This window comes from Theropithecus gelada, chromosome 16 (genome assembly GCF_003255815.1).
Source record: "Theropithecus gelada isolate Dixy chromosome 16, Tgel_1.0, whole genome shotgun sequence".
In the NCBI taxonomy this organism is placed as follows: domain Eukaryota; kingdom Metazoa; phylum Chordata; class Mammalia; order Primates; family Cercopithecidae; genus Theropithecus; species Theropithecus gelada.
The window spans coordinates 75,780,332-75,850,519 of NC_037684.1; the positions used below are offsets into that span (position 1 = coordinate 75,780,332).

A 70,188-nucleotide genomic window follows, 5' to 3' on the forward strand; every position below is an offset into this window, starting at 1 on the left:
CTATAATCCCAGCTATTCAGTAGGCCGAGGCAGGAGAATCGCTTGAGCTCAGGAGACAGAGGTTGCAGTCAGCCGAGATCGTGCCACCTGCACTCCAGCCTGGGGGACAGAGCGAGACTCTGTCTCAAAAAAAAAAAAAAAAAAAAAAAGGTAGAAGTGGCAGGAAAGGATAGCAGATCCTCCAGACAATAGGGAAAAGGGCACTTGCTCGGCCTCCCAGCTGTGGGCAATGTGCTGCTCATATGGATGCACCAGTGTTGTTGGCCTGTGAAGGATGTGGATACCTGCTTGGTTGCCACATGCTATCATGAAAAGAGGTTTGGATGGGGACGCTGGCAATGTAGTCCTACCTCTGCCACTGGTTGCTATGTGACCTTGGGTAAGTTGCAGTCTCTCTGGCCTTGAGGGACTCAATAGTCACAGGAAGGGGTTGACAAATGGCTTCACACACATTGTCGCTGGAATGTATCCATCCTCCCAAGAAGCAGATTCTGCATGTGGCTGTGGATGGAAACATGGACCGGCTAAGCTAGTAGAACAATTATGAATATATCTGGGAATGTGGCTATATTGCAGGAAATGATTACAAGATTGTGGGGTGTGTCCTTGTCTATCTCATCCTCTCATCCCACACAGTCAATGGGCCCTATCACGTCAAAATGTATCACATTTTATCAACAGCTACTATGAAATGTTGCTACTGTCCCATGGACTGAAATTGAATAATTTTCCTATCCTCACATTTCCCATACAGTGACTAAAAGCTCAGGACCTGGAGGCCAGGCACAGTGGCTCACGCCTATAATCCCAGCACTTTGGGAGGCTGAGGTGGGTGTACCACTTGAGGCCAGGAGTTCAAGATCAGTCTTCTTGTGAGCTGAGATCATGCCACAGCACTTCAGCCTGGGTGACAGAGTGAGACTATGTAAAAAAAAAAAAAAAAAAAAAAAAACAACAACAACTCAGGGCCTGAGGTCAGACAGACATAGGTTTTAATCCTAGTGCTGCCAGTACCTGCTATATATCTTTGGCCAAATCCCTTAATCTTGCTGAGCATCAGCTTCTGAATGATGGGAGGTAAACATTGTGTCAGACGACAGGCTAGGTTATGTGGCAATACCAATGCCAAAATCTCAGTGGCTTAACAATAGTTTATTTCCCACTCATTGTGGTAGGGGGCCTCTAAAATGGCTCCCAGAATCACTTGAACCTGGGAGGCAGAGGTTGCAGTGAGCCAAGATTGCGCCACTGCACTCCAACCTGGGTGATAGAGCAAGACTCAGTCTCAAAATAAAGAAATAGCTGAGTGCAGTGGCTCATGCCTGTAATCCTAGCACTTTGGGAGGCCAAGGCAGGCAGATCATCTAAGGTCAGGAGTTCGAGACCACCCTGACCAACACGGAGAAACCCTGTCTCTACTAAAAATACAAAACCAGCTGGGCGTGGAGGCACATGCCTCTAATCCCAGCTACTCGGGAGGCTGAGGCAGGAGAATCACTTGAACCCTGGAGGCGGAGGTTGTGGTGAGCCGAGATCGCTCCATTGTACTTCAGCCTGGGCAACAAGAGCAAAAACTCTGTCTCTAAATAAATATGGTGGCTCATGCCTGTAATCCCAGGACTTTGGGAGGCTGAGGTGGGCGGATTACGAGGTCAGGAGATCAAGACCATCCTAGCTAATACGGTGAAATCCCGTCTCTACAAAAAAAAAAAAAAAAAAAAAAAAAGATTAGCCAGGCATGGTGGCACCCACCTGTAGTCCCAGCTATTCAGGAAACTGAGCCAGGAGAATCATTTGAACCAGGGAGGTGGAGGTTACAGTGAGCCGAGATCATGCCACTGCACTCCAGCCTGGGCAACAGAGTGAGACTCCATATCCAAAATAAATAAATAAACAAACAAAATAAAAAATAAAATAAAATGACTCCCAATAAGCCCTACCTCCTGTCATGCTTTTGGAACATCCTTGCTCTTGATCATCAGCTACACCTAGCAACTCACTTCTAATGGATACACTATGGCAAAAGGGATGGGACATCAATTCCAAGATTAGGTTACAAAAAGCCTATGACTTTAGCATTACTTCTCTTCCCTTTCCCATCCCCTTCTCTATCCTCCTCTCCCTGCCCTCTTCCCCGCTCCTCCCCCTTCTGTTTTCTCTCTCTCTGAGAATCCATCTGCCATGTTCTGAGCTCCCTTATGGAGAAGTCCATGTGGCAAGCAACTGGGCAAGGTCCCTGGCCAATAGCCAGCAAGCAACTGAGGTCCTCAGTCAAGCAGCCTATGAGTAGCTGAATCATTCCAGCAACCATGTAAATGAACTTGGAAACAGACTATTCCCAGTTGAGCTTTCTGATGAGACCACAGCCCTGGATAATATCCAATTGCTGCCTTGTGTGAGACCTTGGGGCACAGGCACCCAGCTAAGCCATGGAAGAATTCCTGAAACACAGAAATTGTGACATAAATAACTGTTTGTGAATTAAAAAATGTTAAGCCTCTATGTTTGGGGGTAATTTGTTATACACACACACACACACACACACATATTCCAGTGTGGGTTCAGAAGGGTGGCCCATCCTATCCTGGTGCCCTGACACTTAAAGCTCTCACCCAAAAGTGAAACATGCCCCTTCTACTTGTGTTTCAGTGGTCAAATAAAGTCACATAGTGATAACAACATTCTAAGGGGGTGAGAGGAAAATAAATGGAATATTTGTGAACAGCCTGGAGGATTCTACAATAGCACCTGCCTGGAAGGATTATTGTGGAGACAAGGCCTACAAACTGCTGTAGAGCCAGCTGTGGTAATTCACACCTGTAATCCCAGCACTTTGGGAGGCCAAGGCAGTCAGATCACTTGAGGCCAGGAGTTTGAGACCAGCCTGGCCAAAATGGCAAAACCCTGTCTCTACTAAAAATACAAAAATTGGCTGGGCATGGTGACTCACGCCTATAATCCCAGCACTTTGGGAGGCCGAGGTGGGTAGACTGCCTGAGGTCAGGAATTTGAGACCAGTCTGGCCAACATGGTGAAACCCCGTCTCTACTAAAAATAAAAATAAAAAAAATTAGCCGGGCATGGTGGTGCATGCCTGCAATCCCAGCTACCTGGGTGGCTGAGGCACGAGATTTTCTTGAACCCAGGAGGTAGAGGTTGCAGTGAGTCAAGATCATGCTACTGCACTCCAGCTGAGGCAACGAAGTGATACCCTGTCTCAAAAGAAAGAAAGGGGAGAGAGAGAGAGAGAGAGAGAGGAAGGAAGGATGGAAGGAAGGACGGAAGGAAGGAAGGGAGGGAGGGAGGGAGGGAAGGAAGGGAGGGAGGGAGGGAGGGAAGGAAGGGAGAAAGAGAGAGAAATGGAGAATGTAGAAGGTGCTTACGACAGTGCCTGACACTGTTCCTGCCCCTCCCCAAGTGCTATCTACTATTCCTTTTTTACAAGTCATCACTTGAAAAAATTTGCAGACATTACTGAATCCGAAAATGCTTTGCATTTAAAAATCTGGACAAATCTGGGATTGCTATAGACAAGCATTTCTCAAGTGAGACACACCAGGATCCTCCTCATTCACTATTTTCTAGCTGCACTGGCATTTTTTTTTTTTTCCTGAAACACACCAAGCTTGTTTGGATTTTAAGACCTTCGCCCACCATGCATATCCGTCTGTCTCCAACTCTGGCCCCACATCTCTCTTAACTGGCTCTTTCTCATCCTTGAGGGCTCAGAGAAGCATTTCCTGACCTTCCTATACGCCCATCACCATGCTTTATTTTCTTCATAACACATATTACTATCCAAATTATGTATTTGCTTGCTTATTATTTTACTCTCCAAACCAGAACTTCATGTGACCTGGGACTTTCTATCTTGTTCACAGACACATTCCCAGCATCTGGCAAAGCCTTGACACATACTTGATACAAAGTAAATGTGTGTTCAAAGAATAAAAGAACAAAAGAGTAAATGTATCATCTCCACCCACCGCTGAGCCATCATTCCTTGTGAGGCGTTCTCAAGTAATTGCCAGATTTTACAAAAGTCTGGCTTTAAAAAAACTACAGGTTGGAGGGCTGGGCCTGGTGGCTTAGGCCTGTAATACCAGCACTTTGGGAGGCCGAGGCAGGTGGATCACGAGATCAGGATATCGAGACTATCCTGGCTAACATGGTGAAACCCCGTCTCTACTAAAAATACAAAACAAAAATTAGCCGGGTGTGGTCTCGGACTTCTGTAGTCCCAGCTACTCGGGAGGCTGAGGCAGGAGACTGGCATCAGCCCAGGAGGCGGAGCTTGCAGTAGGCCAAGATTGTGCCACTGCACTCCAGCCTGGGCAACAGAGTGAGACTCCGTCAAAAAATAAATAAATAAATACAAGTTAGAGGCCAGGCACAGTGGCTCATCCCTGTAATCCTAGCACTTTGGGAGGCCGAGGTGGGCGGATCACCTGAGCTCAGGAGTTTGAGACCAGCCTGGCCAACATGGTGAAACCGCATCTCTACTAAAAATACAAAAATTAGCCAGGCGTGGTGACACACGCCTGTAATCCCAGCTTACTTGGGAGGTTGAGGCAGGAGAATCACTTGAACCTGGGAGGTAGAGGTTGAGGTGAGCCAAGATCACACCACTGCACTCCAGCCTGGGTGACAGTGAGACTCTATAAAAAACAAAACAAACAAAAAAACAAGTTAGAGGCTGGGCACGGTGGCTCACGCCTGTAATCCCAACATTTTGGAAGGCCGAGGCGGGTGGATCACGAGGTCAGGAGATCGAGACCATCCTGATTAACATGGTGAAACCCCATCTCTACTTAAAAAAAAAAAAGAAATTAGCCGGGTGTGGTGGCAGTCACCTTGTAGTTCCAGCTACTCGGGAGGCTGAGGCAGGAGAATGGTGTGAACCCGGGAGGCAGAGCATGCAGTGAGCTGAGATCGCACCACTGCACTCCAGCCTGGGTGACAGAGCGAGGCTCCATCTCAAAAAAAACAAAAACAAACAAACAAAAAAAACCAAGTTAGAATATATTCAGGTTTATCCCTATAATCACATCTCTTTCAGTCATTTGTTTTTGAGAGGAAAGAGAAAGGTGGAATTACTTTTAGCTGTTTTGAAATGAGTGTTGTTTGTATGCTGGCTCATCTGGAGCCCACAGTCCAGATGCTCTCAGAATTTAGCATCATCAGAATTACCTGCAGGCTTGTTAAACTCAGATTGCTGGGAATCAGGGAATCACTTTTTTATTTTTTATTTTTTTTGAGACAGTATCTCACTCTCTTGCCCAGACTGGAGTGCAGTGGCACGATCTCAGCTCACCGCAACTTCCACCTCCCTGGCTCAAGCGAGTCTCCTGCCTCAGATTCCCAAGTACCTGGGATGACAGGTGTGTGCCACCACCACCCGGCTAATTTTTGTATCTTTAGTAGAGATGGGGTTTCGCCATGTTGGCTAGGCTGGTCTTGAACCCCTGACCTCAAACAATCCACCCACCTCAGGCTCCCAAAGTGCTGGGTTTATAGGCATGAGCCTCCGTGCCCAGTTTCAGAGCTCTTGATATAGGAAGTCTACAGTAGGGTCCAAGAACGTGCATTTCCAAGGAAATCTCAAATGACACTGATGCTGCTGACTGGTAGAATCACACTTCGAGAGCAGCTGCCACAACCTAAATAGGCAATAATAAATAAATAAATAAATAAATAAATAAATAAATAATCAAAGTATTATTAGTAGCTGTGACTACTTTGAATCATTGTAGTTCTTTTTTTTTGAGACAGAGTCTCGCTCTGTCACCCAGGCTGGAGTGCAGTGGCCGGATCTCAGTTCATTGCAAGCTCCGCCTCCCGGGTTTACGCCATTCTCCTGCCTCAGCCTCCCAAGTAGCTGGGACTACAGGCGCCCGCCACCTCGCCCAGCTAGTTTTTTGTATTTTTTAGTAGAGACGGGGTTTCACCGTGTTAGCCAGGATGGTCTTGATCTCCTGAGCTCGTGATCCACCTGTCTCGGCCTCCCAAAGTGCTAGGATTACAGGCTTGAGCCACCGCGCCTGGCCGAATCATTGTAGTTCTTTATTTATCTTCAACATTTTTGGCTTTCACCAAAATCCACGTATATCCAGTGGAAATTTGTCCCGTAAGTCAAAATGTCTGTCTTGTGTGTTGCAAGTGATCAAAGATTAAGGACCAATTGCTTCCATAGAACATTCAGGAACATTTCCATCTTAGAGTACAAGTGCTATAGTTATTCATCTAAACATGTCTCAAGTTCACCAATTTATCCTGGTGAATTTATCTACACTTTCAAGAGAGCTATTATTATTATTATTTATTTTAAAGAAACAGGGTCTTACTCTGTCACCCAGGCTGGGGTGCAGTGGCAAGATCATAGCTCAGTGCAGCCTCAAATTCCTGGGCTCAACTGGTCCTCCCACTTCAGCCTCCAGAGTAGCTGAGACAACAGTTATGCACCACCACAACCAGCTAGTTTTAAAAAAAATTTTTTTGTAAAGACAAAGTCATGCTCTGTTGTCTAGGCTGGTCTCAAACTCTTGGCAAGAGTATAATTATTAGCATTCAAGGTATAACTATTTAAGGTATAATTATTACTGTTATATTTCATGTTGACTACTGCAATAGCTTCCTGTCTCCCAGGTTATCCACATGAAGCCAGATGAATCTTTTTAAAATGCAGTTTTTGTTGTTGTGGTGGTTGTTTTGTTTTTTGAAGTTGAGTCTCTTTTTGTTGCCCAGTCTGGAGTGCAATGGCCTGATCTCAGCTCACTGCAACCTCCGCCTCCCAGGTGCAAGCGATTCTCCTGCCTCAGCCTCCCGAATAGCTGGGATTACAGGCACACGCCACCATGCCTAGCTATTTTTTGTATTTTTAGTAGAGACAGGGTTACATCTTACATCTTACTGGCCAAGTTGCTCTCGAATTCCTGACCTTGTGATCCAACCACCTCAGTCTCTTAAAGCCACCACATCTGGCCTTAAAATGCAAATTTGATCCTGCTACCTGCTTGCATAAAACTCTCCAGTCCTCCCAATCTTCTCAGGAAAAAGTCCAGTACCTTTAACACAGCTTACATAACCCGGCCCCTGTCCACCTTACAAACCACTCCCCTCCAACCACAGAGACATTCTTTCAGTTCTTCATTCTCAACTAGGATGCTCCTTTCACATGCAGGGTCTTAGCACCATACTGTCCTCTCACTCAGAAATATTTCTTCCCCTTTATCTTATTAACTCTTCCTCTTTTGGCCAGGTGCGGTGGCTCACACCTGTCATCCCAGCACTTTGGGAGGCTGAGGCGGGTGGATCATGAGGTCAGGAGATCAAGACCATGGTGAAAACCCATCTCTAATAAAAATACAAAAAATTAGCCAGGTGTGGTGGCGGGCGCCTGTAGTCCCAGCTACTCGGGAGGCTGAGGCAGGAGAATGGCAGGAACCCAGGAGGCGGAGCTTGCAGTGAGCCAAGATCACGCCACTGCACTACAGCCTGGGCGACAGAGAGAGACTCCGTCTCAAACAAACAAACAAACAAACAAACTCTTCCTCTTTCTTTGGAGCTCAGTTTATGCCATTTCCTCAAGAAAGCCTTCCGTTTCTCCCAGGCCAGGTCAATATCCTCTGTGACATGATTTTATAGAACCATGTTCCATTCCTTCGGAGCACTAACTCCTTTTCTATAGGGTCTTCATGTGTTATCTGCAGGAGAGAAGGACCGAAACTGTTTTGTTTTGTTTGGTTTTGTTTTGTTTGAGACAGATTCTTGCTCTGCCGCCCAGGCTGGAGTGCAGAGGCACCATCTCAGCTCATTGCAACCTCCACTTCCCAGGTTCAAGTGATTCTCCCACCTCAGCCTCCCAAGTAGTTGGGACTACAGGCTACCAAGCCCAGCTATTTTTTGTAGTATTTTTAGTAGAGATGGTGTTTGACCATGTTGGCCAGGCTGGTGTCCAACTCCTGACCTCAAGTTATCCACTTGCTTCAGTCTCCCAAAGTGCTGGATTACAAGCACGAGCCACCGCGCCAGGCCCCAAGACTGTTTTTACTACCAGTGTATTTCTAGTGCCTGGTAGAACACTTTGTAAGTGTCAGTAAACAAATGTTGGATAAAATTTTTAAATGCATGTTTGTTTCCTCAGTCCCTACTATGCAGCAAATCTTACACTGGGCCCTAAAGGGGAATCAAGGTTAGTAAGAGAGATCCTTGACCTTAAGGAACTCCATGCCAGTTAGAAGCAATGGATCTGTAAACCAAAAGTACCTGAGACCAGTCTCAATCAATTGAGAAAGTTTATATTGCCAAGGTGAAGGATGAGATGATGACACGGCCTCAGGAGCTCCTCAGGACATGTGCCCAAGGTGGTCAGGTACAGTTTGGTTTTATACATTTTAGGGAGACATGAGTCATCAATCAATACATGTAAGATGTACATTGGTTAGGTCCGGAAAGATGGGCCAACTCGGGGCAGTTGGGGGGCTTCCACCTTATAGGTAGACTTAAAGATTTTTTCATTGGTAATTGGTTGAAAGAGTTATTATCTAAGGACCTGGAAGTAAATAGAAAGGAATAGCTGGTTACGATTATAAGGGGTTGTGGAGACCAAGGTTTTATCATGCAGATGAGGCTTCCAGGTAGCAGGATTCAGATAGAATAGATTGTAAGTATTTCTTACCGGTCTTGAGTCTACCAGTCTTAAGGTCTCTGTGTTGATGTTTGTGAGGCATGTCTGACTACCACTTCCCATCATGGCCTGAACTAGTTTTTCAGGATAAACTGGAATGTCCTTGGCTTAGGATAGGGTCCACCAGTCAGTTGGGGGCTTAGACTTTTATTTTTGGTTTACAGTTATGACATGGACTATAGAGACACATTTCTACAACACAGTAGAAGTGCAACATGAGAAGAACGAAGTGCTTTAGGGGACAAGTGGAGGAGGGAGACATCAATCCCAGATGGGGAAAATCAATTCACTTTCTTTTTGTGTGTGGTGTTACTTTTTTACGTCAACGTACATCTTGAATGAATAACTATAGTTCTCCCTATGTGCTATGCGCTGTCCTGAGTGTTTTATGTAGTTAAGGACATTGAGATTTTACAGATGGGGAAAACAATGCTCACCACGGTCAAGTGACTTGCTCAAAGTCACACAGCTACTAAGTGGTAGAAAAGGCAGTTGAACCCAGGCTGCTTGGCTCCAGAGTCTAATATCACGCGGAAAATCTCATGGGAGACGTAGCAACTAAGTCGTGCTTCATTGAAGTATCTGTCCAGGTGGAAAGCCGCAGGGCCTCTCTAGCAAAATCCAGAACCAGAGAATACTTGCTTAATTATGAGTTTCGTTCCTTCCTTTGCCCACTATCCCCATTTAACGTGCGGAGGGATTTCACAAGTGCACTGAAAGAAGACGCCGGGGACTATGGAACGCTAACTTCCGGCTACGGCGAGTGAGGCTGTTTCCATGGAAACAGTAACGGGTTGGCAGCTAGGTAGATTCTCGCGGTGCTTGAACCAGCGGAAGTGACGTCGCCGCTCGCGAGGCCCTCAGGTGGCTTGCCGCGGCCCCTCCTCCCAGAGCGGCAGCCTTTTCCCGCGCGTGGTGCCTTCGGCGCTCGGGCCGCCCGGGGGAAAACATGGCGTCTGCCCTGGAGCAGTTCGTGAACAGTGTCCGGCAGCTCTCGGCTCAAGGTGAGGCCCTAGGTCGCCGGGCTGGGCATGGGCGGGTACCGGGGACGGGCCTGCATCCCCAGGCGACGGGCCTGCATCCCCAGGCGCCAGCACGGATGGCTGGGACAGCCCTTTTAGTCCTGAGCCTATTCTCTGGGGCCGGGCTAAGGGTTGCGGCGTTTAGATAAGGGCAGGATCGAGCGCGGCCAAGTGTAGGCAGCCCTCTCGTGCTCCGCTGTCCTCGCCGGCCGGGCTCCCCTCCCTCGGGCCGCCGGGAGCCCCCTCCCCCCGGCCTGGGCCCCTTCCACCGGGTGCTTTGCTTGACAGTTTGGGGGCGTGACTTCCGCCAGGCGACATCTCGGGCGACTATTGGTCCCTTCTGTCTCTCTTGCCTTCGGTGATTGGCGCACCGCCATGTCAGCTTCGCCGCAGCTCCGCCGCCTGCTGACTAGGCCGCCGGGAGCGGGCGGGAGGCGAGTCGGTTCTGGGTGCCTCGTCTCTGCGGCTTGCCTCGGCCAGCTCCGCTGCCAGGCGGCGCACGCTCGGGAACCCGTGCGCCTATTTTGGTCCTACAGAATGCTGCGGAAGCTCTCGCTCGTAGCTCTCCATTTCTTTTTCTTTCTTTCTTTCTTTTTTGAGACAGTCTCGCTCTGTCGCCGAGGCTGGAGTGCAGTGACGCGATCTCGGCTCACTGCAACCTCAGCCTCCCGGGTTCAAGCGATTCTCCTGTCTCAGTCTCCCGAGTAGTTGAGATTATAGGCGCCCACCAGCTCACACAGCTGTTTTTTTTGTTTGTTTGTTTGTTTTTTGAGACGCAGTCTCACTCTGTCTCCCAGGCTGGAGTGCAGTGGCACGATCTCGGCTCACCTCAACCACCGCCTCCCGGGTTCAAGCGATTCTCCTGTCTCAGCCTCCCGAGTAGCTGAGATTACAGGCGCCTGCCAGCTCACACGGCTATTTTTTTTTTTTTTTTTTTTTTTTTAAGACGGAGTCTCACTGTCTCCCAGGCTGGAGCGCAGTGGTGCGATCTCGGCTCACCTCAATCTCCGCCTCCTGGGTTCAAGCGATTGTCCTGTCTCAGCCTCCCGAGTAGCTGGGATTACAGGCGCCTGCCACCACGCCCGGCTAATTTTTGTATTTTTAGTAGAGACAGGGTTTCACCATGTTGGCCTGGCTGGTCTCCAACTCCTGACCTCAGGTGATCCACTGGCCTCGGCCTTCCAAAGTGCTAGGATTACAGGCGTGAGCCACCGCGGCCAGCCCACGCGGCTTTTTTTTTTTGTATTTTTTTGTAGAGATGGTGACCCCCCACTCTCCCGCCCCGAGACGGAGTCTTGTTCTGTAGCCAGGGCTGGAGTGCAGTGGCGCGATCTCGGCTCACTGCAAGGTCTGCCTCCCGGGTTCACGCCATTCTCCTGCCTCAGCCTCCCGAGTAACTGGGACTACAGGTGCCCGACACCACGCCCGGCTAATTTTTTTTTTTTTTTTTTTTTGGAGACGGAGTCTGGCTCTGTCGTCCAGGCTGGAGTGCAGTGGCCGGATCTCAGCTCACTGCAAGCTCCGCCTCCCGGGTTCACGCCATTCTCCTGCCTCAGCCTCCCGAGTAGCTGGGACTACAGGCGCCCGCCACCTCGCCCGGCTAGATTTTTGTAGTTTTTAGTAGAGACGGGGTTTCACCGTGTTAGCCAGGATGGTCTTGATCTCCTGACCTCGTGATCCGCCCGCCTCGGCCTCCCAAAGTGCTGGGATTACAGGTGTGAGCCACTGCGCCCAGCCAGGACTCCATTTTTAGGGGTAGAATTGTGATGATTTTGCTCTCACTTTCCACGTTGTTTGGTTCATTCATTGCATATTAATGTACCAAATTCTGGACCCGAAATTAGAATAATTAGATGCTGGCTGTGAAGGCCCGGCCCCTTTAACTATCCCGTGCTTCAGTTTCTTCGTCCGCAAAATAGGTCCCTAGTTTATATAAAGTTGTGAAGATTCAATGAGAGAAGCCATGTAAAAGCACTTGGAACAGTGACTGTCATAAGGGGTGCAATAAAAGCAGCTGCAAATTATTGTTACCGTCATTAATTGTAAAGGTCTAGGAGCTGCATGACCTTGGACAAGTCACCTTTAATCTCTGAGTCTTTTGTATCTCCATTGTAAAAATGGAGGGGTGCTTTTACCTCACTGGTGTAAGACAAATGATCTGATATGGAGCTGCATTTAATAGTGAGTTCTTTCTCTTTTTCCTTTTTATTAATAGAAATTAGGTTCACAGGGAAGGCACAGGCTTGCTTTTTCCATGAATAAAGGAACCACTGGTTTAATTTATGCCACAAATACCTAGTGTTCTCCTTCCTGGGGTGTAGTGTAGTTAGAAACTTCAGGTTGAAATCCTGTCTCGGTCACTTCTTGTGTGAGCCACTTAATTTCCCTGGGCCAATTTTCTTAATTATAAAACAGAACTAGGGCTGTTGTGGGCATCAGGTTATAGGATGCTATAGGAACAGTTTGCTAGACAGAGATAAATATGGTAACTTTCATTGCTGTTGGCTGCTGTGCCTCACACTCACTGCATAGGAAATCTTTGAGTTTCAGGCCAGGCGGGTGTGGTGGCTCACTTATGTAATTCCAGCACTTTGGGAGACCAAGCTCACTCATGTATTTCCAGCACTTTGGGAGACCAAGGCGGGCAGATCACCTGAGGTCGGGAGTTGGAGACCAGCCAGGCCAACATTGTGAAACCCCATCTCTACCAAAAAATTAGCCGGGCGTGGTGGCGGGAGCCTGTAGTCCCACCTATTCGGGAGTCTGAGGCAGGAGAATGGTGTGAACCCGGGAGGCTGAGCTTGCAGTGAGCCAAGATCGCGCCACTGCACTCCAGCCTGGGAGACAGAGTGAGACTCTGTCTCAAAATAAAGAAATAAATAAAAGAATTTTATTGCCCACATCTCTGGTTGGACTGATTTCAGATGCACTCTGTGACACTTAAGCTTTTTTTTGACTCTGCCCTTGGCCCTGCACTAATTAATTATCTAATGATTCTACAGTGACCCAGCTTTTATTTCAGTCTCAACTTGGCACTGATTGTTAACTAGTAGAGAACTAATGGATTGCAGTGCTTATTTCTGGGTGCTACAAATTATTGTTAATATATTTAGAGTAATGGGTTAAAAGGCAAATTATTCAACTAGAAGAAGTTACTTCATACTTATCAGTGAGATCTGTAATACAATGAAGATGAGTTGGTATTTCCCAGTTAAATCTGTGTGATCTCAAGAGGTGATACCTAATAAGATCACAGCTGTTTTATTTTTGTTTTGTAATGCATGTGTGTAATATGTTTCCTTTGCTTTCAGTAAAACGTATCAAATTGAAAAGTGTTAAATTATCAAAAGTACCTAGCTATAGTCACTTGTATTTTAAACTTTATACTATGCTGTATTCTTTTAGTAAGGAAAAGATTATGCAGTTGCTCTGCAGAAATAGAGAAGTTGGAAACTTGAGGTTAATGCCCATGGTCTTAAATGTATCCCTGCTGTTACCAGAAAGACAGCTAGAGTGTGACCATCATATCTTCATGAGAGTAATTGTCAAAATTGATGGGTCTACTTCGAGGTACCAATTTAGGCCTAATTTTTTTTTCCCCCCGAGACGGAGTCTTGCTTTGTTGCCCAGGCTGGAGTGCAGTGGTGCAATCTCAGCTTACTGCAGCCTCCGTCTCCCAGGTTCAAGGATTCTCCCACCTCAGTCTCCCTAGTAACTGGGATTACAGGTGTGTGCCATCACACCCAGCTAATTTTTGTATTTTTAGTAGAGATGATTTCTCCATGTTGGCCAGCCTGGTCTTGAACTCCTGACCTCGAGATTTGTCCACCTTATCCTCCCAAAGTGCTAGTATTATAGGTGTGAGCCACAGCACCCGGCTGAGGCCTAATTATTAATAGATTCTGTACCTTAGTTGTTAAAGTGTAGCATTGCAGGCTGGGCATGGTGGCTTACGCCTCTAATCCCAGCACTTTGGGAGGCCAAGGTGGGAGGATTACTTGGGCCCAGGAGTTAGAGACCAGCCTGGGCAACATAGCGAGACTCCTGTCTCTACAAAAAACTTAAAAAATAAGATGGACATGGTGACGTACACCTGTAGTTCCAGCTACTCAGGAGGCTAAGGTGGGAGGATTGCTTGAACCCAGGACGTGGAGGCTGCTTTGAGCTGTGATCACACCACTGCACTGCAGCCTGGGCGACAGAACGAGACCCTGTCTCAAAAAACAAGACAAAACAAACATACTATTGCAGTATAGGGGAAAAATAGATCAATTAGGAGATTAATTCAACAAGTAGCTGCTTGATGAGCTGCTAAGCAAGTGTTGTATTCTAGAGCTGGAGAGAGGGACAGTCCCTCCACCTGAGTTTACTGAATTACCTAACCACCACAGTCCCATGCGAGGCAGAGAGGGCAGATACCCAGCTTAGCCATGAGGAAGGGAGCTGAGATGAGGGTCCAGAGATGCCGCAAGTTGATTGTTGAATGCTGGATGAGGCTCAGTTCATGGCAGAGGATGTGGGGGAGAAGGACAGAAAACAGCCATGTGTAGAAGCATAAAGAGGAGAGAAGATAGAATGTTGATTTTCTGAGCTTGCTGTAATCAGAGAGTAGGTGTGTGAGGGGAAGTAGGAGGAGATAAGGCTGGAAAGATAGCAGGGACCAGTTACTGAAGGGCCTTAGTCCAGTCTGAGATGTTTGCACTTCTTAAAGTCATTGGAGTAACTTGACTGAATGCACAGTTTAGAACTGACAGTACTAATATGGAGTGTGGGTTGGAGGAGAGAAAGATCACAGTAGGCAGACCATTTAGAAGATTTATGATGTAGGCTGGGCGCGGTGGCTCACGCCTGTAATCCCAGCACTTTGGGAGGCCGAGGTGGGTGGATCACAAGGTCAGGAGTTCAAGACCAGCCTGGCCAAGAAGGTGAAACCCCGTCTCTAGTAAAAATACGAAAAATTAGCCAGGTGCGGTGGCAGGCGCCTATAATCCCAGCTACTTGGGAGGCTGAGGCAGGAGAATCGCTTGAACTCGGAGGCGGAGGTTGCAGTGAGCCGAGATTGCGCCACTACACTCCAGCTTGGGCGACAGAGTGAGACTCCGTCTCAAAAAAAAGAAAAAAAAAAAGATTTATGATGTAATCCAGAGAAAAAATGATGAGGATCTGAATTAGGGCAGAGAGGGGAGAGAGAAAGAAATGGAGCTGAGAGACCTAGGAAGAAAAATTAAATCATTTGGATGCAGAGAGCTGTTAATAGTAACATTTGCATTTCGGCTTGGGAGACTGGAAAAGAGAATAGAGAAAAAGGTGAAACATTCAGAGTCAGAGAGAAGTGGGAGGTCCAGGTAATCTCTAACTCATTTTGAGACCATGGATAGGTTGATTCACCCCTCCAGTCCTTCAGGATCCTCATCTGAAATGAAGGAGATGTAAGAATCCTTTTTGGGCACTTCAGGCTCTGAAGCACAAAGTTGTGGTTAGAGTTCCATTAGTTTAGTTAGTGCTGTAGCTAAAATGCAATAGTGTTGTTTCTGTTTTCCAGGGCAAATGACACAGCTTTGTGAACTGATCAACAAGAGTGGGGAACTCCTTGCGAAGAACTTATCCCATCTGGACACTGTGCTCGGGGCTCTGGATGTACAAGAACACTCCTTGGGCGTCCTTGCTGTTTTGTAAGGGGCATCTTCTTTTATAGTTTTGTGCTTGTTAAAACCGAACATTCTGCACTTTCTGGCTTTATTTTTATTTATTTATTTATTCAAGACGGAGTCTCAGTCTTAGTGGCGCAATCTCAGCTCACTGCAAGCTCCGCCTCCTGGGTTCTCACTATTCTCCTGCCTCAGCCTCCCGAATAGCTGGGATTACAGGCGCCCGCCACCACGCCCGGCTAATTTTTTGTATTTTTAGTAGAGACGGGATTTCACCGTGTTAGCCAGGATGGTCTCCATCTCCTGACCTTGTGATCTGCCCGCCTCAGCCTCCCAAAGTGCTGGGATTACAGGTGTGAGCCACCGCGCCTGGCCCTGGCTTTATTTTTATTTATTTATTTATTTTTGGTATAGAAAGTAAACTATTGTAAACAACATTGAGCTCTTTTGCAAAACTGAAAATTATAGCAGTTACAGTTTAATCATTCCAACTAATCATTGCTTGTTATATTTTGTTCAATTTTATCTTTTTTTTTGAGACGGAGCCTTGCTCTGTCACCCAGGCTGGAGTGCATGTGTCCGGGCACAGTGGCTCATGCCTATGATCCCAGCACTTTGGGAGGCCGAGGCGGGTGGATCACCTGAGATCAGGAGTTTGAGACCAGCCTGACCAATAGAGTGAAACCCTGTCTCTACTAAAAATATAAAAATTAGCTGGGCATGGTGGTGGGTGCCTGTAATTCCAGCTACTCAGGAGGCTGAAACAGGAGAATTGCTTGAACCTAGGAGGTAGAGGTTGCAGTGCGCTGAGATCGTGCCACTGCACTCCAGCCTAGGTGACAGAGTGAGACTGTCTCAAAAAAAAAAAAAAAAGAAAACCTTTATGTTTATACAAATTCTGAAAATTTGTTTTAAAAAATGTCCATCTGAATTGTGGGGACTATAGTTTGCATTTATCTGAGTACTTTTATTCATGTAATCCATAGGATTGTCCACATTTTCTAAATTAAAAAGAAATTCGGAAGAGTACTGCCACAGGGCATGGCAGAATACATTGAATGAAAATATCGGCTGGGCACAGTTGCTCATGCCTACAATCCCAACATTTTGAGAGGCCAAGATGGGAGGATCATTTGAGGCCAGGAGTTTGAGACCAGCCTAGGCAACATAACAAGGCCCTATCTCTGCAAAGAATAAAAAAGTTAGCTGGGTGTAGTGGTACATGCCTGTACCACTGGGTGTAGTGTACTTGCCTAGCTTCTCAAGATGCTGAGGTGGGAGGATCGCTTGAGCCCAGAAGTTCAAGGCTTCAGTAAGCTACAGTTAAGCCATCGCACTCCAGCCTGCATGACATAGTGAGACCTTGTCTCAAAAAAAGAAAAAGTATGAAAGGTCCAAAGCAACATTGCTTAGAATTCCCTTCAAACAAATTTAAGCTATTTAAGACCAAATTAAATAGACCTTATTTTAATTGGGGTTCTTTGTAACTGTGTACTTGACAGTAATTCTCTTGATGTTATAGTATTATAAATTGGGATATTGTGGTTGTCATGACATTTGAAATGATATAAATAAACTGAGAAGAAATTGACTTAAAGTGAGAGTCTGGCTTCACTTACACTGGGATTCCTGAGACAAAGGTTTGTGTCTGGAGCAGAGTTTAGAGAAGAATCTTTGTCAGAATGGAAGGATCTAGAGTTATGCTCTGCAATATGGTGGCCACTAGCCATATGCAGCTATTTAAATTAAAATTAAAGATTCGAGTGCACTTGCCATGTTTCAAGTACCCAGTAACCACATGTGGTCACATGTCCTTGTCTTAGCACAGATCTATAACATTTCCACCACTGCAGATAGTTCTATTGGACAGTGCTGGTAAGGATTTCTACTGTCTGTATTTTCTTATTTATATAAAAGAGCAGATGCTGGGCACAGTGGCTCACACCTGTAATCCTAGCACTTTGGGAGTCTCTGAGACCAGCCTGGGCAACATAGCAAGACCCCATCTCTATGGAAAAAAAAGTGGCCAGGTATGGTGGCTTATGCCTGTAATCCCAGGACTTTGGGAGGCTGAGGTGGGCAGATTGCCTGAGCTCAGGAGTTCGAGACTAGCCTGGGAAACATGGCGAAACCCTGTCTTTACAAAAAGTACAAAAATTAGGCAGGCGTGGTGGAGTACACCCGTGGTCCTGGCTACTCAGGAGGCTGAGGTGGGAGGATCACTTGAGTCCAGGAGATTGAAGCTGCAGTGAGCTTTGCTCGTGCCACTGCACTTCTGCCTGGGTGACAGAGCAAGACCTTGTCCCCCTTGCCCCCCAAACAAAAGCCGGGTGTGGTGGCGCATGCCTGTGGTCCCAGCTACCCAGGAGGCTGAAGTGGGAGGATTGCTTGAGGCTGGGAGGTCAAGGCTACAGTGAGCTATGCTTGCACTAGTGCATTTCAGCCTGAGTGACATCAAGACCCTATCTCAAAAAAGAACAGACAGCATGCATGTTTTTTTTTGTTTTTGTTTTTGTTTTTGTTTTTGTTTTTTGAGACGGAGTCTCGCTCTGTCGCCCAGGCTAGAGTGCAGTGGCCGGATCTCAGCTCACTGCAAGCTCCGCCTCCCGGGTTTACGCCATTCTCCTGCCTCAGCCTCCCAAGTAGCTGGGACTAGCAGGCGCCCGCCACCTCGCCTGGCTAGTTTTTTTTTTTTTGTATTTTTTAGTAGAGACGGGGTTTCACCGGGTTAGCCAGGATGGTCTCGATCTCCTGACCTCGTGATCTGCCCGACTCGGCCTCCCAAAGTGCTGGGATTACAGGCTTGAGCCACCGCGCCCGGCCAGCATGCATGTTTTATACACACATAAACTCACATATATGTATATATCAGGTGAGTAATGGACATGAAAGCATTTTGAAGCTGTGAGGTGTTTTACCATTGTATGTGTTAGGTAAGGTATGGAAAGAACCCTGAGATTCTGGCTGAGGACCCTGGTTTGAATCTGTATATTCTTCCAATTTTGAGTTGTGGGGCCCAGAGCTTCATATTTTTATTTTTTATTTTTATTTTATTTTATTTTTTTTTTTTTGAGATGGAGCTTAGCTCTGTTGCCCAGGCTGGAGTACAGTGGCGCAATCTCGGCTCACTGCAAGCTCCGCCTCCCGGGTTCACGCCATTTTCCTGCCTCAGCCTCTCGAGTAGCTGTGACTACAGGCTGAGTAGCTGGGGCTACAGGTGCCCGCTACTATGCCCGGCTAATTTTTTGTATTTTCAGTAGAAACGGGGTTTCACCGTGTTAGCCAGGATGGTCTTGACCTCCTGACCTCGTGATCTGCCTGCCTAGGCCTCCCAAAATGCTGGGATTACAGGTGTGAGCCACTGCTCCTGGCCCTGAGCTTCACGTTTTTATTTATAAACTGGCAGTTGCAATGCCTCACTGACCTATTGTGAACCCCAAGTGAAATTGTTTCTCATGTGTCTAATAATTACAAAGTGTGAATACGGATGTATGGTGACATTGTTAAGTCAAATAATGCAGTATAGATGGAAGTAGACAAACCAAAAGATGTAGGAGAAATTATGATTAGGTAATATCCATTTAGTTTTTCTTTTCTTCTTTCTTTTCTTTTTTTTTTTGAGACGGTCTCACTCTGTCATCCAGACTAGAGTGCAGTGGCGTGGTCTCAGCTCACTGCAACCTCCGCCTCCCAGGTTCAAGCGATTCTCCCACCTCAGCCTCCCAAGTAGCTGGGACTACAGGTGCATGCCACCACACCCAGCAAATTTTTGTATTTTTAGTAGGGAGGGGGTTTCACTGTGTTGACGAGGCTGGTCTTGAACTCCTGACCTCATGGTCCGCCCACCTTGGCCTCCCAAAGTGCTGGGATTACAGGCGTGAGCCACTGCACCCAGCTTGCTTTTTTTTTTTTTCCTTTGAGACATAGTTTCACTCTGTCCCCCAGGCTGCAGTGCAGTGGCGGGACCTCTGCTCACTGCAGCCTCTGCCTCCTGGGTTCAAGTGATTCTCCTGCCTTGGCCTCCCAAGTAGCTGGGACTATAGGCGCATGCCAGTATGCCCAGCTAACTTTCATATTATTAGTAGAGACCGGATTTTGCCATGTTGGCCAGGTTGGTCTTGAATTCCTGACCTCAAGTAATCTGCCTGCCTTGGCCTCCCAAAGTGCTGAGATTAGAAGTGTGAGCCACGGTGTCTGGCCTGATTTTTCTTGAAATTATGTTTCAACAGTACTTTTTTTTTCTAGAAAAGAACTTGAAATTTCTGGCCGGGCGCTGTGGCTCAAGCCTATAATCCTAGCACTTTGGGAGGCCGAGACGGGCGGATCACGAGGTCAGGAGATCGAGACCATGCTGGCTAACGCGGTGAAACCCTGTCTCTACTAAAAAATACAAAAAAACTAGCTGGGCGAGGTGGCGGGCGCCTGTAGTCCCACCTACTCAGGAGGCTGAGACAGGAGAATGGCCTAAACCCGGGAGTCGGAGCTTGCAATGAGCTGAGATCCAGCCACTGCACTCCAGCTTGGGCGACAGAGCGAGACTCCGTCTCAAAAAAAAAAAAAAAAAAAAGAAAAGAACTTGAAATTTCCTTACAACCATTGCCTTAGTAGTGCTAGTTTACATGATTTCTCTCCTAAAACCTATCACCAGCGCCGCCTTGGAGTGTTTCTTATGGCAGTTGATGGCACCATCTGCCGAGTTACTTGGGAAGGATCACCTGAGTCCTCCTTCTCACCACTCCACTCCTCCTGTCCTGCCCATCAGTTGTTCTGTCAGTGTTATTCCCAAGTAGACCACACAGCTGATGGCAGCATCTTTAACCTAAGCCTCTGCCCACCTCCAGCCAGCCCAGAGCTCTCACTCTTGGTCCCCCTTAGTATGTTCTCAAAACAGGAAAAGCAACAACAGTTTTTCGTTTTTTGTTTTGAGACGGAGTCTCCCTTTGTCGTCCAGGCTGGAGTGCAGTGGTGCAATCTCGGCTCACTGCAGCCTCTGCCTTCCAGGCTCAAGCAGTTCTCATGCCTCAGCCTCCTGAGTAGCTGGGACTACAAGTGTGCGCCACCACACCTGACTAATTTTTATATTAGTAAAGACAGGGTTTCACTGGATGGCCAGGCTGGTCTGGAGCTTCTGGCCTCAAGTGATCCACCTGCCTCTGCCTCCCAAAGTGTTGGGATTACAGGCAGGAGCCACTATGCCCACCTACAACAACTGATTTTTTGTTTGTTTGTTTGTTTGTTTTTTGAGACGGAGTCTCACTCTGTCACCCAGGCTGGAGTGCAGTGGCGCGACCTCAGCTCACTGCAAGCTCCGCCTCCCGGGTTCACGCCATTCTCACGCCTCAGCCTCCGAGTAGCTGGGACTACAGGCGCCCGCCACCACGCCCGGCTAGTTTTTTTTGTATTTTTAGTAGAGACAGGGTTTCACCATGTTCGCCAGGATGGTCTCGATCTCCTGACCTCGTGATCCACCCGCCTCGGCCTCCCAAAGTGCTGGGATTACAGGCTTGAGCCACCGCGCCCGGCCCTGTTTGTTTGTTTGTTTGTTGAGACGGAGTCTCGCTCTGTCGCCCAGGCTGGAGTGCACTGGCGCGATCTAGACTCACCTTAAGCTCTGCCTCCCAGGTTCACGCCATTCTCTTGCCTCAGCCTCCCGAGTAGCTGGGACTAGAGGTGCCTGCCACCATGCCTGGCTAATTTTTTGTATTTTTAGCAGAGACGGGGTTTCACCGTGTTAGCCAGAATGGTCTCAATCTCCTGACCTTGTGATCCAACCACCTTGGCCTCCCAAAGCGTCGAGATTACAGGCGTGAGCCACCACGCCCGGCCTTTTTTTTTTTTTTGAGATGGAGTCTCCCTCTGTCACCCAGGCTGGAGTGCAGTGGCCGGATCTCAGCTCACTGCAAGCTCCGCCTCCCAGGTTTACGCCATTCTCCTGCCTCAGCCTCCCGAGTAGCTGGGACTGCAGGCGCCCGCCACCTCTCCTGGCTAGTTTTTTATATTTTTTAGTAGAGACGGGGTTTCACGGGGTTAGCCAGGATGGTCTCGATCTCCTGACCTCATGATCCGCCCGTCTCGGCCTCCCAAAGTGCTGGGATTAGGATTACAGGCTTGAGCCACCGCGCCCGGCCTTTTTTTTTTTTTTTTTTTTTTGAGACATAGTCTTGCTCTGTCTCCCAGGCTGGAGTACAGTGGCATGATCTCGGCTCACTGCAACCTCCGCCTCCTAGGTTCAAGCAATTCTGCTGTCTCAGCCTCCTGAGTAGCTGGGACTACAGGCATGCACCACCACGGCCGGCTAATTTTTGTGTTTTTAGTAGAGATGGGGTTTCACCACATTGGCTAGGCTGATCTCAAGCTCCTGACTTTGTGATCTGCCCACCTCGGCCTCCCAAAGTGCTAGGATTACAGTCTTGAGCCACCATGCCCAGCCTATTTGGCTTCATTTAGTGGAATTTTTCATCTTGAAAGTTGTTCCTTATTAAACATATATATATATATATATTTTTTTTTTTTTTTGAGATGGAGTTTTGCTCTTTTTGCACAGGCTGGAGTGCAGTGGCACCATTTCAGCTAACTGCAACCTCCACCTCCCGCATTCAAGTGATTCTGCTACCTCAGCCTCCTGAGTAGCTGTTATTACAGGCATGCATGCACCACCATGCCCGGCTAATTTTTTGTATTTTTAGTAGTGACGGGGTTTTTCCATGTTGGTCATGCTGGTCTCGAACTCCTGACCTCAGGTGATCCACCCGCCTTGGCCTCCCAAAGTGCTGGGATTACAAGTGTGAGCCACCGTGCTGGGCATAAACATGTTTTTCTTTTTTCTGGGTTTTTTTTTTTTTTTTTTTTTTGAGATGGAGTCTCGCTCTGTTGCCCAGGCTGCAGAGTGCAGTGGCGCAATCTCGGCTTACTGGAAGCTCAGCCTCCCAGGTTCATGCCATTCTCCTGCCTCAGCCTCCCAAGCAGCTGGGATTACAGGTGCCCACCACCACGCCCGGCTAATTTTTTGTATTTTTAGTAGAGATGGGGTTTCACCGTGTTAGCCAGGCTGGTCTCGATCTCCTGACCTCGTGATCCACCCGCCTCGGCCTCCCAAAGTGCTGGGATTACAGGCGTGAGCCACCGTGCCCAGCCACATATTTTTCTTAACCCTTATTTGTGTCTGTTCTGTATCTTGATTGTGCAAAATAATCAGGTCAGGAAAATCTCACAGATTCTAGTTCTTATTTATTTGCTTTTTGAAACTGGATCTTGCTCTGTCACTCAGGCTGGAGTGCAGTGGCATGATCATAGCTGACTGCAGCCTCAACCTTCTAGGCACAAGTGATCCTCCAGCCTCAGCCTCCCAAGTATCTGCAACTACAGGTATGCACTTCCATGCCTGGCTAATTCATTTTTTGTAGTAGAGACAGGGTCTCACCATGTTGCCCAGACTGGTCTCAAACTCCTGGCCTTTAGTAGTCCTCCTGCCTCTGACTCCGAAAGTGCTTGGATTACAGTCATGAGCCACTGTCCTGGCCTAGTTCTTAATTCTAAAAAATACTGTTGCTCATTTAATTTTACAGAGTATTGGAGGCAGGATGGATTTCTTGGATACGTTGCTTCTGTATTTTATCCCATGAACTATCAGGGTAATTTGATTATTTTCTCCTTATTCTAGGTTTGTGAAGTTTTCTATGCCCAGTGTTCCTGACTTTGAAACGCTATTCTCACAGGTTCAACTCTTCATCAGTACTTGTAATGGGGAGCACATTCGATATGCAACAGACACTTGTAAGCTAAATAACATTTTATTCTCCATTGAAAATATTTTGCCCTTGTGGTTATATTTATATTTTCAATATTTTGTTATTGTATCTAGTTGCTGGGCTTTGCCATCAGCTAACAAATGCACTTGTGGAAAGAAAACAGGTAAGAAATACTATTCAAGTATTCCTAGTTTTGTTAAAATATGTAACTAGCTTACACAGTGAACTACTTTATTAAGATTCCGGTTAGTACTGAGCATCCACCACCTAGATATCTGTGGTCACTTGAGAGCACTCACAGTCATTGCTGTAAGCACAGGAAGCCCCCACGTCCCCTGAATGAGGTGGGGGCATGGGGAGGTGTGGCGCCTCAGGGAGGCTGCTGCTGGAACCAGCAAGTAGTTGGAATTACCAAGCTAGTACCGTGTGTTTTTTTTTTGTTGTTGTTTTGTTTTTGAGACAGAGTCTCACTCTGTCACCCAGGCTGGAGTGCAGTGGCACAATCTCGGCTCACTGTAAGCTCCGCCTCCTGGGTTCATGTCATTCTTCTGTCACAGCCTCCCGAGTAGCTGGGACTACAGGCGCCTGCCACCACACCCGGCTAATTTTTTGCATTTTTAGTAGAGATGGGGTTTCACCATGGTCTCGATCTCCTGACCTCATGATCTGCCCGCCTCGGCCTCCCAGAGTGCTGGGATTACAGGCGTGAGCCACTGCACCCAGCTGCTAGTTCCCTTTATGTTGTAATATGCTGGATTTTGTCTGTTACATTTTTTGTTTTAACTTTTAATTAGGACATTATTTTAGCCTTACAAAAAGCTTTAAGAATAATACAACAAATTCTCATACATTTCACCTAGATTCTCCAGATGTTAACATTTTATCACACTTATTCTTTTTTTCTCTTCCTCTCTCTTTTATTCTGAGCCATTGGAAAGTAAATTGCAGATATGCTATTGCTGTTCTTTATCCCTAAATACTTCAGTGGGTAAAGCCTAAAAATTAGGACATTCTCTTACATAGCACAGTGTAATGGTCAGCATGCAGAAATGAACTCTTACTTTTTTTATTTTATTTTATTTTTTCGGAGACAGAGGCTCGCACTGATGCCTGGGCTAGAGTGCAGTGGCACCATCTCTGCTCACTGCAACCTCTGCCTCCCAGGTTCAAACAATTCTGCCTCAGCCTCCTGAGTAGCTGGGGACTACAGGTGCATGCTGCCACGCCCAGCTAATTTTTTGTATTTTAGTAGAGACTGGGTTTCACCATGTTGCCAGACTGGTCTTGAACTCCTGAGCTCAGGCAGTCCTCCCGCCTTGGCCTCCCAAAGTGCTAGGATTACAGGCGGGGGCCACCACGCCCGGCCCAGAAATGAACGTTAATATAATTCATCAACAAATTGACGGACCCCATTTAGATTTTTGGCCAGTGAAAAGGACTGTCTTTGGCCGGGCGCGGTGGCTCAAGCCTGTAATCCCAGCACTTTGGGAGGCCGAGACAGGTGGATCACGAGGTCAGGAGATCGAGACCATCCTGGCTAACACGGTGAAACCCCGTTTCTACTAAAAATACAAAAAAAAACTAGCCGGGCGAGGTGGCGGGCGCCTGTAGTCCCAGCTACTCGGGAGGCTGAGGCAGGAGAATGGCGGGAACCCGGGAGGCGGAGCTTGCAGTGGGCTGAGATCCGGCCACTGCACTCCAGCCCGGGCTACAGAGCAAAACTCCGTCTCAAAAAAAAAAAAAAAAAAAAAGAAAAGGACTGTCTTTTGCTATAAAAGGACATTAGCTGTTCAGACAGTGTACCATATAGCAAAAGAAAACCATGGACCATGGATTGCATTACATTGCTTTGTCTCTTTAGTGTCCTTTAATCTGGAACAGTGCTTTAGTCTTTATCTTTTATAATATTAACACAATTTATAATATGGGGTTTTTTTTGTTTGTTTTGTTTGTTTTGAGACAGAGTCTCGCTCTGTCGCCCAGGCTGGAGTGCGGTTGTGCAATCTCGGCTCACTGTAACGTCTGCCTCCTGGGTTCATGCCATTCTCCTGCCTCAGCCTCCCGAGTAGCTGGGACTACAGGCGCCCGCCACCACCCCCAGCTAATGTTTTGTATTTTTAGTAGAGACCATGTTAGACAGGATAGTCTTGATCTCCTGACGTCGTGATCCAACCGCCTCAGCCTCCCAAAGTGCTGGGATTACAGGCGTGAGCCACCACGCTCATCCTATAATACGGATTTTTAAAGTTTATATTTAGTTATTTATTTTTTTGAATTGGAGTCTCATTCTGTTGCCTAGGCTGGAGTGCAGTGGTGTGATCTCAGCTCACTGCAACCTCCACCTCCCGGCTTCAGGCGATTCTCGTGCCTCAGCCTCCTGAGTAGCTGGGACTACAGGCACGTGCCACCTTTCCCAGCTGATTTTTGTTTTGTTTTTTGAGATGGAGTCTTGCTTTGTCACCCAGGCTGGAGTGCAATGGCACAATCTCGGCTCTCTGCAACCTCTGCCTCCTGGGTTCAAGCAATTCTCCTGCCTCAGCCTCCCGAGTAGCTAGGATTACAGCTACCATGCCCGGCTGATTTTAGTAGAGACAGGGTTTCACCATGTTTGGCCAGGCTGGTCTCAAATTCCTGACCTCAGGTGATCCGACTGCCTCGGCCTCCCAATGATTTTTGTATTTTTAATAGAGGTGAGGTTTTGCTGTGTTGGCCAGGCTAGTCTCTAGAACTGGTGACCTCAGATGATCCGCCTGCTTCAGCCTCCCAAAGTGCTGAGATTACAGGTGTGAGCCGCTGCACCCAGACAGTTGTTTCTTTTTAACTTGAAAGTGAATTTAAGATTAGTGGTTTGAAAGAGGCTGAAAATAGAACCAGTTGTTATTTTGTAGTACTAAGTAACTGTGTTTGAAAGAGATGGTTAAGAAAAATCATGAGTTTTTGAAAAAGCCATAAGTTACTGAGCTTCATATATATATATGAAGTCTCTTCATATATATATATATATATATATTTTTTTTTTTTTTTTTGAGATGGAGTCTTGCTCTGTTGCCGAGGCTGGGGTGCAGTGGAACGATCTCAGCTCACTGCAACCTCTGCCTCCCTGGTTCAAGCGATTTTCCTGCCTCAGCCTCCTTAGTAGCTGTTACTACAGGCGCATGCCTCCATGCCCAGCTAATTTTTGTATTTTTAGTAGAGACGGGGTTTTGCCACGCTGGCCAGGATGATCTCAATCTCCTGACCTCGTGATCCACCCACCTTGACCTCCCGAAATGCTGGGATTACAGGTGCGAGCCACCGTGCCCAGCAATTTTGGAAGAGACTATATTTTAGTCTTTCAAAAACGGATTATGCCTCATTTGACACTTGGTCTTGTTAATTATAATCAGGGCAGGAAACAGTCCTTTTGAAATCTATGGTATTAGTTTTGATAGTAATTTACTACCAGTTAAGGGGTAGACTGCCCTATGGGAAAATGCCAACACCCTTATCCACAAGTAATTTTCCTAAACATAGGTTGTTGTCTCTTGTATAATAAGTGATTTGGAAAGTTTTCATTTGTTTAGATGTTAATATAATGAACTGTTCAGAAAGTAATACTGTTCTTGATTATTGATCTTCATTGTAAAAATAAAAGCTTTTTATGATTTAAAAAATGGTGCTGAGTTATCTAAAAATTCCAAGAAACAGCTTAAGAAAACATTTTCTGACTTAAATGGTACAGAAATTTCCTGAAAGAGTATGGAAACCTCATATTGCTATTTAAAGGAACCTATCAATTAGTGTTATTTTTTATTTGTAAGTGACAACATAAGATCCAATGTGCTGCCATCTTTGAGAACTTATCTGAAAGAGATGTCATTTCTGACAGCCCCTGCGAGGAATTGGCATCCTTAAGCAAGCCATAGACAAGATGCAGATGAATACAAACCAGCTGACCTCAATACATGCTGATCTCTGCCAGGTAAGCAGCCAAAGTGTGTGATTCACACCAACTCAGAGGTGTAGGTTGTTGATGGGCTTGCTCAACATTGGGTTTGATAAACGAAGGCAAGTTGGCGGATATTGTGATGTGTTATAGAAGTCAGAATATGTAGGTACATCTGTTACATTCAGGTGGGTGCTGGATGCAAACTCTAGGATAGGGCTCAACTAGTAAGCTTGTTGAACAGATAGGGTAATTAATTCTTGTAACTTTTTTTTTTTTTTTTTTTGAGACGGAGTCTTGCTCTGTCACCCAGGCTGGAGTGCAGTGGCCGGATCTCAGCTCACTGCAAGCTCCGCCTCCCGGGTTCATGCCATTCTCCTGCCTCAGCCTCCCGAGTAGCTGGGACTACAGGCACCCGCCACCTCGCCCGGCTAGTTTTTTGTAATTTTTAGTAGAGATGGGGTTTCACCGTGTTAGCCAGGATGGTCTCGATCTCCTGACCTCGTGATCCGCCCGTCTCGGCCTCCCAAAGTGCTGGGATTACAGGCTTGAGCCACCGCGCCCGGCCGTAACTTTTTTTTTTAGACAGATTCTTGCTTTGTCATCCAGGCTGGAGTGCAGTGGAACGATCTCAGCTCACTGCAACCTCTGCCTCCTGGGTTCAAGCAATTCTGCCTCAGCCTCTTGAGTAGCTGGGACTACAGGCACCCACCACCACACCTGGCTAATTTTTGTATTTTTAGTAGAACAGGGTTTCACCACGTTGGCCAGGCTGGCCTTGAACTCCTTCCTGACCTTGCGATCCACCCGCCTCAGCCTCCCAGAGTGCTGGGATTACAGGTGTGAGCCACCAAGCCCAGTCCTAGTTGTAACTTTTTTTAAAATCCTGAATCATTCTTTTAAAATTGTGAACCTGCTGGGTGTGGTGGCTCACACCTGTGATCCCAACACTGGGAGGCTGAGGCTGGTGGATCACCTGAGGTCTGGAGTTCTAGACCAGCCTGACCAACATGGAGAAACCCCGTCTTTACTAAAAATACAAAATTAACTGGGCGTGGTGGCACATGCCTGTAATCTCAGCTACTTGGGAGGCTGAGGCAGGAGAATTGCGTGAACCCAGGAGGCAGAGGTTGTGGTGAGCCGAGATTGCACCATTGTATTCCAACCTGGGCCGTAAGAATCAAACTCTGTCTCAAGAAAAAAAAAAATTGTGGAACCTGAGACTGAACATATCTAACTTCTTACACCTTAAAATGTTACTCATTTATCTTTTTTTTTTTTTTTTTTGAGATAGAGTCTTGCTCTGTTGCCCAGGCTGGAGCCCAGTGGCACGATCTAGGCTCACTGTAACCTCCGCCTCCCAGGTTCAAGCAATTCTCCTGCCTCAGCCTCCTAAGTAGCTGGGATTATGGACGTGTACCACTACACCTGGCTAATTTTTGTATTTTTGGTAGAGATGGGGTTTTACCATGTTGGCCAGGCTGGTCTTGAACTCCGGACCTCAAGTGATCCGCCTGCCTCAGCCTCCCAAAGTGCTGGGATTACAGGCGTGAACCACCATGCCTGGCCTCATTTATTTATCTTATTTTGTGAGGAGGGCAGGTATATAATGAAGTCTCCTTTCCATTCTGTTTGCTAGCCATCTATTTCTTCTCTACAAAGGAAACTATGTTAGTAATTTCTTGTGTATCCTTCCAAAGACTTTTTATGGACATAAAAGCAAATATGAATATATATTTTCTCATTTTTTACACAAATTTTAATCTATGCAGACTCTTCTGTGGCTTGCTTTTTGTATTTAACGTGTCTTGGAGATGATTCCGTAGTGGTACTCTACAGGTACGGAGTAGTCTATAATATGAGTGTGCCATGGTTTCACAAGTCTGCATGGGGTATTTACATTGTTTCCTTCAAGAATAACATGGTGTGTGGATTATTTCAAACACATGTTCTAGTTTCATATGAAGATGTGTCTTTTTTTAATGTTTTAAAAAAATTGTGATTGAGGTACAACATACAGACAGTAAAATACTAAAGTGTATAGCTCAGTGAGTTCGTATGCATGTTTACACTGCGTCTCCATTAGCTAGATAACTGTTCTAAGGGCTTGCTTTGCTGAGTTATACAATTCCCTACATTTACCTAAAGGATTAAAACACTGGAAAGGATTAATTAGAGGAAGCACTTCTACTTTTATCACACCATGCTGGTCTCTTTCCATTCCACTAGTTCAGTAAAGAGAAAGAGGACACACTCTTTTGCCCTCTAATCAGATGGGTAGGGATAGGTTAAGGGATAACTGAGTCTTGTCTGTAGAATTCTCTGTTCTCAATCGTCTATAGCATGCTTGGCCTTATAGCTGTTTAGCTTTTTATAAAGAAATGCTCCACCAGGTGAGGTGGCTGACGCCTGTAATCCTAGCACATTCGGAGGCAAAGGTGGATGGATCACTTGAGGTCAGGAGTTTGAGACCAGCCTGGCCAATGTGGTGAAACCCCGTCTCTACTAAAAATACAAAAATTAGCTGGGTGTGGTGGTGCACGCCTGTAATCCCAGCTACTCAGGAGGCTGATGAGGCAGGAGAATCACTTGAACCCGGGAGGCAGAGGTTGCAGTGAGCCGAGATGTGCCACTGCACTCCAGCCTGTGTGACAGAGTGAGACTCCGTCTCATTTAAAAAAAAAAAAAAAAAAAGTAATGCTATTTTATTCTGAATGGCTAAGAAAATGGAGTACAGGTTGATTAGTCCTAATCCGAAAATTTGAAACCCAAAATGCTTCAAAATCTGAAATCTTTAGAGTGCCAACTTGGCACTCAAAGTGCTCATCGGAGCAATTGCATTTCAGGTTTTCAGATTAGGGATGCTTAACTGGTATGTATTCTGCAAATATTCCAAAATTTGAAACACTTCTGGTCCTAAGCATTTCAGATAGCAGATACATGAAATGTGTTGACATTTAGATCATTTTAGTCAATAAAATGTAAAACACAATTACATTATTTGGAAATTTCTGGAATCTATGAATTTTCTTCTTCTGCTAATACCTGCCTAAGTAAAATTAAAGTGATGATTTAATATCAATTTGTTCACAGCTTTGTTTGCTAGCAAAATGCTTTAAGCCTGCCCTTCCATATCTTGACGTGGATATGATGGATATCTGTAAAGAGAATGGAGCCTATGATGCAAAGCACTTTTTATGTTACTATTATTATGGAGGAATGATCTATACTGGGCTGAAGAACTTTGAAAGAGCTCTCTACTTTTATGAACAGGTAATCATTTCTCTAAAAATTAGCTGAGGTTGTTCTGAACTCATGTGATCAAAAAAGTGATCCCATAGGTTTGTGGCTAGAGTGGACTGATCCCGGGGCCTCCGTTTCAGGTGGTGGTCCTTTCAGAGACTGCTTCTCTGTCATCAGGTAAATGGTGCTAACCTGATCCCTAAGTTGAGGAATAGTGCCAGTGCATAGAAGAGCACTTGTGGGTGGGTTCTAATCTAGGCTTGCACTTATATCTTATCTGATTTGGGATAAGTTATGACATCTCTTGACCTTTATAGCTTCCTTTGCATATAAGGAAGAGATTGAACTGAATGACCTTGAATGTGTCTTATTCTAAAACCATGTGTGGTATTTTGTTAAGTTTTATTTACTCAGTGAAACATTCTCTTGATTCAAAATTTAAAGGGTATAGAGGAGTACACAGTAATAGTCCCTCCCACCCTTTCTGTGTCTGTGTAATGAAACATAGTACACAATTTGGTAGACTATTCTGGAGCTTTACTCAGACTTTGAAAAGGAGATACACAATATTGATTAATAAACCTGTTGTCTTAAGGTAAATTAGCTAGATGTTCATACTTTCCTTTTTAGTTCATAGCATGTATTAATAAAGGATATTTAAAACCTTCAGGGAGCTCAGTTTAGTTGGAATTCTAATACATAATACACACACACACGTACACACATCCGTGGCTCTGAACCATACCATAATGAGTGGTTGATGTACCCTGTTGAGGGGACCTAAGAAGGGCCACCATAAGGTGCCAGTAGGCGGAAATGGTGTCATTAAAGCATGTGTCTAGTCAGGTCAAATCTTCAAGGTGACTTCTCTTTAAGACTACACATTCAGAAAATTATAAAAATGTACTTCATAGCCACTGGATGCATTATCATTGCTGTAGCCAAATATAGTAATTCATGAACAAACTGGTCTTGAAATATCAAGATGATGTGTGTGTTAAAAAGGTAAGAAGGGGAGGGTGCGGTGGCTCATGCCTATAATCCCAGCACTTTGGGAGGCCAAGGCGGGCGGATCACCTGAGGTTGGGAGTTGGAGACCAGCCTGATCAACATGGAGAAACCCCATCTCTACTAAAAATACAAAATTAGCCGGGCATGATGGTGCATGCCTGTAATCCTAGCTACTCAGGAGGCTGAGGCAGGAGAATTACTTGAACCCAGGAGGCGGAGGTTGCAGTAAGCCGAGATCACACCATTGCACTCCAGCCTGGGCAACAAGAGCAAAATTCCGTCTCAAAAAAAAAAAAAAAAAAAAAAGAGCAGGAGGCTGGGCATGGTGGCTCACACCTGTAATCCCAGCACATTGGGAGGCCGAGGCAGGCAAATCTCCTGAGGTCAGGTATTCAAGATCAACCTGGCCAACATGGTGAAAATGTCTACTAAAAATGCAAAAATTAGCTGGGCGTGGCAGCAGGCACCTGTAATCCCAGCTACTCGGGATGCTGAGGCAGGATAATCTCTTGGACCAGGAGATGGAGGTTGCAGTGAGCCAAGATCACACCACTGCACTCCAGCCTGGGTGACAGAGCAAGACTTCACCTCAAAAATAAAAAGACAAGAAAGTGGCCAGGCGTGGTGGCTCATGCCAGTAATCCCAGCACTTTGGGATGCTGAAGTGGGAGGACTGCTTGAACTCAGGAGTTCAAGACCAGCCTAGCAGCATAGTGAGACCCCCATCTCTACAAAAATTTTTTTTTTTTTTGAGATGGGGTCTCGCTTTGTCACCCAGGCTGCAGTACAGTGGCGCGATCTCGGCTCACTGCAAGCTCCACCTCCTGGGTTGATGCCATTCTCCTGCCTCAGCCTCCCGAGTAGCTAGGACTACAGGCGCCCACCACCATGCCTAGCTAATTTTTTATATTTTTAGTAGAGATGGGGTTTCACCATGTTAAACAGGATGGTCTCGATCTCCTGACCTCGTGATCTGCCTGCCTCGGCCTCCCAAAGTGCTGGGATTACAGGCATGAGCTACCGTGCCCAGCCAAAAATTTTATTTTATTTTATTTTTTATTTTATTTTATTTTTTTTTGAGACGGAGTCTCGCTCTGTCACCCAGGCTGTAGTGCAGTGGCCCGATCTCAGCTCACTGCAAGCTCCGCCTCCTGGGTTTACGCCATTCTCCTGCCTCAGCCTCCCGAGTAGCTGGGACTACAGGTGCCCGCCACCTCGCCTGGCTAGTTTTTTGTATTTTTTAGTAGAGATGGGGTTTCACCATGTTAGCCAGGATGATCTTGATCTCCTGACCTCGTGATCCGCCCATCTCGGCCTCCCAAAGTGCTGGGATTACAGGCTTGAGCCACCGCGCCCGGCCCAAAAATTTTAAAATTAGTCAAGCATGGTGGCCCATGCCTGTAGTCCCAGGTACTCAGGAAGCTGAAGCAGGAAGATCGCTTGAACCCAAGGAGTTTGAGGGTGCAGTGAGCCATAATTATATCACTGCGCTCCAACCTAGATGACAGAGCGAGACCCTGTCTCTAAAAAATAAATAAATAAAAATAAAATAAAATGAATTATATCTCAAGGCTGTTATAAAAATAATGGGACGTTTAAAAAGTATAACTGATTTATAATTAATGTGATACATGTGGTTGATTGCTGTTTGCTACTGTGGTATGTTCTCTTTACAGTAAGCATTTTTCTTTTGCCTAGGCTATAACTACTCCTGCCATGGCGGTCAGTCATATCATGTTAGAATCATATAAAAAGTATATTTTAGTGTCTTTGATATTACTTGGCAAAGTACAACAGCTACCAAAATACACATCTCAAATTGTGGGTAGATTCATTAAGGTAAGTTTTTTTTTTTTTTTTTACATAAAACTGATTTCTTACGTGAGCATGTTGAGTATATCAAGAAATTGCAATGATACAGTTTTGTAACTTGGTTTTATAGTGATTTAGTTCTCCTAACAGCTTCAGATTAGCCGACATTCTCATTACCTGATTGGGATGGAATATTTCTCAGGAACCCGTTTTCAAACTTGTGCTCTAGGTACTTACAGCTATAGATGTTTAAGCTCCTGTAACAGTTGATTTTTTTTTCCCCCAGAGACACAGTCTTGCTATGTTGGCCAGGTTGGTCTTGAACTCCTGGCCTCAAGCAGTCCTTCTGCTTCTGCTTCCCAGAGTGCTGGGATTTCAGGTGTGTGCCACTGAGCCTGGCCTTTATTTTGTTTTCTTTCTTTTTTTTTTTTTTTTGAGATGGGGTCTCGCTCTGTCACCCAGGCTGGAGTGCAGTGGTGTGATCTCGGCTCACTGCAACCTCTGCCTCCCGGATTCAAGTGATTCTCCTGCCTCAGCCTCCTGAGTAGCTGGAACTACAGGCATGTGCCACCATTCCCAGCTAATTTTTTGTATTTTTAGTGGAGACAGGGTTTCACCGTGTTAGCCAGGATGGCCTTGATCTCCTGACCTCGTGATCCACCCGCCTCAGCCTCCCAAAGTGCTGGGATTACAGGCATGAGCCGTGGCACCTGGCCCTGTCTTCTTTCTTGCTAGCAGAAGTAACAGTCCCATTGCATCTGGTGAGGTGTGAGAAAGAGAGAGGGAGAGTTGGGAATGATGAATGTTTTGACTCCTTCCTTCTCTATATTATTTATCAGTAGAAAAACAGAACCACTGATAAAGATGTGTGCCTTCACTAAATTCAGTGGGTTTTCACCTACTGTGTTACTACTTGATCTGTACTACAAAATTTTGTTGAAAATAAATTACTCCACCTGGTCTTAAAAACCAGGCATTTGCTTTGGGTAAATTATAATTTGTAGGGTAACAGTGTGTTGTTACCTGACAACATGGGATATACTTGTTTAAAAAGTAATATGTAAGTGTGTTTTTGCTTCCTATACACATTTGAGTCTTCGGAAATTTTTTTCTTTTTTTTTTTTTTTTTGAGGCGGAGTTTTGCTTTTGTCTCTCAGGCTGGAGTGCAGTGGCATGATCTCGGCTCACTACAACCTCCACCTCCCGTATTCAATCGATTCTCCTGCCTCAGCCTCCCAAGTAGCTGGGATTACAGGCATGTGCTACCATGCCTGGCTAATTTTGTACTTTCAGTAGAGATGGGGTTTCTTCAGGTTGGTCAGGCTGGTCTCCAACTCCCAACCTCAGGTGATCCGCCTGCCTTGGCCTCCCAAAGTGTTGAGACTACAGGTGTGAGCCACCACGCCTGGCCTCTTCTGAAGTTCTAATCTGATTTTTTCCCTCCTTTGCATCTTTAGCCTCTTAGCAATGCATACCACGAGTTAGCACAAGTGTATTCAACCAACAACCCCTCAGAACTCCGAAACCTGGTGAATAAGCACAGTGAAACTTTCACTCGTGATAACAACATGGGACTGGTGAAGCAATGCTTGTCATCTCTTTATAAGAAGAATATTCAGAGGCTAACAAAGGTGAGGAAAGCGCCACCTTCACAGGGCAGCTCCTGACACCCTGGAGGCCATGTTTCCCTTTCCGTTTTCAGAGCTAAGGAAGCAGGTACAGGGATAAAGCATGGCAGGATTTCTGTGCTGAGAGATAACTCTCTTGTAATTGCCTTCTTAGAAAGAATTTGATTTATACCTTTGGTCTTTTCAGGGCTAGAGCAGGGTATTTGGAGCAGGTGAAGAGGAAGAAAGGTAGGAGACACGGCTACATTGGGAGACAGTGAAAGGCAGCCTCAGAGAGGTCAGCAGCTCCAGCAGGGCAGATGAGGGATGCTAGTGATGCAGACCTCAATGCATTGTGACCAGCCTTGCAACCTGTCTGGCTGTGCTGATCTCTATAAGAAATCTTTTTTTTTTTTTATCCCCCTTGACACAGTGCCTTGCTCTGTTGCCCAGGCTGGAGTGCAGTGGCGTGATCTTGGCTCATTGCAACCTCTGCCTCCTGAGCTCAAGTGATCTGCCCACCTCAGCCTCCCAAGCAGCTGGGACCACAGGTGTGAGCCACCATGTCCAGCTAATATTTTGTATTTTTTGTAGAGACAAGGTTTCACTATGTTGGCCAGGCTTGTCTCGAGCTCCTGTCCTCATGTGATCCACCTGCCTCGGCCTCCGAAAGTGCTGGGATTACAGACATGAACCACTGCGCCTAGCCAATGAGAACATCTTATGTGAACATAGTACTACTTGGACATTACCATTTAGGCCAGGGTTGTACAAACTTTGTGCAATTGACTTCTAGGATGTAAGCCAATTATATAATTTTTATTTTCAAGATGAAAATAACGTGCTGGGTTTTGACTATAGAAAATGTGCTTAATATCAAATGTTCAAACAGTACAGAAAAATAATGAAAAATGAAATATTTTGTGTTTTAGGAAGGTATAGGCTGCAAGTTACAGGAATCCTATAGCTCAACAAATAGAGGATTGCTTTTTTCTCTTGGGAAGTCTGACCAGAGATGCACAGTTCACAGCTGCTGAGAACACGGCACATCTGCTCCTGTGCACATCCTTTGCCTTGTGTCAGCCATGGTGATGGATGGTTGGGGAAAAGCCAAGGAACCAGAATAGGGGCTGTTTGTTGCTAGGCTACCCAGCAATGGAAAAGGCTAATGGATTTGGCTATGTGAGGACTTAGGGGAGAGGTGACTTCCCCTAGCCCAGTGGCTGTTGAGGTGGGCAGACCTTATACAAGGATAAAGGATCCTAAGGAGAAGAGGAAGGAAGGTGAGGAGAGGGTCAATGGCCAAGAAATAGAATCCTTCCAAATGCTCTAGAAAGACTAGCCATAGCTTCCTAACAGAAGGAAATCAGTAGTGAATTTGTAAAAAGTTAATTTATGAGAGAAAAATGAAGAACATGAAAGAGAAATCAACTCAAAGATCAAAACCAGTGTAATTTGTGAGCCAGAAAAACCAACTTGACCTACAGGTTTAAAAGACCAGGATCTGGCCGGGCGCGGTGGCTCAAGCCTGTAATCCCAGCACTTTGGGAGGCCGAGGCGGGTGGATCACGAGGTCAGGAGATCGAGACCATCCTGGCTAACGCGGTGAAACCCCGTCTCTACTAAAAATACAAAAACTAGCCGGGCGTGGTGGCGGGCGCCTGTAGTCCCAGCTACTCGGAGGCTGAGGCGGGAGAATGGCGTGAACCCGGGAGGCGGAGCTTGCAGTGAGCCGAGATCGCGCCACTGCACTCCAGCCTGGGCGACACAGCGAGACTCCGTCTCAAAAAAAAAAAAAAAAAAAAAAAAAAAAAAAAGACCAGGATCTAAGAGACTTAAATAACAAGCAGCCTAGTTCTCTCTGTGAAATTTTCTTTTTGGCCCGAGTGCCAACAGAACCATTCTAAGTACATTTCTGTCTTTCCTTACCAAGAGGTAGCCATTAAAAAACAGCTGCACTCTGTTTGTGACTAGTAATTGAGGTTTAGATAAAAGAACCCAAATGCTAACAAACATAAAAGATAGTACATGTTACAAAAGATGTTAAATTGCAAAATAGCAAATGAAAATTAAATAACAGTTTCAAAAGTGTGGTGGCACGTACCTGTAATCCCAGCTGCTCGGAAGACTGAGGCAGGAGTATCATTTGAATTTAGGAGATAGAGGTTGCAGTGAGCCAAGATTGCACCACTGCACTCCAGTCCGGGCGATAGAGTGAGACTCCATCTCAAAAAAAAAAAAAAAAAAAAATTTTTTTTTTTGATCAAACAGGAAGAGTCTCAACTTGAAATGGTCTTTCCAGGGCTGGGGCAGTGACTTACAGAGTCATCAAGGTCCTGGGTCCTTTGTATGTTGACACGAAGTGGTGTATTGTGGTACACTGAGCTCACAAGCACTGCCTGCTGAAGGGACCTGGGAGGGCTACCATAAGGTATGGTGGGCAGGAACCGTGTCTTTAAAGTACATAGCTAGTCAGAAGGTTATATCTGTGATAGTGGCTGCTCCATTTTTGGCATGATGTCCCAGTGCTAGAATGAAAAGAAGGGGGAAACATCAAAGGATTTTTCTAGCCAAGTTTTCTTACTAGAAAATCCAAAGAAGCCTCAACAGGTAGACTGTATCAGTAGGTGATGGCATGGCTGGGATGGAAGGCAACTAGGGGTGGGTTAAATCTGCCACTTCTGACATTGAAATATTACTTTGTGTTAACATTTTAGTAGATGTTTTTCTAGGTTCCTCTTCTCTGTTTCTTTTCTATGTGTATGCATAGAGTCTCCCAATTATATGTAACTGGGGTCATACTCTATGTTCTATTCTTGACCCTGCTTTTTTTTTTTTTTCCTGAGACTGAGTCTCGCTGTATTGCCCAGGCTGGAGTGCAGTGGTGCGTTCTTGGCTCACCACAGCCTCCACCTCCTGGGTTCAAGCGATTCTCCTGCCTCAACCTCCCGAGTAGCTGGGACTACAGGTGCACACCACCACACCTGGCTAATTTTTGTATTTTTAGTAGAAACGGGGTTTCACCATGTTGGCCAGCATGGTCTGGAACTCCTGACTTTAAGTGATCTGCCCACTTCGGCCTCCCAAAGTGCTAAGATTACAGGCATGATGAGCCACTGCGTCTGGCCTACTTTTAAATTTTTTGTAGAGATGGGATCCCACTGTGTTGGCCAGGCTAAAATGTTGACTTTTGAGTCTTCATTTGCGTTAAACTACTTGTATACTTATTAAAGTTAGCAATAATTACAGTTTCTTGGATACTGTTCTCTGAACTAAAGTATATGTAGGTTTTAAAATTATTGGCTCATCAAGAATTTATGGCCAGGCACAGTGGCTTACCCCTGTACTTCCAGCACTTTGGGGAGCTGAGGCAGGAGGATAGCTTGAAACCAGGAGCTCGAAACCAGTCTGAGCAACTAAGTAAGATCCCGTCTCTACAAAAAATAAAAAAATAAAATAAGCTGGGCACAGTGGTGCACACCTGTAGTCTCAGCTACTCAGGAGGCTGAAACGGGAGGTTCCCGTGAGCTGCTGTGAAGTACGATTGCACCTCTGCACTCTAGCCTGGGCAACAAAGCAAGACTCCATCTCTTAAAAAAAAAAAAAAAAAAAGGAATTTTCAAGATGAGGGTTTTAATATGCCCATCTCTGAAAATGCCATTGTTGTAAATATTGCCAGCTGCCATTAAGAATAGAGCTCTTTTAATGTGTTTCTGAAAGGGGTCATTTTCATGAGATCCTGAGAGAGCAGTGGTAAACACTGGTTTCCCTCACGTACCACAAGTGTGTAGCCTCTTTTATTTAATTCCCCCATTTGTTTAAAAATGTTTACTTTGAATTTTGAATGATGAGTGTTATTTTTTCAATTACATTTAATAGATGATACGTTTAATACAAAATTCAAAAGATGAAAGTCTTCATAATGATGTACATACCTAGGATTCCTTTCCAGTTTACATATATATATATAATTAATCCTTTTTCATTACTTCTCTAGGAAATTGATGACAAACCACTGGATTTATCAGTTTTTATTCTTATTTATTTTTTTTTGAGATGGAGTCTCACTCTGTCGCCCAGGCTGGAATGCAGTGGCGTGATCTCAGCTCACTGCAACCTCCACCTCCCAAGTTTAAGCGATTCTCCTGCCTCAGCCTCCTGAGTAGCTAGGATTACAGGTGCCTGCCACCACGCCCAGCTAATTTTTGCATTTTTAGTAGAGTCTCACTATGTTGGCCAGGCTGGTCTTGAACTCTTGATGTCAAGTGATCCACCCACCTTGGCCTCCCAAAGTGCTGGGATTACAGGCGTGAGCCACCATGCCCGGCCCATCGGTTTTAAGTCATCTCCACAAATTTATTCTGTACATCAATGGGAAGAGCTCTGTACACTTTTTTTTTTTTTTTTTTTTTTTTTTTGAGATAGAGTCTTGCTCTGTCGTCCAGGCTGGAGAGCAGTGGTGCAGTCTCGGCTCACTGCAACCTCCGTCTCCTGGGTTCAAGCAATTCTCTGATTCTCTTGCCTCAGCCCCCTGAGTAGCTGGGACTAGAGGCATGTGCCACCATACCGGCTAATTTTTTGTATCTTTAGTAGAGATGGGGTTTCACCTTGTTAGCCACGATGGTCATGATCTGCCCAGCTTGGCCTCCCAAAGTGCTTGGATTACAGATGTGAGCCACCACACCTGGCCCCTCTTTTGTATTTTTAGTAGAGACGGGGTTTCACTATGTTAGCCAGCATTGTCTCGATCTTCTGACCTCGTGATCTACCTGCCTTGGCCTCCCAAAATGCTGGGATTACAGGCGTGAGCCACCGCGCCTGGCCGCTCTGTACACATTTTAATAAAATGTCTTTCCTTCGTTGTTCCTACCTGTGACTAATTCTGCTTCTGACTTTCAGACCTTTTTAACTCTGTCATTACAAGATATGGCAAGTCGGGTGCAGTTATCTGGACCTCAGGAGGCAGAAAAATATGTTCTGCACATGGTAAGTGTATTTTCTTTTTCCTTTTTTTTTTTTTTTTTGAGATGGAGTCTCGCTCTGTCGCCAGGCTGGAGTGTAGTTGCGCAGTCTCGGCTCACTGCAACCTCCACGTCCCGAATTCAAGTGATTCTCTTGCCTCAGCCTCCCGAGAGCTGGGACTACAGGCATGCACCACCACGCCCAGCTAATTTTTTGTATTTTTAGTAGAGACGGGGTTTCACCATGTTGGTCAGGCTGGTCTTGAACTCCTGACCTCATGATCTGCCTGCCTCGGCCTCTCAAAGTGCGGGGATTATAGGCATGAGCCACTGTGCCTGGCCTGGATTTTCATTTCTTTAAAAATTAATTACTGGATTTTTGTTCCTGTAACAGATGTTCATTGTGGAAACTATTTTAAAAGGAGAAAAGCTGGGGAACCTCCAAAGTCAACCACTATTGACAATTTGGTTTATTTCCTTATAGTCTATATGGTTTCTAGTTTTGGTGTGCTCATATGATATACATACCAGGCTTGTGTCCTATTTGTGCTTTTTTTTTTTTTTTTTTTTTTTTTTGAGATGGCTTCATTTTGTTTCCCAGGCTTGAGTGCAGTGGCACAATCTTGGCTCACTGCAGCCTCAATTCCCTGGGTTTAAGTAATCCGCCCATCTCAGCCTCCCAAGTAGCTGGGACTACAGGCATGTGCCACCATGCCTGACTAATTTTTGTATTTTTTTTTTTTTTGAAGAAATTGGGTTTCTCCATGTTGCCCAGGCTGGGCCTGAACTCCTAGGCTCAGTCTGCCCTCCTGGGCCTCCCAAATTGTTGGATTACATGAGTCACTGCACTCAGCCCTGTACTCCTTATTATTTTCTATTTTATTTTATTTTGAGACAGACTCTCACTCTGTTGCCCAGGCTGGAGTGCAGTGGTGTGATCTCAGCTCACTGCAACCCCTGCCTCCAGGGTTCAAGCAATTCCCCTGTCTCAGCCTCCTGAGTAGCTGGTATTACAGGTGCCTATATTTACATATTTTCATTATCAGAATTTTTGTAAACCTTATAACACTCATGAAATATTTTGGGTATACGAAGAGGTATAACGTAGGGCTACTTTCTCTGCTTATCTGTGATGAGATCACAAGCTTTTGCCAGTATGTACATCAGCCAACTGCTGCAGCAAGAAATCTTGCTGAACAGTGTTTGCTGAACTACAGTGTGCTTAGTGACATCATTGACTAACATTCTGACTCAGCCTCTTCCCTCACTAAGGGTTTTGGTCCATGATGATTATTACACTGAACAGCACTGACATAAAGGAGGCCAGAGCACACACCCATGGACTTACCACCCAGCTTAGGAAATGAAATAGCACCAGCGTCCTGACATTCCCTCTTTATCACCTCTCAGTTGCATTTCCCCACTCTCAGCCCCACCCCAACCAGGCATCCACTCCTGATTTGGATAAGCATCATTTAAATGACTGTATGATAACCCGCCACAGTGATGTATTGTAATCTACCTACCTATTCAGTTATATAAGTATATAGTTCTGATCTGGTTTTAGTTCACTGAAAACCTGTGTCCTCAGCTCAGGACAGGCAAAGTTTCATATGACCCCCTGTATGATTTCAGAATTAGGAGTAATAAAACTAGTTTCCCTTGTGATAACAGAATACCATATTTTGATTGATTGATTTATTGAGACAAGGTCTTGCTGTGTTGCCCAGGCTGGAGTGCAGTGGCATAATCATGGCTCACTGCAGCCTTGACTGCCTAGGCTTAAATGATCTTCTCACCTCAGCCTCCCAAGTAGCTGGGACTACAGATGTGTGCCACCACACCCAGCTGATTTTTAAATTGTTTATAGAGACAGGGTCTTATTATGTTGGCCAGGCATAACTTGAGACTTCTGGCCTCAAGTGACCTTCCCACCTTGGCCCCCCAAAGTGCTGGGATTACAGCTGGATCCAGCCACTGCACCCAGCTGAGTATTTCATTTTGATAGTTCAATTTACAAGTGTTCTAAAGGGTTTTTTGCTTCAACCTACCACTCAAAACATGTACACACCAAATAAAATCATACCTCTATGACTTGTGTCTGCTAAGAGCATCTTAGTAACCCCACAGGGCTTGCACAGAATAAGTAAGCTATAGACTTTTTCCCCAAGAAATTCCCTCTTCAGTGTGAGTGAGAAGAAACACATGAGTGGTTATGACACCAGACAGGACATACAAGCTAGCAATGCATTGAGGGGTCAAAGTGGTTGTGAGTTTTGAACCCTGCTTAACCAGCCCAGACACCCTGACAGGCTCTGGAGCAGTGGTTCTCCTCTGAGGGTGATTTTGTCTGCCAGGAGACATTAGGCAACATCTGGAAGCAGTTTTGGTTTTCATAGATGGGGGTGCTACTGGCATCGAATGGATACAGGCCAGGGATGCTGCTAAACATCCTACAGTAAGTAGCCAGGACAGCCCACACACCAAAGCATTATATGCTCCCAAATGTCAGAACTGCCAGGCTTTAGAAACCCTTCTCCTGGAATGAAAGGTCTGTGAGGGCAGGGTTTTTTTTTTCTTTTTTTTAAAGTAAACATTGGAAAAGTACACTTAACTGTACAACTAAACACATTTTCACAAAGATTCCAACACCTAGAAGGAACAGAATATGACCAGCACCTGGAAAATAATCCCTCATGCCTGCTTCCAGCTCTGTGCCTCTCTAGAAAGGTCGTTCCCATCCTGACTTCTGACATCCTATTTTAGTTGTGTTTGTTTCTGAGCTTAATGTAGAAGGAAACATACAGCACATACTTTCTGGGGATCTGGTTTTTTTGGCTCAGCATTGTGAGAGTCATGTGTGATGCTGTATGTAGCCGTAGTTCATTCATTTTCAAGGCTACAATGTTCCAGTGTTTGATACACCTTTCCATTTTAATTAGTTGGACAGGGTGGGCGTGGTGCCTGTAATCCCAGCACTTTGGGAGGCTGAGGCAGGCGGATCACCTGAGGTCAGGAGTTCAAGATCAGCCTGGCCAACATGGTGAAACCCTGTCTCTACTGAAAATACAAAAAAAAATTAGCTGGGCGTGCTGGTGGGTGCCTGTAACCCCAGCTACTTGGGAGGCTGAGGCTGGAGAATTGCTCGAACCCAGGAGGCGGAGGTTGCAGTGACTGGAGATCATGCCATTGCACTCCAGCCTGGGTGACAAGAGCAAAACTCTGTCTCAAAAAAAAAAAAATAGGCCGGGTGAGATGGTTCACACCTATAATTCCAGCACTTTGGGATGCTGAGGCGGGCAGATCACGAGGTCAGGAGATCAAGACCATCCTGGCTAACACAGTGAAACCTCATCTCTACTAAAAGTACAATTAGCTGGGCGTGGTGGCAGGTGCCTATAGTCCCAGCTACTGGGAGGCTGAGGCAGGAGAATGGCGTGAACCTTGGAGGCGGAGCTTGCATTGAGCCAAGATCGTGCCACTGCACTCCAGCCTGGGCGACAGAGCGAGACTCGTTCCCAAAAAATAAATAAATAAATAGTTGGACATTGGGGTTGTTTCCAATTCTGGTTTCTTTATTATGAATAGTGCTGCTGTGGTGAAGGTAACTCCAAATTTTGCTTAGGTACATTCCATCTGCTTAAAGCAGCAGCTCTCTGTGATCATATAGAGAACTATGCATTTTATATAATATGTATTGGGCTGGTTGCTGTTTCACTAACTGGCATCTATCCCTTCCAAAGCTAGAGAGGAGTAGGCCAGCAGTTTCACTGCTAACAAATGGACAAGTGATTATCACCGTGTGGAACATCTTGTTAGAAATTAAATACCTGTTTGGCACTTTTATTGGTATCTCACTTTTTGACTTCATGGGCAAGATTTGGCTTTGAGGATCAGTCAAATAAATCCCCAGTAACTGATGCAAATAAATGATATATAGACCTTGAATCTATCTTGGAATCCCCAGTGGTAGTGAAGTTATCTTGAAGAATCAGAGGATAGTTTCCACTGGGATAAAATGAAAACCTGTTAGGCTTTACTTTTTAAAGTACAGTGGCCCAGCCTGGCCAACATGGCAAAACTTCATCTCTACTAAAAATACAAAAAATTAGCTGGGCATGGTGGCATGCACCTGTAGTCCCAGCTACTTAGGAGGCTGAGGCAGGAGAATCCCCTGAACCCAGCAGGTGGAGGTTGCAGTGAGCAGAGATCGAGCCACTGTACTCCAGCCTGGGCGACACAGCGAGACCCCATCTCAAAAACAAAAGGCAATGTAAATTATATCTCAATGCAGTTGATGTTGAAAAATGCAAGGGCACCTCAAACACATCATGCTAAGGGAAGCCAGACCACAAAAGATTACATAGTGTATGATTCCATTCATATATCCAGAAAAGGCAAATCTGTAAGAGACAAGAACAGATTGGTGGTTTCCAGGGACTGGGAGGAAGAGGAGGGAATGGGGAGGAACTGCTAATGGGCCTAGGACCTCTTTCTGGGGTGATGAAAATGCTCCAGAACTAGAGATGGTGGTTGCACAACATTGTAGAATGCATTCAGTGCCAATTAATTGCTCACTTTAAAATGGTAGGCCAGGCGCGGTGGCCCATGCCTGTAATCCCAGCATTTTGGGAGGCCAGGGTGGGTGGATCACTTGAGGTTAAGAGTTCAAAACCAGCCTGGCCAACATGGTGAAATCCCGTGTCTATTAAAAATAGAGGCCAAGGCGGGTGGATCACTTGAGGTTAAGAGTTCAAAACCAGCCTGGCCAACATGGTGAAATCCCGTGTCTATTAAAAATAGAGGCCAAGGCGGGTGGATCACTTGAGGTTAAGAGTTCAAAACCAGCCTGGCCAATATGGTGAATCCCATGTCTATTAAAAATACAGGCCGGGCGCGGTGGCTCAAGCCTGTAATCCCAGCACTTTGGGAGGCCGAGATGGGCGGATCACGAGGTCAGGAGATCGAGACCATTCTGGCTAACACGGTGAAACCCCATCTCTACTAAGAAATACAAAAAATAGCCGGGCGAGGTGGCGGGCGCCTGTAGTCCCAGCTACTCGGGAGGCTGAGGCCGGAGAATGGCGTGAACCCGGGAGGCGGAGCTTGCAGTGAGCTGAGATCCGGCCACTGCACTCCAGCCTGGGCTACAGAGCGAGACTCCGTCTCAAAAAAAAAAAAAAAAAAAAAAAAAAAAAAAAAAAAAAAAAAAATACAAAGAAATGGCCAGGCGCGGTGGCTCATGCCTGTAATCCCAGCACTTTGGGAGGCCGAGGTGGGTGGATCACCTGAGGTTGGGAGTTCAAGACCAGCCTGATCAACATGGAGAAACCCCATCTCTACTAAAAATACAAAATTAGCCAGGCGTGGTGGTGCATGCCTGTAACCCCAGCTACTCGGGAGGCTGAGGTAGGAGAATCGCTTGAACCCAGGAGGCGGAGGTTGCAGTGAGTGAAGATTACGCCATTGCACTCCAGCCTGGGCAACAAGAGTGAAACTCCATCTCAAAAAAAACCAGAAAACAAAAAAATTAGCCTGGCATGGTGACAGGCACCTATAATTCCAGTTACTTGGGAGGCTGAGGCAGGAGAATTGCTTGAACCCGGGAGGCAGAGGTTGCAGTGAGCTGAGAACGCACCACTGCACTCTAGCCTGGGGGACAGAGCGAGCCTCCATCTCAAATAAATAAATTAAATTAAATGGTTAATTATGTTGTGTGAACCTCACCTCAAAAACAAAAATGCAGGGGCAGGGATTTTGTGTGTGTGTATCAGTTTTACACCTCTTAGCATCAATAATGGTGCCTAGCAAATAGTAGGTATTTAATAAATACTTGGATAAACATGGCACTTAAAAATATACAAGTTTATTTATATCCATGTTGCCTTCTATGCTTCTCTCTGATTATACTGGATGACTATTCATATAGCATTCAGATCTAAACTGCTTTCCTGTTTTGTTTTGGTTTTTTTTTGTAGATAGAAGATGGTGAGATTTTTGCAAGTATTAACCAGAAGGATGGTATGGTCAGTTTCCATGATAACCCTGAAAAATATAATAACCCGGCCATGCTTCATAATATTGATCAGGAGGTAAACATGAATGCCAGGTTTTTATTTTTTTAATTGATGGTCGAGATGTATTTGAAATACTGCTTCTATGTTCCAGGATAATTTTAGTTTTAAGTACAGGTAGTTCCCAGTCTATGAACATCTTAGTTACTAGAAAGTTAATTTCAAAATGGGCTGCTTAAGGACAATCACTTGAACCCTGGAGATGGGGGTTACAGTGAGCCAAGATTGTGCCACCGCACTCCAGCTTGGGTGACAGAGCAAGACTCTGTCTCAAGAAAAGCAACAACAACAAAATAAACCCAGAATGGGCTGCTTAAAACTCTTCCAGGCTGGGTGTGGGGGCTCACGCCTATAATACCAACACTTTGGGAGGCTCAAATCCACTGACTTTGGGTGGATCACCTACGTCAGGAGTTCAAGACCAGCCTGGCCCACATGGCAAAACCCTGTCTCTACTAAAAAAGAATAAAAAATAAAAAATTAGCTGGGTGTTGTGGTTTGTGCCTATAATCCCAGCTACTCTGGAGGCTGAGGCAGGAAAATCTCTTGGAACCTGGGAGGCAGATGTTGCAGTAAGCTGAGATCGTGCCCCTGCACTCCAGCCTGGGCAACAGAGGGAGACTGTCTCAAAAATCAAAACTCTCCCAGATTGTATGGCTATAAATAAATGGTGGGTTAGATATCCCAGCTAGCTCATCAAAACCTCCCTTAACTCTGAAAACACTTAAAGGCCCTAGTATAACTTTATTCACAGCTGCCACTTACAACATAGAGCCTTGTGTTTTTGCTGAAATGTCTGTGGAGTTCCAGGTTGGGAGATCAGGAAACATCTCTGGAGCTATGTGAGAAGCAGAGTCGGGGTGGCTGGAGGAGAAGAGCAAAGCCCTCCCTGACGGTCCCCTTCAGGCAACACTGGGCTGCAGCCTGTCTCCTGAGGGCATGCTGTCCTGATTCTGGGGGCTGAAGGGGGCGTTTTGTGGGTGGTCTCTGTTTTTTACCTCTGAGCAGTGAAGTGAACTGAATATTAAATCTCAGAAAACTTTTTTTATAACAATTTGATGGCAAAATGTCACCTGAAATGGTGTCTAGTCTTCATTGATCTCAGTGTGAATATACTCCAGTTTCCCTGCAAAAGATACTATGTGTTTGATTATGAGGTTTGCCTAGATCCTGCTGGGTGGGATGTTGGGTATTATATGATACATGTATTAGCTTTCTGAGTCCAAAATACGCTGGCTCCAAAACCCATGTGGCCCCAGGGGTTTCATGTCAAGAGATTGTGAACCTACAGTGCCTTTGTGAACAGTCGAAGTTAGAAAGGATGCAGCTGACCTAAACCTGCCGCTGACCACCTTCTAATGTGCCTGTCATGCAGATGCTGAAATGCATAGAGCTGGATGAGCGGCTGAAAGCCATGGACCAGGAGATCACAGTGAACCCTCAGTTTGTACAAAAGGTGATGAGGGTTCCCCTTATTATAAGAAGTAGGCTGGGTGGAGAAGGAGGGGCGTTGTCACATCAGGCACAGGAATTAAGTTTCAGGTTGCTAAATATTTCTTGAAACCCTTACCAGTACAGTCATGGAGAAATACTAGTTGAGAGCATTTTCAAACAATGGCCTGGAAGTACACTTAGGGATGCTTAGGGTGGTTCCTGGAATTGCCTGCCCTTGTTCACAGGGTGGCTTTGTTCTGGGAGGGACAGGGTAACTGGTGTGCTTATTGGGCTGCTGGGGAACCCTTGATAAAAGCAAACATAAATACATAACTTCACTTTCCCTTTACAGAGTATGGGCTCACAAGAAGATGATTCAGGAAACAAACCATCCAGTTATTCTTGAAACTAACATCCATCCTGAGCTAAACAAGAGAAACTACCATCTTGGCCAGTGGCAAGTGTTCGGAGGGCAGCAGAGAGGACCAAGCCTGTGTCACCTGGAGACTAAGAAATTAAGTTTTGTTTTGACATCTTCAGTCCTATGTGCTTTCAGAAAACCATTCTCTCTGCAAAGAAAGGAAACAGATTTGCAAACTTTAAAGTCTGTCTTGGATTTATTTATCCTCAGATTATTGTTATTGCATTAAATCTACCTTTTTGTTTTAAGTTGCTTGAACATTAATGTGTCTTCTGCATCACTTTTTTCTCCTCTGAAAAGTTTTTAATAAGCACATTCATTGTGAACAGAAATAGTTGGATTTTAGGAATTTTTGGAAGATTTGAATCTGAAAGTTGTTTTATTCATTGACAAATTTTATATCTTAAAAAAATATAAAAGTTGTCATCAGTGTCTTCAGAAAATAAAAAGAAAAAAAGTCCAGACAGACAGACATAGTGGCTCCCACCTGTAATATCCTAGCACTTTGGGAAGCCGAGGCAGGATTGCTTGAGGCCAGGAATTCAGACCACCTTGGTGAACATAGTGAGACCCTGTCTCTATTTACGGAAAAAAAAAAGAAAACAAAGGATAGCGTCCCTGAGGCATAAGTTAATTTTTAAAATTAAAATTAACATGCATATTAGTAAGAGTATGAGTTGTGGATTATGAGATGCCATTGGTGCTTCACTTTTTTTTTTTTTTTTTGGAGACAGGGTCTCTGTCACTGAGGCTGCAGTGCAATGGTGCCATCATGGCTTACCTCAACTTCCCAGGCTCAGGTGATTCTGCCACTTCAGCTTCCAAAGTAGCTGGACTACAGGCAAGCACCACCACAGCCAGCTAATTTTTTTTTTTTGTAGAGATGGGGTTTTGCCGTGTTGCCCAGGTGGTGTCAAAGGTGCTTTCCAACCTTTAGTGTGCACTACAATTTTGTAGTCTTGAAAATGGCTTTTTTCCCCCTCTTGACTTAGAGTTTTTAAGAGACAAATGGCAGGCTTTCCTACTTTTTCTTCTCAAAGCATTTCAGGTAAACTGATCGTTTCATTTTGATTATATTCAGGGCCTCTCCTATAACAGGAATTTGGACTAGGATTTACTGATTTAGCCCTGGAATCGTGTGGAGCAGAATAAAGTGTGGTCAGGTTAAAACACATCAAATTTGGTCCTTAAAAAACATTTCTCTCAGCTGGGCGTGGTGGCTCACACCTGTAATCCCAGCACTTTGGGAGGCCGAGGCAGGTGGAACACGAGGTCAGGAGATCAAGACCATCCTGGCTAACACGGTGAAACCCTGTCTCTACTAAAAAATACAAAAAATTAGCTGGGTGTGGTGGCGGGCGCCTCTAGTCCAGCTACTCTACTCTGGAGGCTGAGGCAGGAGAATGGCGCAAACCCAGGAGGCAGAGCTTGCAGTGAGCCGAGATTGTGCGACTGCCCTCCAGCCTGGGCGACACAGCAAGACTCCGTCTCAAAAAAAAAAAAATTACTACAAACATTCAATTCTTAAATGTTTCAAGTTGTCTGGTAAGGCACATTTTCATTATTTAAAAAAGAAACCTCAGCTGGGTGTGGTGGAATGCCTGTAATCCCGGCACTTTGGGAGGCCGAGGCAGGTGATCACCTGAGGTCAGTAGTTTGAGACCAGCCTGGGCAACGTGGTGAAACCCCGTCTCTACTAAAAATACAAAAAAATTAGCCAGGCATGGTGGTGGGTGCCTGTAATTTCAGCTACTCAGGAGGCTGAGACAGGAGAATCGCTTGAACCCGGGAAGTGGAGGTTGCAGTGAGCCAAGATTGTGTCATTGCACTCCAGCCTGGGTGACAAGAACAAGACTCTGTATTTAAAAAAAAAAAAGAAACCTCATGAGTCACATAAAACGTTACCCTAGAAGAGTCCACACTTAGGCTTTGGAGGTCATATGGCCTATTGCAACTCCTGTGTTGCTACAGGGAAATGTAAAGCTGTACATGAGCGACTGTGGCTATGTTACTAGTAAAACTATAAAAAGTAGGCAGTGGCCGAGTACGGTGGCTCACGCCTGTAATCCCAGCACTTTGGGAGGCCAAGGTGGGCGGATCATCTGAGGTTAAGAGTTCGAGACCAGCCTGACCTACTAAAAATACAAAAATTAGCTGGGCGTGGTGGCAGGCACCTGTAATCCCAGCTACTTGGGAGGCTGAGGCAGGAGAATTGCTTGAACCCGGGAGATGGAGGTTGCAGTGAGCCAAGATCACGCCATTGCACTCTAGCAAGGGCGACGAGCAAAACTCCCTCTCAAAAAAAAAACCAAAGTAGGCAGCGTGCTAGGTCTGACCTGAAGCCTGTAGTTTTCTGACCCATCAAGTAAACTGTCAAATTCTCTAGCACTTGAATTAGGACTATTTGTGGGTTGCATCACTTTTTGTTTACATATACCTGCACTTAGGAAACAAAATATTTAATGGCAAATGATCTTTTATCTGTGTAATGAATTACAGACCCTGTTTTTTAAAAAAACGAAATTAGCTTCTCATCTGAATCTGAAATCAAAATCACTTAAAATGTGTCTGCGAACTGCTAGTACTTGTCAGTCGTGACTATGTAAGTGAAAAGTAACTCTCTCGTGAGCTGCTAATGATGTGGACGCTATTATAATTTTTTTCCCAAGGTGGATTCATTAAAATACTGCATTTTTTTTTTTTTTGAAACTTTGAACTGAAAAGGGACATATTATTTAGAACCTTGTCCCAGTCCCTGCAAACCCTGAGTCAGTGTTTGAGGGGAGTGCTGGTCACAATCGTCTCAGCTTTGAATCCCCTGTTCTGGGTTCTGCTTTGTGATTCTTGGGCTAGACCTCTGCAAACCAGCAGGAAGGGGATGACAGCTTGGAGGAGAAAGTGACAGGCTCCCTGCATCTGCCTCTGTTGAGCAGTATTGTCCAGGCAAGTCTGCTTCCAGTGTGCAGTTTCCCCCATGCTCCTAGAATCAGCCTCAGCACAGCCCCTTAGAGATACAAGGGCCGGAGGCAGGCCTCCCCCATCTTCCCACTGTGCCCTCCTTCAGAATTCTAAATTCTATTCATCCCAATCTTTTCCCTTTGTTCCCCAACCCGTAAGGGATGGTATCTGCTCACTGTAGCTACTACCTCAGTGAGACTCCTGATTTTTTTTTTTTTTTTTGAGATGGGAGTCTTGCTCTGTTGCCCAGGGTGGAGTGAAGTGGTGTGATCTCGGCTCACTGCAACCTCCACCTCCTGGGTTTAAGCAATTCTCCCACCTCAGCCTCCCTAGTATCTGGGATTACAGGCACCTGCCACCACACCTAGCTAACTTTTGCATTTTACTAGAGACAGGGTTTCACCATGTTGGCCAGGCTAGGCTGAAACTCCTGACTTCAAGCAATCCACCCACCTCGGCCTCCCAAAGTGCTGGGATTACAGGCGTGAGCCACCGTGCCCAGCCAATTTTTTTGTTTCTTTTATAGCAGTACTTTCATTTTTCCTTACACAATGACATGTTGCCGGGGCCTGATGTTCTCACATAACGGTAAAAAACCAAAATGTGTTATCATCTCAAAGAATGGAGAATTGCGTACAAGAAAACCTTACATAAATTAAAAGGATGAATACATTTATAGGTGGAAATGCAAACTGCTTCCAACTCAAGACAAGTAGCAGCTCATGGTGTTCTGGCAGGAAAACATCAGCTAAGAAAGGAAACTGGGTCCTACGGCTTGGACTTTTCTAACCCAGATAGACCGGCAAGATAGAAACAATTGGTTCAGGAGCCCTTACCAGGCTCTACAGAAATCCCAGAACACTCAGCCCTGACACGTTAATACACTGCACAGATCGGAGACTGCTGGCCACACAGACTCACCAAGCCACCGACCTGTCTTCCACAAGCCAGTTCTTACCTTGGCCACGAAGTCACCAAGCCACGTGTACTAAGGGTTGAAATCAAAGATATGTATAGGGTATTAAACAAATACCAAGGAGAACAGTTAACTTGAATACAAGGTCAAAATCAGCAATAAGTTTTACAATCCAGTGCTGATACTGGACACAAACCTTAAGGACAAATTTCTTTTCGAAGGCTTATTCCAGTTTCGTGAGGCTAGTATGAGGTGTGTGCATTTGCCAGGGACACGTTTTTGTTTTCGTTTTTCTTTTGAGATGGAGTTTCGCTCTGTTGCCCAGGCTGGAGTGCAGTGGCACGATCTTGGCTCACTGCAAGCTCCACCTCTTGGGTTCACACCATTCTTCTGCCTTAGTCTCCCAAGTAGCTGGGACTACAGGCGCCCACCACCACGCCCGACTAATTTTTTTGTATTTTTAGTAGAGAGGGCGTTTCACCATGGATGGTCTTGATCTCCTGACCTTGTGATCCGCCCACCTCAGCCTCCCAAAGTGCAGGGATTACAGGCCTGAGCCACTGCGCCCGGCCTCAGGGGCAAATTTATACTTCAGAATTAACCTATGCAGCAAAAGCTACGCATCGGCTCACAGTCCGTTTAGAAGCATTTGTGGTAGACGATGGAGGGGCCCGACTTGTCTTACTCCTGCTTGCTGATACACATCTGCTGGAAGGTAGACAGTGAGGCCAGGATGGAACTGCCAATCCAACCGAGTACTTGCGCTTGGGGCGGGGCACAATGATCTTGATCTTCATGGTGCTGGGTGCCAGGGCGGTGATCTTCTGCATCCTGTCGGGATGCCCTGGTATATGGTGGTGCTGCCAGACAGCACGTGTTGGCACACTGGTCTTTGCAGATGTCCATGTCACATTTCATGATGAGTTCAAGGTGGTCTTGTGGATGCTGCAAGATTCCATGCCCAGAAAGGAAGGCTGGAACAGTGCCTCCAGACACTGGAACTGCTCGTTGCCAATGGCGATGACCTGGCCATGGGGCACCTCACAGCTCTTCTCCAGGGAGGAGGAGGATGTGGTGGTGGCCATCTCCTGCTCAAAGGGCAACACAGCTTCTCCTTGTCACGCACCATCTCTTGCTCGCCCGTGGTGATGAAGCTGTAGCCGAGCTCGGTGAGGATCTTCGTGAAGTAGTCAGGTCCTGGCCAGCCAGGTCCAGACACAGGATGCCATGGGGAAGGGTATAGCCCTTGCAGATGGGCACCATGTGGGTGACCCCATCTCCAGAGTCCAGGACGTCAGTGGTGTGCCCAGAGGTGCAGAGGGACAGCATGGCCTGGATGGCCACATACATGGCCCAGGTGTTAAAGGTCTCAAACGTGATCTGAGTCATCTTCTCTCTGTTGGCCTGGGGGTTCAGGGGGGCCTTGGTCAGCAGCACTGGGTGCTCCTCTGAGGCCACATGCAGCTCACTGCAGAAGGTGTGGTGCTAGATCTTCTCCATGTCCTCTGTATTAGTCTAGTTTTGTGCTGCTGATAAAGACACACCTGAGACAGGACAATTTACAAAAGAGGCTTAATGGACTTACAGTTCCAGGTGGTTGGGGAGGCCTCATAGTCATGGTGGGAGGCAAGTCACGTCTTACATGAATGGCAGCAGGCAAACAGAGAGCTTGTGCGGGGAAACTCGCATTTTAAAAACCATCAGATCGGCCAGGCACAGTGGCTCACGCCTGTAATCCCAGCACTTTGTTTGGGAGGCCAAGGTGGGCAGATCATGAGGTCAGGAGATCGAGACCATCCTGGCTAACATGCTAAAACCCCATCTCTACTAAAAATATGAAAAATTAGCCAGGCGTAGTGGCATGTGCCTGTAGTCCCAGCTACTCGGGAGGCTGAGGCAGAAGAATCGCTTGAATCCGGGAGGCAGAGGTTGCAGTGAGCCGAGATCGCACCACTGCACCCCAGCCTGGGCAACAGAGCAAGACTCCGTCTCAAAAAAAACAAAAATCACAAAACAAAAATGAAGGGCCGGGCGCGGTGGCTCAAGCCTGTAATCCCAGCACTTTGGGAGGCCGAGACGGGCGGATCACGAGGTCAGGAGATCGAGACCATCCTGGTTAATACGGTGAAACCCCGTCTCTACTAAAAAGTACAAAAAACTAGCCGGGCGAGGTGGCGGGCGCCTGTAGTCCCAGCTACTTGGGAGGCTGAGGCAGGAGAATGGCGTGAACCCAGGAGGCGGAGCTTGCAGTGAGCTGAGATCTGGCCACTGCACTCCAGCCTGGGCGACAGAGCGAGACTCCGTCTCAAAAAAAAAAAATAAATAAAAACAAAACAAAAATGAAGTTTTGGGTTTGTAAGTACTAAGTTTCTGGGTTCCAACCTGAATTAGTACCCACTTTGTGGAAGGTGATGTTATTTGCACCTAAGTCTGAGCAGTTGCAAAGGGGCCAGAGAAAATAACTAGGTAAATCAGGTATTTGTGAATAAGAAAATGTGATGGCTTTTTAAGTAAATTGAATTACTTAACGATAGTGAACAAAGACAAAATCCTATCTGTATCCTTTCCTGACATCAAAGGCTGAAATCAGAGAACTTTAATTGCAAAAACATTTAATAAGTCTGAATCCATAGACTGGCTCTATAGTTGACTGTTAAACTTTCTACACTTGGTATTTAATAGGCACCTAGAGTAGATTAAAACACAAAAGGCATAGCAGATGAATTCTAATTGGTGGAGAGAGGTTCATTTTTTTTTTTTTTTTTTTTTTGAGACGGAGTCTCGCTCTGCCGCCCAGGCTGGAGTGCAGTGGCCGGATCTCAGCTCACTGCAAGCTCCGCCTCCCGGGTTCACGCCATTCTCCTGCCTCAGCCTCCTGAGTAGCTGGGACTACAGGCGCCCGCCACCGCGCCCGGCTAGTTTTTTGTATTTTTTAGTAGAGACGGGGTTTCACCGTGTTAGCCAGGATGGTCTCGATCTCCTGACCTCGTGATCCGCCCGTCTCGGCCTCCCAAAGTGCTGGGATTACAGGCTTGAGCCACCGCGCCCGGCCGAGAGGTTCATTTTTAAAAGCTTACAGAAATTGCTATGGTAAGAAATATTAAATTAATACTAATTGCCTTTATTGGACCACTAATAATTCATACCTCGCAACTGACCGGATGCCTTATGTGCAGAGTGGATTGTCTAATTACCTAAAACCTGAATTTAGAAATTGTGCATGGGCTGGGTGCAGTGGCTCACGCCTGTTATCCTAGCACTTTGGGAGGGCAGATTACGAGGTCAGGAATTCGAGACCAGTCTGACCAACATGGTGAAACCTCCATCTCTACTAAAAATACAAAAATTAGCTGAGCCTGGTGGCATGTGCTTGTAGTCCCAGCTACTTGGGAGGCTGAGGAAGGAGAACTGCTTGAACCCAGGAGGCAGAGGTTGCAGTGACTTGAGATCATGCCACTGCACTCCAGCCTGGCAACAGAGCAAGACTCCGTCTCAAAAACATATATATATATAAAAGAAATTGTGGCCGGGCGCGGTGGCTCACGCCTGTAATCCCAGCACTTTGGGAGCCCGAGGCGGGCGAATCACGAGGTCAGGAGATCCAGACCATCCTGGCTAACATAGTGAAACCCCGTCTCTACTAAAAATACAAAAAGAAATTAGCTGGGCACAGTGGCGGGCGCCTGTAGTCCCAGCTACTCGGGAGGCGGAGGCAGGAGAATGGCTTGAACCCGGGAGGTGGAGCTTGCAGTGAGTGGAGATGGCGCCACTGTACTCCAGCATGGGTGACAGAGCGAGACTCCCGTCGCAAAAAAAAAAAAAAAATTGTGCATGAATCTCACCTTCTGAGATGTTACTCATTGCTTGCTTCCTTTCAGCAGCTGGCCAGACTCCTAAACTATTCAAAACATCTAAAAACGGAATGTTTTCTCAGTCGCTGGAAGAAACAAAAGCTTAGATCACAATTTTTGTAACAGGGAATCCATTATAGTCACTTTAAAATGATGAGATGTGATTAAAAATATTAAATTGAAATGCTTACAAATGAAATACACCTCTTCTTCCTGAAACTGGAAACTAAGAGTCATTGACATGTGGTTTGACTGAAAGATAAAGCCCAGGTCTATCCCACAGCTACATCAGAGCTCCTGTGGCTAAAGGTACATATAAAAAACTCTAAAAGAAATTTCTGAATGAGATGTGACTGTTTCCCACCACTTGGCTCTATGGTACTGGCAACTGATGGCTTGGAAGTGATTGATCAGTTTGGATACTTAGCTGTAATGCAGCCTCTTGGTTTAGCAGTAGTAAGAAGACAGAAAAGCATCAAGAAATCTTAATTCTGATTGAGCCTACTTCAGTGGTGGAAAAAACACGTTCTGGATTGTATGTGTGCCAGGCAGTAACATATCCAGAGCTTCTGGAATCATTTCATACAATTTCCACTATGGGATAGAAGCTTTGAGATTAGCATTGCATTTCATTTGGTTGTGAATGGTTGAACATTATTGATATCTGTGCTTTCTGAACATTACTGCTGAGTTTCGATTCTTTCCCATGAGAATGGGTACATTTTCCTAATTCTAAGATGTCCCTTTTGTTGCATGTCCTTGAAAGGTTATACCCCATGAGAGCCCAATTTAACTAACCTTCAGTACAATTCACTGAGGCAAAGATTTGGCAGTTGCTAATTTTGTTTTTAAGATTTATAGGTTTGAGAAAGTACCTCCAAAAGAGGTAGGTGGCTGAAGCCAGTGGTGTTGGGAAAGATGTTAATTGCCTAAATTGAGCCCAGCTGTGGTGAATGCACATTGCCTTTTACTGAAAATGCAGTGGTTGAATAAACTTACTCCAGTAGCCTATCACCATGGAAATAAGGATAATCTGAGCAAGGTGGTGACCTCCACTAACAAACTGAAAATAAAATTAAAAAAAAAATAAAATAAAGTAAAATACAATACAATAAAGTAAAATAAAATAAAATAAAATCACCCTGTAGTAACTTACTACCTCCTCACAAATTAAGTTTGCGCTGTCCAACAGCGGGAGGAATTCACTTGGTAAGAATAATTAAACACATAAAGGCAATGCCTAACCTCGTAACGCCACCCCATATTCCTTAATCTTTACCAGGCTACTATAAGACGGCAGAAAACACAAACTGCAATTTCGTTCTTTTCTCGTGTCCCTTTTTCAACAGAATATGGAATTTTTTTTTTTTTTTTTTTGACGGAGGCTCGCTCTGTACCGGGCTGGAGTGCAGAGACATGATCTCGGCTCACTGCAACCTCTGCCTCCCGGGTTCAAGCAATTCTCCTAACTCAGCCACCCGAGCAGCTGCGACTACAAGCGTGCGCCACCACGCCCAGGTAATTTTTTTTGTATTCTTAGCAGAGACGGAGTTTCACCTGTTGGCCAGGACGGTCTCGATTTCTTGACCTCGTGTTGACCGCGTGACCCGCACACCTCGGCCTCCCAAAGTGTTGGGATTACAGGCGTGAGCCACCACGCCCGGCCAAAACAAGGAAATTTAAAAGGGAAAAAAAGTGACCTCTGTGATTTCAAAAACACAACCACCCATTTTTCTATTGTATTCCTGGTGAGCACATTCTGGAGACCTTGCGGCAACCACAGCCTCTGCCGCGGCGGAAGGCTCCCAGGCGGCCGCACCCCAGGGGGCAGCGCGCGCAGGCGGGTCAGGCTCCGATTCCCATCTCCCTCCGGTCTTCGCTGGAACGACCCACACTACATCACGAACTAATGTCTTTCCAATTAACTTCTAAGTAGATAAATTTAGTAATAAGCGCTCAAGTTTTAAAAAATATTATTCAGGCCGGGCGTGGTGGCTCAAGCCTGCAATCCCAGCACTTTTGAAGGCCGAGGCGGGTGGATCACCTGAGGTGAGGGGTTCAAGACCAGCCTGGCCAACAGGGTGAAACCTCGTCTCTGCAAAAAATACAAAAAAATTAGCCGGGCGTGGTGGCGGACGCCTGTAACGCCAGCTACTCGGGAGGCTGAGGCAGGAGAATCGCTTGAACCCGGGAGGCGGAGGTTGCAGTGAGGCGAGGTCGCCCCGCTGCACTCCAGCCTAGGCAACAAGAGCGAAACTCCATCTCAAAAGAAGAATATTATTCAATAACTGATTTTCACATTTTTAAGAAGTACTGAGGAAGGAAGACCGAATACCAAACATGCGCACGCACACCGATCCCGAGTTCCGCAACCAACCTCCCCCGGGCGCCGCGCCTTCCCCGCATCACGTGACGGCTGTCGCCCGCACCTTCCATACTCTCAATATAGGGAGAGGCCGGGTTCCATCAGCAATGTAATAAAAACAATTGGTGAAGCAAAAAAAAAAGGCCTGACAACCTCTTATAACGTTTTTTCTTTATTTTTCTCTTTTATGTGGACAGGGAGCCTTACGTTGATTATATTTACCCTCAAATCTGTTTTCGAAATGCTTTTTAAGTTTCAGCATACTCCCGCGCTTAATGAAATGGTTTCCCCCAGCATCCCCAGCCGGTGCGGTCTGAACCATTGGGAACTTCCCCGAGGGGGGCACCGGAATAGGGGCGGCGGAAAAGGGTAGTTGTCGGGCAGCGGCCCCTGCTTCCCCGTCAGACCTCGGAGTTGCGCTACTCGGACTGTGTTCCTGGGCTTGCGGGAGCTGGCGAGGCTCGGCTCCCCTCGCGGTGCAGGACGCGTTCGGACGGCGCCTGCACCCCCACCGCAGGGCTGGGTGGTGTTACGGCCCAGAGAGTCACGCGCTTGGGTCTCGGCGGGGATGTGGGGCCGCGAGTGAGTGTGGTAACTCTTGGTTCTGCCAGCTCCCCGAGAGCCCGAACCGGGGCTTGAGAGCCTCGCCACCCCGGCTGACGTTCCGGCCGTGGGCTCGGGGGCTCTGTGTGTGATCCCGCCTGTCTGGGACCCGCAGCGACCACCTACCCAGCGCAGTCAGGGGCGGGGCTGAGACCCGGAGCGGGACCCCGGCTGCCGAGTCCAGGTGTCCCGCGGGCCTCGATTCGGGGAGCAGGTCGGCGGGGGTCTGAGGGTTTGGCGGAGGGGCATGTCCGAGTTTGCGTTGGTCCCAGGTGGACCAGTAATGGGGGAGGGTTTAGGGCCAGAGTCCAGGGCGTCGCCGAGACCCTGAGATTTGAAGATAGGTTGGGGGCATGCCCATTAACCAAGTTTCTGGGGATGAGGACTGTGACCTGGGTTCAAACCCCGGGTTAGGGTCGTTGATTTAGTCTCATTTGATCTTGCCATGAAACGGGACTGTTTCCCTTTCCTTCTCCCAGGTTTTGTCTTCGTTCTGGAGGAGAGGGTGTGTGTCATCCTCTTCTCTCAGTTTGGCGTTCAGGAGGGTCCTCTGATGAGCTAATAGGGTAGCACCGTGTCCTCCAGGGAGGGTGGAAGACCGCGCTTCTCTCCAGTGGAGAGTACTGTGAGATGCATCCTTGTCACCTGGAAAGAATGGATTGGCTTGTGGATTGAAGTCCAAGGTGTGGTCAGCAGCAGTCTCTTCAAATGGGGACGCAGGGCAAGGAGGAACTTAGTGGAAGTAGGTTCTGGCTCTCCAGGCTTTGGCCACAACCAGTTTAGTGCCAGATTATCACCGTGGTCATCAAGTAATTGAGTAATAGTGGCAGGTGACACTGTGTTTGCCCTTCTAGTGTCCTATGTCAGGGAGCTCTGTGAATGGAAATCCAGGGAAACGGTGGAAATAGAGCCACAGTGAGAGTGGGTCTGAGCTGGCAGTCATCCCCTGCAGAACTTTTCACCCTGGGCTTGTTGGGATCCCAGCTGCTGACTTAATGAGGCTCCCCAGTGGGAGACTAGTTCTAGAAGCTGTGTGTCCACTGCTGGTTAAGATCTGTTATAGTGCCTTGTTTATTTACAGTGCCCTTACTTAGTGGCCTCTAATTCTCCGCGGTGCTATGAGAAGAGCATAGGAAGTAGGGGTGAAATGGGCCAGGGTCAGGGCGCACCACGGGTGGTGGTGAGGTCACTGTCCAGGTCTGGGACTCAGCTATTGTGGGAGGAGGACATGGACAGACACTCTACCACATCAGGGAACTTGAATACTGTCTTTGGGTGTGATGATGAAGAGACTGTCACCCAGGGGATTTCGGCTTCCTCTGTGGGTTCTGGAAAGCTTGCTGGAAACAGGCTCGTGAGACATACTCAAATCAGTTTGTTTTCTTAAGCAAACACTTCCTAGAGATTGGGATTGACCAGTGAGTAAAGAATGACCTCACGCTGCCCAGAATTCTGATTCCATGTGTAATGCGAATCTTGAGAGGCGTCTGTTTCTCAGCTCTTGGGTGGTATTCAGAGAGGTCTAGTAATATTTGGTGTCACCTGGCTGGTGAGGGCAGGCTCCAGTGACTGCAAAGCTAAATGTTCTCTAGGGCATCTCCCTCTTTCAGGGGCTGCCTGGGTCTCTGGCGTGCGTGATCCATGGAGTCAGAGTCGGAGCTTTTGTCTGACAAGTGCTTTTTTCTTTTTCTTTTTTTTTTTTTTGAGACAGAATCTCACTCTGTCACGCAGGCTGGAGTGCAGTGGTGCGATCTCGGCTCACTGCCACCTCTGCTTCCAAGTTCAAGCGATTCTCCTGCCTCGGCCTCCTGAGTAACTGGCACTATAGGCATGCGCCACAAGGCCTGGCTAATTTTTATATTTTGTATTTTGTATTTTTTGAAATGGAGTTTTGCTCTTGTTGCCCAGGCTGGAGTGCAGTGGTGCGATCTTGGCTCACTACAACCTCCGTCTCCCAGGTTCAAGCAGTTCTCCTACCTCAGCCTCCCAAGTAGCTGGGATTACAGGCACCCACCACCATGCCTGGCAAATTTCTGTATTTCTAGTAGAGATGGGGTTTCAGCATGTTGGTCAGGCTGGTCTCAAACTCCTGACCTCATGGTCTGCCTGCCTTGGCCTCCCAAAATGCTGGGTTTACAAGCATGAGCCGCCGCGCCCGGCAATTTTTGTATTTTTAGTAGATACAGGGTTTCACCATGTTGACCTGGCTGGTCACGAACTCCTGACCTCAGGTGATCCCCCCATTGACCTCCCAAAGTGCTGGGATTACAGGCTTAAACCACCGAGCCTAGCGAGTGCTTTTCATTAAAAGGAAAAACGAGTAAGAGTAGCCTATGTTTTGACCTGACATGGTGGCTCACGTCTGTAATCCCAGCACTTTGGGAGGCTGAGGCGGGAGAATTACCTGAGGTCAGGAGTTCAAGACCAGCCTGGCCAACATGGCGAAACCCCATCTCTACTAAAAATACAAAAATTGGCTGGGCCTGGTGGCGCGTGGCTCTAATTCCAGCTACTCGGGAAGCTGAGGCAGGAGAATCGCTTGAACCTGGGAGGTGTATGTGGCAGTGATCCGAGATTACAGCACTGCACTGTAGCCTAGGCAACAGAATGAGACCCTGCCACAAAAATAAAAAATAAAAAAGAATAGCCCATGTTGGTGCTGAATGCTGGGAAGTGGCTTGTCAACATTGCCTCTGGTTTCCCTCTCCTGCTTGAGAAGGAAACTGCCAGGCCTATGGCCTGAAAGGTAAGTTGATGTGATATAGATGCTGCCAGAGCACACCCTTATAACCAAGAGTAAGAAAGATGGGGACTTGGCTGGGTGCAATGGCTCACGCCTATAATCCTAGCACTTAGGAAGGCCAAGGTGGGTGGATCACCTGAAGTCGGGAGTTTGAGACCAGCCTGGCCAACATGGTGAAACCCTGTCTCTACTAAAATACAAAATTAGCTAGGCATGGTGGCAGGCACCTGTAATCCCAGCTACTCGGGAGGCTGAGACAGGAGAATCACTTAAACCCAGGAGGCAGAGGTTGCAGTGAGCTGAGATTGCACCATTGCACTGCAGCCTGGGCGACAAGAGTGAAACTTGGTCTTAAAAAAGGGGAAAAAAAGAAAGATGGGGACTTGCTCGGTCATCCAGGCTGGAGTGATAAAGTCACGGCTCACTGCAGCCTTGACCTCCCAGGCTCAAGTGACCCTCCCAACTTAGTCCCCCAAGTAGCTTGGACTAGAGGCATGCCCGGCTAATTTTTTTTTTTTGAGATGGAGTCTCGCTCTGTCGCCCAGGCTGGAGTGCAGTGGCATGATCTTGGCTCACTGCAAGCTCTGCCTCCCGGATTCACGCCACTCTCCTGCCTCAGCCTCCCGAGTGGCTGGGACTACAGGTGCCTGCCACCATGCCTGGATGATTTTGTTTTGTATTTTTAGTAGAGACGGGGTTTCACTGTGTTAGCCAGGATGGTCTTGATCTCCTGACCTCGTGATCCGCCTGCCTCGGCCTCTCAAAGTGCTGGGATTACAGGCGTGAGCCACCGTGCCCGGCCCGGCTAATTTTTAAAAAAATTTTTTTGCAGAGACAGGGTCTCACTTTGTTACCCGGGCTGATCTCGAACTCATGGGCTGAAGCAATCCTCCTGCCTTGGCCTCCCAAAGTATTGGGATTACAAGCATGAGCCACTGAGCTGGCCTCAAGACCCTATCTCTGAAAAAATAAATACAGAGATCCTTGAGCAAATACTGGGTTAGAGTACTTCAGAGGTGCAAGAGTCATCTAAAATATCAGCTCCTGCTCAGAAGGTGAGAGGCCTGCTAAGCCATTCAGAACCCTGGGGAGTGTCTACATCCTCATCGGAGATATACTTACTTGAGACTGGCTGTAAACTACTCCCATTATTTTTCATGCTACGAAGGCCTCTAATCTTAGAATTAGCTCTATTTTTTTTTTCTCTTACCTAGAAAACGCCAGGTCTTCAAGGATGTCTGCCGCCACCATGCCTGACCCATTTGGCTGCAGCCTCGTGTGTGCTGGTCTGGTGTGGACGGTGGAAGTGTGATTCTGCTGAATGTCAGGTTAGTGTGGGTGCTCTGCAGGTGGGCTGAGACTTGGCCCAGGCTTGCTGTCCTGTGCATGTCTTGCTAGAAGGAACCTTGTTTCTCTTCCCCGATGCCTCTCAGAGGAAGGCGTGGCCTCCTTTTTCGGGATTTAATGCCTTTACCTTTCCTTTGGGTCCTGCTACCCCTTATTCCATCAGTGGTCGCCCCATCTCCTCTTGAGCAGTAGATTGTTAAGCCACTCACCATAGTGAGCCCTGTGGGCCCTTATTGAAACTCTGTCTGTTTGGTTCCTGTGCCACTAGACTCGGGCTCCGGCCTACCCCACAGCTGTGGCTCCTGAACTTCTGCCGCCTCTAGATTCTGTCCCTTTCTTGGCAACAGCTCTCATCTTTCCGAGGGCAACTTCTCAGTCCTCTCATTTAACACGTGAATTTGGTGCCTCCTGTGTGTCAGGAAGGCACTTTGGAGGCGCAGTTCTGCGATGAGGAGCACTACGACTCAAAGCAGGGCCGGGGAGGGTGGAGGGGTAGAGGGGAACTCTTCTGGTGGGCTGGCAGGGGGTCCTCTGAGCAGGGGACCTGCAAGTGGAGGCCGAGTGGTGAGGAGTGAGCCAGGTGAAGGTGTGTGGAGCATTCCTGACCTTTGTCCCCAGCCCTGCCCTCTCCTGTCCTGCAGCCTGTATCTTTGCTGAGTCCTCAGGGCCTTCCAGCTAGAAGTTCTGCTGTCTGTTAAATGCTGTACGTCTCCTCTTCCGCCGCCTGCCTGCCTCCCTCTCAGAGTGCACCTACAGAGCACCAGCCCTGCGTTCCCTGCCAGCCATACTCAGGGTCTCCCTCTCTGACTCCCACACCTGCCTCACTGCCAGCCCAGCTAAGGTTCTCTTCAAATGTCTGTTTTCTGTCTGCCTCTGCCGTTCCCAGTGTGACCACTCGTGCTCAGCTGTATCTCAGGGAGGAGGACAGGTGCTGGAGCAGCTCGTGCCAGCTGAGCAGCCAACTGCAGAAACGTCAGGTGGGTGGCAGCATTCGTGGGCACGCTGGAGAAACAGTTCCAGGCATGGGCCACTGGCAGGGAGGCTGATTGCAGCCCCCCCCCGCCTCCCACACCGTGCACACTCTGACTTCGCTTCTTCCTAGAGTTAGCAGTTTTGGCAGGCCATGTCTGGTTTGTGTCCACAGCCTGCCTGTCAGGAGTGAAGACAGAACATCTGACTTTTGGATCCGTAATGGGGGTGGGGGCTCCCCAGAAGAGAAGAGGCTTTGAGTCCTGGCCAGTGTCCACTACTCAGTCAAACATTCAGAAACTTACATGATTCTTCATCATCCCAAGCAAGTCTGACTGACCAATGGGGCTTTCTGTGAAGGCAGAAATATTCTGTGACCTGGGCTGTTCAGAGGGGTGACATGAGTTGCGTGTGCCTAGCAAACACTCAGGACATGGCCAGTGAGACAGAAGGGCTGAACTTTTGTCCTATTAATGTATTTATTTATTTTATTTTATTTATTTATTTTTTTTGAGATGGAGTCTCGCTGTCGCCCAGGCTGGAGTGCAGTTGCACAGTCTTGTCTCACTGCAACCTTCACCCCCTGGGTTCAAGCAATTCACCTGCCTCAGCCTCTTGAGTAGCTGGGACTACAGGTGTGCGCCACCATGCCTGGCTAATTTTTTTGTACTTTTAGTAGAAATGGGGTTTTGCCATGGTGGCCAGGCTGGTCTCGAACTCCTGACCTCAAGTGATCTGCCCACCTCGGCCTCCCAAAGTGTGGGATTACAGGCGTGAACAACCACACCCGGCCTATGTATTTAATTTTTTTGAGATGAAGTCTCATTCACTCTGTTGCTCAGACTGGAGTGTAGTAGTACAATCTCAGCTCACTGCAACCTCCACCTCCCAGGTTCAAGCGATTATCCTGCCTTGGCCTCCCGAGTAGTTGGGACTACAAGCGTGCGCCTCCACTCCAGGCTACATTTTTTTTTTTTTTTTTTTTTTGAGACGGAGTCTTGCTCTGTCATAAAGCCTGGAGTGCAGTGATGTGATCTTGGCTCACTGCAACCTCCACCTCCCAGGTTCAAGCAATTCTCCTCCCTCAGCCTCCCAAGTAGCTGGGTTTATAGGTGCCTGCCAACACGCCCAGCTAAGTTTTTTGTTTTAATTTGTTTTGTTTTTGTTGTTTTGGGGTTTTTTTTTGAGACCGAGTCTCAGTTTGTTACCCAGGCTCCAGTTCAGTGATGCGATCTCGGCTCACTGCAACCTTGCCTCCTGGGTTCAAGTGACTCTCATGCCTCAGCCTCCTGAGTAGCTGGGACTACCAGTGCACACCACCACGCCTGGCTAATTTTTGTATTCTTAAGAGAGACAGGGTTTCACCGCTTCGCCCAGGCTGGTCTCAAACTCCTGACCTCAAGTGATCCACCCACCTTGGCCTCCCAAAGTGCTGGGATTACAGGCGTGAGCCACTGTGCCGGCCTCTCCTAGCTAATTTACATTTTAAATTTAAGTTGTCACACATGGCTGTGGCCACTATATGGACAGTGGGTCTGGCTGCATGTGTCAGGCTGTGTCACATGTTAGGCTGTTGGCTGTGGCTGTCCGCACTGTGCACCTTTGCTTCTGCGGTCTCGTTTCCTGAACTTCTCTGCCTGTCAGAACCCCATGACACACCCCCATTGTAAAGCCTTCTCTGGCTTTCCTGCATCCGTTAGGAAGGTATATGGATGCCGCCGCGGCCAGCCCTCTGCAGTGTGTTCGTGGTGTCCCTCAGACTTTGTGCCTGTAGCTGCCCTTGGCCTTTGCATGGCTCCGCCAGCATCCCAGCCATACTGTGGCCAAGCTTGGGGCTTCCCTTGACTCCACGTCCGCACCAGGTGTCCCATTGCTGGCTCTGCCACAGAAACTCTCCAAAGGGCTCTTTCTACCCACTCCCGTGAGCTTTTTCTCCACCGGAAACTGTGTTAAGGTCACCTTTGACCTCATCATTGTTCTGCAGGTTACCATTCCCCCTTTTTAAAAGATTGTGGTGAAATAATACATGACCTAAAATGTGCCATTTGAACCACCGTTGGGCGTGCAGTGCCGTGGCATGAAGTATGTTCACAGTGCTGTGCAGCCATTGCCACCTTCCATCTCTAGAACTGTGCCCTGCTCTTCCCTCTCCGTCCCTGGCAGCCGCCATTCCGCTCTCTGTCTCTGTGGCTTTGAGGGCTCTAGGTACCTCATATTTAAGTGGAATCCTACAGTGTTTATCTGTTTGTGACCAGTGTAGATCACTTGGCGTAATGTCCTCCAGGTTCAGCCGTGCCATAGCTGTGGCAGGGTTTCCTTCCTTTTTAAGGCCATGTGACATTCCAGTCCCACCTTGCTAAAGTAGTTTGTTCACCTGGTCACTGGGGTGACCCTGGAGCTCCCTTCTGGCCTCACTGCCTGAGCTTGGTCACCTTGGCTAGCTGTCCTCCCTTCTCCACCTCTGAGCCTGCAAGGGCTGCACTCCACAGGGGTCCTACATGCCATCCCTGACCGCAGCGCTTGGCTCTGCTGCAGTGGCCCGTCCCCGTGAAGGCTTGGCAGGCACTCACTGAGCCTCCTCCCCTGCTCACTCCTCCTCTGGACTCTGCACCCCCACCCGCACTGTGCTGCGTCACCATCTGCCACCCTGGCCCGAGACACTGTCCCTTCCTGTTCAGATCAGTCAGCAGGGTGCCTCAGCTTGTTCCCCACCTCCACCCTGGCCCCCGCCATCTTTTCTGCACATGGGCATGACTGAACCTTTTCAAGTGAAATTCACATTCTCTCATGTCTCATCAGAACCCCTAAAGCCTCCCCAGTCTCTGATAACATATCCAGGGTCTTTCCGTGGCCTGGAGGAGCTGTAAAATCTGCTTCCTAAAGCCTCCACCCTGTCTGCTGCTCCTCTCCAAACACCAGACCCTACACACCCCTCTGGCAGTACAGCACCCACCCTGCCCTTCATCTCTTGCTTGGCCCGTAAGCCAGTCCTTCCAGGCTCCTGCCTCCTCTGGTCATTCCCCACGCGGGCCTCTCGCAGGAAGCAGTTTTCCTGTGTCCGCCCCCCACCCCCTGCAGGAGGTAAGCTGTGGAGGGAAGCATTGTGTCACCTAGCGCCTCACCTCACACGGAGCAGGTGCCCAGCAGATATGTATTGGGTGGAGGACCCTCTCCCTGTGGCCTTTTATCTGTTTGTTCCCACGGGGTTTGCCATGTTTGGCTGCAGTTCATGTCACTCGAGGACATTCCTTCCCTGTGCCGTTGGCTTTGCGACTCTGGCTCTGTCACAACTCCAGCTGTGCTACCACTGGTCCACATCGTCCCCTCCCCTGTTTCCTGTGACTCCGGTGGGAAGATCCTGTCTCTGTTCCTCTCCTCTCTCCTGCATCCAGTGCAGCACTGGGGCAAAGCAAGGGGATGGGGAACTGGCAGGTGGCCTCTCCTGGGCAGGCAACCATGGCACCCAGGTGCTTCCTGTGCTCCAGAGGGGCTGGGGAGGTTTCATGGGGTGAATAGGCACTGGCGAGCTGACATGTCCCCTGTCCTCCGCAGGCCTCTCGCAGTCTCCAAGGCACCATGAATGCCATCGTGGCTCTCTGCCACTTCTGTGAGCTCCACGGCCCCCGCACTCTCTTCTGCACGGAGGTCCTGCACGCCCCACTTCCCCAAGGGGCTGGGAATGAGGACAGTCCTGGCCAGGGCGAGCAGGCGGAGGAAGAGGAAGGCGGCATTCAGATGAGCAGTCGGATGCGTGCACACAGCCCCGCAGAGGGGGCCAGCGTTGAGTCCAGCAGCCCAGGGCCCAAAAAGTCGGACATGTGCGAGGCAAGTGTCTTTGGGGTTTTCGTTTTGCGATCCCTGCAGTAGGTGTGGGATGGACGGGAGGACCTGAGAGCAGTGGATGGAGCCTCCCAGGGTGACACAGACTGCTTCCCAGGGGCCCTTCAGTTCCTTCTGCTTGTCCTGACTGTAGCTTTTGTTTGTTTGTTTGTTTTTGAGACAGAGTTTTGCTCTTGTTGCCCACGCTGGAGTGCCATGGTATGATCATGGCTCACTGCAACCTCCGCCTCCCAGGTTCAAGCGATTCTCCTGCCTCAACCTCCTGAGTACTGGGATTACACGTGGCTGCCACCACGCCCGGCTAATTTTGTGTTTTAAGTAGAGATGGGGTTTCACCATATTGGGCAGGCTGGTCTTGAACTCCTGACCTCAGGTGATCCACTTGCCTTGGCCTCCCAAAGTGCTGGGATTACAGGTGTGAACCATCATGCCCCGCCTGTGTTAACTTCTTTAACCCACTCTGCCTCCCTGCTGTGGCCTTCATGTTTGTATTCACACACTCCAGCCTGTCCTGGAGGCAGGTCCCCAAAGACCCCTGTTCCCAGCGGAGTTTCCTGCTCCCAGGACCCCCAGTGTTCTCGGCGGGTCACTCCATCAGCTCTCAAGCTCTTGGGAATGAGTGTGAGTTTTCCCCCGTGGGCCACTTGTTTGTGTGGAGGACCTGGGTCAGGGCCCGAAATCAGGGCTGAGTGTCGGACCTGTCACTGCAGTGCAAACAGGAACCCAAGCTTGTTCTTTTGGTTCCGCTGCAGAAGCAGAGGACATGTGAGAGCTGCGTCCATTGCTGGAAATGCCTGTGAGGAATGGGGGGTGGGGAGCACCTCAGACCGGGGAAGGAGGGCACTGCCAGGCCGCTGGGGCGTCCTTGAGCTGGTGTTGGGGTTGCCCTTGGAGGAATCCTGTGACATTGTGGGGAGGGGCTTGCCTGACGCACTGCCACGCAGTCTTGGGGTCGGGGCAGCTCCAGGGCGTGCAGCCTCAGCACCGGAGTGACGGTGGCTGCAGCGGGGCAGCGAGGCAGTGGGGCTGCCGGGGTGAGCTGCCACACCAACATCCTGGAGCTTGGTGCCCGGCCTGTTCTTTATTAGGCCTCTCGCCTGTGCTGAGGCCCCTTCCAGGTGTTATTTCAGAGCCAATGACAGAGGCTGGGGGGCAGTGGGTAATGCTACCACCACAGAGCCCCTCACCCTCCGGCCAGCTGCTTCTCACCTCAGCCTCAGTTTTGTCTTCTGTAGAATGGGGCTTCTCACAGACGTTATCTCAGAGGGTGGCACTTGGGATTGAATGAGATGGAGCATGCAGGGCCCTTTTCATGTTGTCTGCTTCGTAAGCGCTCAGCAAGTATCTGTTGGGAACAGCCTCTGGCAATCTCTGTGATCTCTGTGTTCTGTTTTCCTCTTTAGGAAACATTTAAATCTTCAGATAAGTATAAATCTGGAAGCCAATTATTTTTATACAAAAATAGCTTGAGTTTTCCAAGCTCAGATTTGCATAAACCTAAGAGTTTGTTGCCCTGCTTTCCAACTAACAGATTTACTTTTCCTTTTCATGGACAGGGCTGCCGGTCACTTGCTGCAGGGCACCCGGGGTATATCAGCCACGATAAAGAGACCTCCATTAAATACGTCAGCCACCAGCACCCCAGCCACCCCCAGCTCTTCAGCATCGTCCGCCAGGCCTGTGTCCGGAGCCTGAGCTGTGAGGTGAGCCTCACGATCACAGAACCTGTCTCTGTGGGAGCCCACATGCTCCCAGGTGCTCTGGATGGGCTCGGAGTCAGCACTGCACAGGGAGGCAGGCACTGGTCCCCTCAAAGGGCAGACCTGCAGATCAGCACAGCACAGGGTACAGGATGCCTCCGTTGTCCAAAATTGCAGAAGAAGTCATGTTGGACTTGCCGAGCATTTTCTGAATGGGTGCTAGCTTTTGCACTTTAAGCACCAAACTTTTATTATTTGTCCTTTTATTATTGTTTTCTTTTTTCCTTCTTTTGTGGCAGGGTCTCGCCCTGTCGTCCAGGCTGGAGTGCAGTGGCGCCGTCATGGTTCACTGCAACCTCAAACTCCTGGGCTCAAGCGATCCTCCAGCCTCAGCCTCCCAGGTGGCTGGGACCACTGGTGTGTGCCACCATGCTCAGCTGGGGATTTTTTGTTGTTTCTGTTAAGACAGAGTCTCACTCTGTCGCCCAGGCTGGAGTGCAGTGGTGCAATCTCACTGCAACCTCCATTCCAGGTTCAAGCGCTTCTTCTGCCTCAGCCTCCTGAATAGCTGGAACTACAGGCGTGCGCCACCATGCCCGGCTAATTTTTTGTATTTTTAGTAGAGACGAGGTTTCACCGTATTGGCCAAGCTGGTCTCGAACTCCTGACCTTGTGATTCGCCTGCCTCGGCCTCCCAAAATGCTGGGATTACAGATGGGAGCCACTGTGCCCAGCCCCTTTTAAAAATTTTTTTGTAGAGATGAGGTCTCACTATGTTGCCCAGTTTGGTCTCAAACTCAAGCAATCCTCTGGCTCATCCTCCCAAAGCACTGGGATTACAGGTGTGAGCCGCCACACCCAGCCCTGTGTGTCCATTCTTGATGGATGTATTCCTAAGATAGGAAGCATTTTTGGTTAGGTGGTTCATTGCATCAACATCACCTTTTTATTATCTCAGTCCTCATTCCAAGTCTCGGTGATGGTCCCCTGCTGCTCTCAGCCTGCTGAGGTGTGGATGATTTGTTCCTAAATTACGTCGCTGCTGCTGTTGCTCTTGACCCTTAGCTCTTAGGTCTTTGTCTGTTACAAAGAATCCGTCGGCCGGGTGTGGTGGCTCACTCCTGTAACCTCAGCACTTTGGGAGGCCGAGGCGGGCGGATCACAAGGTCAGGAGATCAAGACCATCCTGGCTAACATGGTGAAACCCCGTCTCTACTAAAAATACAAAAAATCAGCCGGGCGTGATGGCAGGCACCTGTAGTCCCAGCTACTCTGAAGACTGAGGCAGGAGAATGGTGTGAACC

The 70,188-nt window shown here is 47.3% G+C and overlaps 2 protein-coding genes and 1 pseudogene across 13 annotated transcripts in view; 2 read left to right on the forward strand and 1 right to left on the reverse strand.

Annotated features, from left to right (window-relative positions):
- The first annotated feature begins 9,518 nt into the window (after positions 1–9,518).
- COPS3 (COP9 signalosome subunit 3) lies at positions 9,519–47,856 on the forward strand. Of its 8 annotated transcripts, none has more exons than XM_025361962.1 (12): positions 9,519–9,690; positions 15,232–15,380; positions 23,017–23,129; positions 23,218–23,267; positions 26,905–27,065; positions 30,123–30,302; positions 32,982–33,122; positions 34,553–34,726; positions 39,602–39,688; positions 45,642–45,755; positions 47,113–47,193; positions 47,524–47,856. In XM_025361962.1, the coding sequence occupies exons 5-12, from the start codon at positions 27,015–27,017 to the stop codon at positions 47,575–47,577; spliced, it is 882 nt and encodes a 293-aa protein (XP_025217747.1). In that variant the 5' UTR covers positions 9,519–9,690; positions 15,232–15,380; positions 23,017–23,129; positions 23,218–23,267; positions 26,905–27,014; the 3' UTR covers positions 47,578–47,856. The 8 variants fall into 8 exon arrangements, with proteins under 8 accessions (XP_025217747.1, XP_025217745.1, XP_025217744.1 ...); XM_025361955.1 differs by having other exon boundaries at positions 9,525–9,690; positions 15,251–15,380; positions 26,973–27,065; XM_025361957.1 differs by lacking the exon at positions 9,519–9,690 and adding an exon at positions 10,066–10,266 and having other exon boundaries at positions 15,251–15,380; positions 26,973–27,065.
- Positions 47,857–52,105: 4,249 nt separating this feature from the next.
- LOC112609663 lies at positions 52,106–52,975 on the reverse strand (annotated as a pseudogene).
- A 4,869-nt stretch (positions 52,976–57,844) lies between these two features.
- FLCN (folliculin) overlaps positions 57,845–70,188 on the forward strand; it is a 27,381-nt gene continuing 15,037 nt past the window's right edge. Inside the window, exons 1-6 of one of the 5 annotated variants that reach the window (XM_025362635.1) lie at positions 57,845–58,499; positions 58,765–58,968; positions 62,243–62,356; positions 63,262–63,352; positions 66,897–67,169; positions 68,741–68,887. In XM_025362635.1, coding sequence (XP_025218420.1) covers positions 66,921–67,169; positions 68,741–68,887 — 396 coding nt within the window. In that variant the 5' untranslated portion in view covers positions 57,845–58,499; positions 58,765–58,968; positions 62,243–62,356; positions 63,262–63,352; positions 66,897–66,920. Of the gene's footprint in view, positions 58,500–58,764; positions 58,969–62,242; positions 62,357–63,261; positions 63,353–66,143; positions 66,426–66,896; positions 67,170–68,740; positions 68,888–70,188 lie in introns of those variants that run through there. The other 4 variants (XM_025362639.1, XM_025362640.1, XM_025362638.1 and 1 more) reach the window with 4 other exon arrangements.

Bases quoted from the DNA above. Each gene is read 5' to 3' on its own strand.
- COPS3 (XM_025361954.1), top strand. From the start codon at position 9,636: ATGGCGTCTGCCCTGGAGCAGTTCGTGAACAGTGTCCGGCAGCTCTCG. The intron at 9,691-15,250 runs GTGAGGCCCTAG...TCTGTTTTCCAG, and splicing joins CCGGCAGCTCTCGGCTCAAG to GGCAAATGACACAGCTTTGT. The intron at 30,303-32,981 runs GTAATCATTTCT...TCTTTTGCCTAG, and splicing joins CTCTCTACTTTTATGAACAG to GCTATAACTACTCCTGCCAT.